Here is a 69,700-nt window from a genome sequence, read left to right as displayed (position 1 = left end):
ACCACGCAAGCCGGCAACCGATATAGATTCATACCGGCCAATTGCACTTTTAAGTTGTATTGGCAAGGTGATGGAGAAGATGGTGTTAGAACGGCTTGCTTGGGACCTTGAAAATCGAGGTGTTTATCCATCGCAGATGTCTGGATTCAGGAGAGGACGAAGCAGCACGGATAACATACTTTCCCTGGCGATGGATATCTCGCGACAAAAAGCAGCTGGAAACATCACTATAGCTGTCTTTTTGGACGTCAAGGCAGCGTTTGACAGCGTGGCACACGAAGCTATCCGAAGAGAGATGACGTTCGTAGGGCTGCGAGGACGTATGTTCCAGTGGCTCTGCGATTACCTACAACATCGGTACGTCTATATGGTCACCAGTGATGGCGCAACGACCGAGCATCATGTCACACATGCAGTTCCTCAAGGCGGCGTCTTGAGTCCGACTCTTTTCAGCATATGCCTTATACGCCTGCCAACGGTTCTTCCCCAAGGCGTCAACATTTTGCTGTACGCAGATGACATCTGCATCTGGGCCTCAGGCAAAAACCGCCGAAACATTCGTGCCGTACTTCAGAGAGCGATCCTGGCGATGCGAAAGTACCTGAGATGCTGCGGGTTGATCTTTTCCCCTCAGAAGTGTGCAGCGATTGCGTTCACTCGGCGTGACGTCTCACGATATACGCTCAGTGTAGAAGGTACGCAGATACCCTATGTCAAATGCCACAAATTTCTCGGCGTCGTCTTTGACCACTCGATGTCTTGGACTCCCCATATTCGGCAGTTGGAAGAAAGGCTTTTGTCTTTTGTGCGCATCTTGCGCATGCTGAGTGGACAATCTTGGGGATGCTCCGTGTCCTCTCTTCTTGGACTCTATCAAGCTCTCTTTCTTGGCCTTTTACGCTATAGCCTGCCGGCCCTGGATCAACTGTCTTCTACAAATTTGAAGGTCATAGATTCAGTGCTGGCGAGAGCTCTACGCGTGTGCCTGGGTCTTCCCAAATGCACGTCGACAATTGGAACACTGCGAGAAGCTCGGTGCCCCTCTGCGTCAGGGCTTCAACATCAACAGTGCCTTCGAACATCACTACGCCACGTCACTCGGTGCCATGCGCAGCATCTGGCTGCCACCACTGCATCCCATGTAAAAGACTTGCTTCCAGCAAATTTCCAGCGACCTGAGAAGCCAGCCTTGTCACTGTGGATACTTGCACCATGGAATATAATAACGACAATTCCCGGAATAAGCAAAAAGTCGTCCATGCCCGCACCTGCACTGAAGTTTTTCACACTTGAGTATGGCTTGCGTACGCAAGCCACACCCACGTTTATGCGGATGGCTCAGTGACCGAAGAATCATCTGCCATTGGCGTGTGGATTCCGTCGGTCCAGTGCACAATCAGGAAAAAACTGAGCCATAAAACATCATCCACCGCTACTGAGCAAGCGGCTGTAAGGGCTGCCTTTCATTTCATTGGTGCACATCAAGCTCGACGATGGGTGATCTTCTTAGACTCACGGGGTGCTTTGCAAGCTCTAAGAAGGCTGCCCAACCACTGCAGTCAGCTTGTGTGTGAAATCAGTGAAATCCACACAGCCGTAGTGCGCGCGGGCCATTACATCGTGCTTCAATGCCTTCCTGGTAATTCTGGAATAGAAGGAAATATAATATCTGATGCAGCCGCCAGCGCTGACCACTCCCTGCGTAACACGACACAGCTTCCTTTCTCTCGAGAGGATGGTTGTGCCCTTATCTATCGAACTGGCTGGAGAGAGCAAATGTTGAAGTGGCAGCACCCTCGCAGCCGATATCCACCTCTACATGGAATTGACCCTTTCTGTAAATTCCGTGTTCCACCCGACCTAAGCAAAGCGTCTGAAAATGTACTGCATCGTTTGCGTCTCAACGTGGCTTACACCCGAAGCTTCAAGTTCAGAATAGGGTGGGAGGATTCACCACTGTGCCCCACGTGCGCTGTGCGCGAGACTACCGAGCACTTGTTGTGTATATGCCCGCGATTTTCCGCTGCGCGAGTTACAGTGGCGAGCTGCCTGTCTCGTGTTACACGCGGAGCAAGCCTTCAGTTGTGTCACTTTCTTGGACCCTGGGACAACAACAATGACTCATATTTATGGACAAAAATTCTTCTGCGTTTTTTGCGAGATTCAGGACTAGAGAAAACTTTGTAATTCTTCCATTGTGCGCATGGCTACGTCTGTACGCGTTTGCGTCGTTGTGTACGCTTTGACTCCTTTTTCTTTTTAGGCGCTCTGCGCTTCCTGGGCTCCATTCGCTCAATTTTTCTTTTCTTTTGCTTAACTTTATTTCGAGTTTTTTTCTTGCACTACATTGCGTGGCATTTTTATTGAACTTTTGTTTTCTCTCTATTGCTGCTTTCCCGATCTGTCACATTCACTTCACTGCATTGTAATCATCCCCATCTGGCGTAGCAAGCACTGCCGCTAGCGGAGCTGACCTCTCCAGCCCACATTAAAGAGCTCTCTCTCTCTGAAGTTCCCATTGTCATTTACGTGACGTTCAGCTTCGCGTGCCTTCGTTGTATCAGTAGTGCTGAAATTCGAAACAGCGCAAAAAGACGGGACAAGGAAACGACGACACAAGGTGACGACACAAGGCGCTTCCTTGTCCCGTCTTTTTGCGCTGTTTCGATATTCAGTATGCACCACCAACTAGCCCAAACCACCGTTCTAATGTATCAGTAGCTTCTTGACGTAGTTTGAATGAGTGAAGGACATAAGGCGCGTTCGTAGCACATGCTCCCGTCTCAGTTTGTAGCGCAGTGGAAAGAGCGCCACGTCCCTCCCGTTGCGGCCAGAGAGTCACGGAATCGAACCCGGGCGCCGCCTTACTATTTCTTTTTATAGTGGACTGCGCTGGCGTCAGCCCAAACGCTGACGGGGCTGAATAGACGCCCATGCGCAGTAGAGTGCGGACGGCGGACAAAGACAACGAGGGAGGGAGGGACACAGCCCCGAGAATGAGATGCTTCGCATCTAAAAACGTCGACGAAAACTTTTGCCTCGAAGTCGGGTTCCAAAATCTAGTATATTACGTGACAGATCACCCTGTTGTTATGTGAGGTGTTTACGGCCGCTATGTCAACTTTGCCAAAAAACAAACACACAAAAAACAGTGGTTCAAGGTTAGTCTATGCCGATGTGTTATGTACTTCTGCACGTTGATGTGGGATTGCTTAAAAGGAGAATGGTGTGTAACGCCATTGTACTAAAAAAGCTAATATTGGTATACAGAACCTACTGGGTTCTTGACTATACGAACGCTGCAGGTACACAGTGCACATAGACCATCTTTGTTTACTAGACGTTAGTCGAAAAAGGTTAGGCCCAGCATTTGTGATAGTTATAGCCGCAGCGCAGGGAACGGCAGATAATGGCACTCCCAGAGAACTGCGACACCAAAGACAAAATAGAGAAATTACATCAAAATCAATAAAAGTGTGTTGGTATTGTGTTCGCCTTCAAACTGATTTCTTTAGAAGGGTACAGAGGGCAGCACACTTGTCTATAACACATGTTTCGTACTTACAGCCTTATCTTGGCTCGGCCGAAAAGCACTTCAAGAAAGCTATTGTGTCATTATGAAGTCTTAACCATACATTTTGACCTCAACGCTTTTTGCGAAATGTTTGAGTTCGCAGCTTTGATAGGTAACAAGTTGAAGTTGAACTTAGTGTTATAGACAAGGGTGTTGCGCTCTGTACAAACGTGGAGTCATTGATATTTGATTTCAAAGACCCCCACACATTCCTCTCTACTGATTGATAGCTGGAATTTTAAGGGATGTGAGATGTATAAAAAGTTTCATAAGATAAGTAAAAAACGCGGTCAGTGCGAACACGAGCTCATCCACCAGGAAGTGTGTCGGATGCATGGAAATGTGATTTGTGCGGAGTTGTGTGAAATGTTTTTTTGTTCCTCTTTCCTATTCTTCCCATTCGGCAAAATGTAATTTTATAAACCTAATTTGTTTTTGTGTGTGTGTGAACCTGCCTAGTTGTGGTTTACTTTGTGAAGTTTGCCTTCTACTTCTTTGTGTTCTATTCGCTGCCAGTCCTTAGCTCCAGCAAGTTAACGCGAAAGCCTTTAGTGTCTTGTTGTGCAAAAAACAGGCTTTCTTGTTTTCTGGTACAGAAAATCGTCACCACTGTAAACAGGAACAAAAAAAACATTTGAGTTCGTAAGGAAATTGAACGCGGGTCCCCAAAGAAGGAGCCGAGTGCGTTATTCCCACGCTATTTCAGCAGGTGGCCAGCTCAGAAACAACAGATAGCTGATTGAGTGCTGCGCTAAAGTCATGTCGTGTGACAGCTGAACGTGACGGTCCATGGATAGAACAGGTGCACGACAACCATGGATAACTTTGATTCTGTGGAAGTTGTAGCATTACGTGCCACCAAGTTGCCCGCCGATGTAATTCTCGCCCAAACACGGAGAAACCGAAGCCAAGGAAGGGGCGCACACATAACGTAACACTACAGGGGCCTTTAATAATTATCGCCAGGGGAAACCATAAAATTTTCGCCTTCAAAGAACGTGAGGAGACTTAAGTGCCCCAGAAGAAAGCTCAGATTTAATATACCTATTTGCCGGTTTTCTCATGACCATTACTGTTAAAACGTTCCGTCATTAGTTGCTCAAAAGGAAAACGTGGATTTTTTGTTATGGTTTTAAATGATACACTCGAATCACAATAAATACTTTGTGGCGCTGCCACCAACTTCCATGTGTTTTTATTGCTTGTCGATTTTCGGCGGAACTAGTCATACAGAAAAGGTCTAATTCATTTAATACGCGTAAAAGTAGCAAGCTCAGAAACCGTTTAACGGTTGGCTATATCTTTGCCACGCTGGCTCAGGGGTTAAGTTAGACCGAGCTGCGGACGCGGGTGAGATCCCTGCCATGGTGCTCGTTTTCAGGTGGAGGGTAAAAGCGAAAACGCCTATCTATCGAGTTTTCGGCGCACGTAAAAGACCCTTAGGTAATAAAAAAATTAAGCCACGGCCCTCCATGAGGGCGCGCCTCATGGCCCAAGTGTAGCTCCGGAACGTTAAATCCCACCCATTCAATTTTTAGTTTTTGCCATTACTCTATGAAAGTTTGATAAAGCCGTTTTCACGCATAACTGACATTCTAAATCCTTATTGAGTTGTCTTTAAATTATGAATACAACTCTAGATAGTCGAGGCAAGGTATAGTCATGCATCTTCGTGGCCGACTAACGATTGATAAACTATTACACCGCAGTATAATACTGCTAGCATGAAGGAAAGAAATGATCGTGACGTAGAATTGTGAGCCCGGCAAGTGGACGGCGCACGCAAGGATTGGCATGGTGGGGACCTCTATTGCGCGGCAAGGAGATGACACGCTTTTATCGAGTGCATCCGCTTGCGCACAGATGTCGCCTCAATACAAGCATTTGGTAGCGTCCTATTTTCGCGGTCTGTGCCCGAAGTTCGATATCGGGGTGCTCGCTAGCAATTTCTAGGCGTACGCAACACACCCAAGAAATGTTCCTCGTAACAAGCATGTGGCAATCCGTGCAGGTATTAATAAAGTACACTCGATGTTCGCAGCAACGCAACTGTATACAATACAATTCTGGAAATAAAATGGGCTGTAGCCTAGTTCTTTTGCTCTCATTTTGAACAGAACATAACTGATAAGAAATTTGGCTGAAACTGCACCTTCCGTTTACAGTTACAGTAACGCTAAATTTCAAGCTAGCTTTCATTTTCAATTATGGTCGCAATGAATAGTTTCTGCTTTGATTTTTGGCGAATGAGGTATTTCTGCACCCCATTAAAGCTTTTGATCATAGCACCTTGCTTACAAAGTTTCAAATGTATGGAATAAGTCACCCGACCCTAACTTTATTGAAAAACAAAATGTTTTTAAATAGGGAGAATGTTGGATATGCGAACGGCGAGTTTCTAGAAGCAAAAATTATTAATCAAGGTGTGCCCCAGGGGTTGGTACCTGGTTCCTTGCTGTTCCTACTGTACACCAACTATTTTCCAAACTGCTTCAATTCCTTCAATTGCGTTTTATTTGCCGACAATTCTACTTTAAAAACTTCAGACAAATACATCACACGCCTAACAACTAAGTTAAACACTGAACTCCTGAACGCCGTAAACTGGGGCCGTAATAAGTCCCGAAAGCTAAGCATCAGGTTTTTAAATCTATGTCTGAGGCAGGTACCCTATGTTCGGTCTTTAACACTCGGTCCCAATCTCATCGCTATTTGGAACTCTGTTCCCTTCTTGGTGTTTTAATAGACTCTAACCTAAAATTTAGCTCTGATATCAGTTATAAAAAAAAACTGCATACGGCCTTCGGCCCCTAGTTTAAGCTCTTCCATTTTTCTCACATGATTCTGTTTTACCACATTTTTTCTTACATTCACAATTAATTTAAATTACGTGATTGTGTTAACTTTTTCTGACGCCAGTATCTTTTCGCAACATGACGACGCCTTTTTGAGTGGTTCGAATGCTTACGGATGAAAGGGAAATGGTTGAAACGTATACGCTGAGGAACTACTACGCTGTTCACGAAAGTACCGCTTGGTGGTAGATCGTGGCGCTCGGATAGTAAGCGTTACTCCCCCTTACGTTTCGCCCACCGTTTTTTGCACTTCATGCGAAGCAAATTTGAAAACCATCTATGCAAATAAAGCGCAGATAATTACTTGCTAGAAAGGAAGTCCTGCTCAACCCTCAATTTGAAAGTTACCCTTAATGGCGGGATCTTACTTTTAAGTTATTATCTCCTGCTTTCTGTTCGTTTTGTGTCACATGGTAGCAGACGCCCATATCAACATACCTTTTGGATATGCAACATTTTCCATGTGCAGCCGGGAAAGGAGGAAAATACTCGCAAACTAGGCATCTGGGCGGCCCACGCGCCTTCCTCTTTCGGCGGACCAGAGTTGCCTGTGCGCGCTGGGCTGTTACCATTGCTCCGCGCGGCGTGCTGCGCTGCGCAGTATAAGAGGGTTCCTCCCCGTGTGCTAGCTTTTAGTGATCTCACTGATGGCGCTGTTACGCGAAAATGCTCTCCAGGAAAGCAAGATGTTTTCTCTGACGATGATGATGGATGATCGTGAGTGAAATGCAAAAAAAAAATCCTGGGCCATCTCCACTAACTTGAAACCTGAGGAGGGGCGAAACATGGAGTGTATAAGTGTATTCTTGGCGCCTTGGCGTTTTTGCCAACGGAGATGAAACAGTTGGGGGGCAGGGGTATACAGCTTTGCTGTAAAAGACTCGTGTAAAAGTAAAAGGTATACAGCTTTGCTGTAAAAGTCTCGTAAAAGCACGAAGTCGCCTGCAGGCGCAGAACCTGCAGCTTCAAGGACATACTCGTTCATGCAAATATGAAAACAAATACTAGGCCGACGTCTGATCGCTGTGGCCGCTCCAGATGCTTCACATATAAACATGTATAGCCGGGTGACGCGCAGATGCCGCCCGGATACGAATAGCTCCTGTTCCATTTCGCGCCGAATGCGACGGAAATTTTGGGGCAGTTAAAGTGTCAAGAGTGTAGTTCAGCACACGGGGAAAACTTCAGGACAGCCACAGTGCCAAGGCTACAGGTAGTGGGAGGCCGTTGTATGGCACCAGTGTCGCCTGTGGCGAACCGCTCGTCGGTGGAATGCCGGTGGCGGTCAGCGCGGCGTACTTGTTCATGGCTTTTATTCGTTCCACTGAGGTGAGCCGTGCAAAGCGTAGATAACCACGAGGACTTTGTCACATCGGTAAATCTTGAAATTGGAAGCGACCATCACGAGGCATGCCATTTGTATGATTTACGCCCATTAGTAACTGCCGACCCCAGATGACACTCAATGCGCCAACTGGAAGTCGAGCTGGAAGTGCAAGTCCGCTCCGCCATGGACGTTTTTATACAGTGTTGTTACCTGCGTGCAGTTTGGCGCATCGATGAATATCGAGTCGATGACCCATTGTTTGGACGCCTAAGGGACCGCGAAAATATCCGGAAAGTCAGGCAGTCCGAAAAAGCAAATGTGTCCCAAAAATCTCAATTTAGTTCTTATTATTAAGTGAGTGAGTGAAAAAAGCTATGAATGTGCTTATGAACCATGTTCGCTTCCGTGCAATCAGGTCCGCCTGAATTACGGTGGGATTCATCGTGTCGCTGTAAGCCGATAAAAGAGTTCGACTGCTTGCATCGGCTCAGCATGTGTCGGTTGCGCTGTTACAGGCGACTCGTCGTCGTCCTCGCTCTCAGACTCCACGAACTCTTGACAAATAATTTGTGCCTGCGTGAGCCCAGCGCAAAGTTCCAACTCACTTTTCAAATTCGATGCGCACAGACCTCAAGTTGTTAATAATCCCGTGTGCAGCGCAGTTATCGACCAACTACAAATACTTTGTCACCTTCTATATCAAGTTTTCGATTTAGCTACCTCTCATAGCTTTCAAAAAGCTGCTGGGTTATGTGATGGTCGGGATTCTTACGTGACCCTGGGTCCACACTGGGCATGAGGAGATGGAGGCACAGACGCCTGGAAGTGTTTACATAGTATTTAATAGGGTCAACTGGCTCAATCCCGCTTACGGCTCGGCGTCGCTGGGCTGCTTCGGGCACGGGCTTGTAGGAAGGTCCTGACGTTCGCCGCAACCAGGCTGCTGCGGGCTTGAGCGTGGAGTCCACCGCAGTCACGCCGCTGTGGCTCGGGCCCGAACGAAGGGCCCGCCGCGATGATGATGCTTTGGCTCGGGCTCGTGCGAAGAGGTGGCGTAAGCCGCAATGAGGCTGCTGCTGCTCGGGCTGGTACGGTGGCTGGACGTCGGTTGGCTAAGTGTGAAAGAGGGTGGTCAGACATTGTACTCGAGCGATGGGTATAGACTTCGGAACCCGAAGCTGCCCTGTCTTCTGCCCAACGCATCTCGCGACTTGTCTCGTCCGCTCACCGGATCGCTGTCCCTGGATCTGTCCCCGTCTCTCTCTGCCCTGTCTTCCGGTCGGGCTCCTCTTTAAATATATTTAGTCACTCTCCTCCACCCCTTCCCTCCCACGCCCTCATTGACCGCTGTACCCTCGTGTCCTCGGGGACATGAGCCACTTAGGTTGTCACAAAAGGAGTTCTTCTTATCGGGGGTTCGAGTGGCGTCTCAAAGACGGTGCCATTGCAAGATACCCTCTGCAAAGTGAGTCATTGGCGCTTTCCAACGCACTCGCCTCTCCGCGCAGGCTCCAGAAATTGTCACGGCTTGATCGCTGACGCTGTGCCCGTGTGACGCGCTGGACCGTTTTTCGGAAGGGTCCCAGGTCGGTGTCCCGTCGTCGATCCTTAGAAGTTCAATGCACACACGCGCACACACATACACTGGCCCTGCACAAGATTAGAACCAGTGCTAGTCTCTTTTAGTGCCAGTTCCCGAGATTGGTGGTGCTGCCGGATGACACCGTACCAGTATGGCGCCATGCGCAGTTTCTTGGGGCCAACCACCTGGCGAAGTCTTTTCAGCGAACACGAGCCGTCACAGTTATTCCGTCCTCCTTGTTGGCCTCGTAAAAAAACAGGCAATGAGTTCAAGCCTTTGTCGTAAAGTCCCAGTTTATTGCGACATACCGCAGTATGGATGGTAGCTGGCCCGGCTGACGATTGGATAGTCCGAAAAATCGAACAGCCCGTCCTAGCTATTTTAATGTATGAGATATGTCCTTGTGCAGTGAAACATTCCGAATAAGCAAGCATATACAAAAAATTAGGCGTCCGAAAAACCGGTCGTACAAGTATTGCAAATTCTCCTGCAAAGCCGGCTACGGCGCTCGCCTTTTCCAGTTGAAGAAGAAATGGCGTAGCGTACGAGTGAAAGGCAAAGTTGAGGGTGGGTACTTTCTAACATTTACCCCAAAACAAAAAGGCCGAGTGACGACGTTACGTAATTTCATTACTTGAAGTAGAAACGTGGTGAAGTTTACAGGAATACGTTTGCAACAGCCATTGGGAATCGTTTCCAGAAAAAATACCGCATGATAGTAGTGTAGCGACACCATGATCATCGCCTTCATCATGCGGAAACCCTATTTTCACCCCTCACAAACAGGTTTTCGCCCTAACCTCAGCACCGCTGACAGCCTCTGGCTCCTCACACGGGTGATTAAACGGAAATACTCCCGACAACCCCCCGACTACCTTCTCGCACTATACTTACAGAAAGCCTTCGACTGCGTTAGCCAACAAGCAATCCTTGAAGAACTTGCTGAGGCATTTCCCAGCCAGAAAGCTCAAAACTGGATCCGAAACTTCCTTGAAGCTCGCACCATTCAATTACACGGAACCTACCCCGGCTGGTCTCCCCGAGCCTTTTACCTTGACAGGGGTGTACCACAAGGCTGCATACTTGGCCCAACTCTTTTTAACTTAGCCATGACCAGAATAGCAAGACGGATCACAACTGAGTCCACAGCCCGCTTTACCATCTACGCGGACGATATTACTATATGGACCAAATCAGCCCAATACCCAAATCAAAACGGCATGATTACCGACCTCCAGTGCGCAGTGATGGGACTCGAAAAATCCTTCCCGTCCTTGGCCTGTACCTCGCACCTCACAAAACAGAATTTCTCGCCATCTTCGGCCGTCAACCCCTCACCGATTACGTGCCACCTCAAGTCAGTGTCACATCTATTTCTGTTTCAGCCAGACTGGAACCAATTAAACTCATCGGAGTCTACATTGGAACCAGGAACAGCCCCACAATATGGCTTAATCGCCTTAAGCAGAAATGGAACTTCGTGCAGCACACCCACCGAAAGCTCTCAAACAAACACGGGGGAGCCAAACAAAAGGCTATCACCACCCTCGGAAGAGCAGTATCGGTGGGCATTGTCTCGTACGGAGGGACACATGACCTCAACTGCACCCAATGACGCACGCTGCAAGTTCTTCATAATTCCACCCTGCGCACCATCACTGGCCTCCCACGTCATACAAAAATTGCAAAACTCCAACAAGCAGCGACCCTCCCACCAATCGACCGCGTCATCGACAACTTCAAGGCAGGAAATGAAATGCCTAGTCAACCACCATCGTTTGCGTCGTTATCACACATTGCGGGAGCGTGATCGTGAGCGTACATGGTATCACTCCCGATCTTTCGTATTCTTTTATCAACTTTTATCGCAGGCGGCACTGGCTGTGCATCATCATCATCATCATCATCATCATCATCATCATCCTATCTACGCCCACTGCAGGGCCAAGGCCTCTCCCATTAATCTCCAATTACCCCGGTCCTGCGCTAACTGCGACCAATTTATCACCGCAAACTTCTTTATCTCATCTGCCCATCCAACTTTCAGCCGCCCCCTGCAACGCTTGCCTTCCATAGGGATCCACTCTGTTACCCTCAATGACCAGAGGTTATCTTGCCTTCGCAATACACACCCAGCCCACACCCATTTTTTCTTCTTAATTTCTACTAATACCCCTGCCCCACTCCGCTTTCTTCTTGTCCCTTAATGTTACACCTATCATCTTCAATTCCATTGCTCGCTGAGTCGTTCTCAATTTAGGGTGAACCCTTTTAGTGAGCATCACTTGAACCCAAACAGGACGCTTTAATCCTTCTTGTGATCCAAGGAATCGTCGTCGCTGCTCCGCTCCTAGCCGGAGGTTTTCAACTGTCTATGCAAGATGTCGAGAAATTTCATTCATTAAAAAAGACTGTTTTGTCCAGTTAAAAACCATTTCAATTTTATCGCTACCAATAATCAAGATATTTAAAAACATCTTCAACAATGGCGAGTCAATAACCACTTTCCGGTGATTTTTCTATGACGTCACAGAATCTTGTTTGTGCGATTGGCGGCCACCAATCTACGTCGCCGCCAGAAAAACATGACTGGCAGATTGTAGAGGGGCTTCTGGTTCCGTTTGATCGCATTACTTGAATGCTAACGCGCTGTTGACACACTGATAAAAATATTTTTAGGGCTGGTTCAAAACACGTCACCCTTGTTCATAAGACATAACGATGGCGCGAAATTTTAAATTGTTGAATATTTCTTAGGGCGCGGGTTCGATTCCCGTCCATGGCGGCCGCTTTTCTGATGGAGGCGGAAAGCAAAATCGGCGGTGTGTTTGTGATTTCGGCGCACGCTTAAGATCCCCAGGTGGTCAACATTAATCTGGAGCCCTCCACTACGGCGCGCCTCATAACCGGAGCATTTTCGGCGCCTTAAACCTTATAATCAATCAATTGTTCAAAATTTCTTACGTTTTCTTTATTAAAAACGTTTTTTTTTTTTGTGGCTACAATGGAGCTGGGTGAGCTACCAAAGCTTAGTTCTTTCGAATAGGACAGAGTTGTATTTTGTCTTCATGTTCCCTATAACAAGAGAGAGAGAAAAGACTTTATTGACTAGTAACGGTCCGGTGGCGCCGATGGCATCATCCGGGCCAGCCCTAGGAGCTTCAGGTCAGGCGTCCGGCGCTCGGCCCCAAGGGGCTCGCGCCACCTACCCGCTGCCTCTCCAGGGCCTCCCGGACGCACTGGACGACTAATTTCTGGGTGTTGTAGTCTGACGAGGTGATAGCTCTTCGCACTGTCACTGGTAGCTGTCGGATGCTTGAGGGTGCGGGGTCTTGGGGTGTGCACTGTAGTATGTGGGCCAGCGTGCCGCGAGTGGCGCGGCAGACGGTACACGCGGATGTCTCGTAGATTGCGGGGGCTATGTGGCGGCCCAGTACTGGTGTGAGCACAGAGTCTGTCTGTATTTGGCGATAGAGGGTCCCCTCGCTTCGAGTGAGGTTGGGGTATGGGGCCGGGAACCGTCTCCTGGTGTCTCGGTACCACCGTAGTATGGTGCCATAGTCTTCTAGTGGTGTAGGTAGCAAGTAGGGCGCATCTTCATGGGATCTCCGTCCGGGATTCAGGGGCATGGGGAGAGACCTCGCCTGCGGGGCCGCCCGACTGGTGAGTTCCCTATAACAACATGGTTGGTCTCGCCCCGCAACCCTCGGATATTTTTTTTAATAAACTCTGCTTCGGCACTCATAGCTACCTCAACGGCAGAATTCACAAAATTTCGTGTTCCCCTACAGAATTTTTCTTTGAACTTTTCGACACCTTTTCGGTGACCCTCTAAATGGTACTCGCAGAAAAGGAGACACGCACAAGTAAGCGCACGTTCACCTCAAGCACCGACCTCCGCACGATTACCTCGCGCAGCCTTCACGTTGCATCATCGTTCGAAGCCTTCAAAGTTATACGTGTCACTGGCAATCATCGCCTTAGCGTTTCCCGCTAGGCGCTGCGAAGAATCACCGCGACTTAGGAGATGGGGGGAAGGCAGTTTTCCGTCGTCGCCGGCCACGGCGTTCTTGACCCGTCTCGTTTCGCGGAGTGAGTTCGGCCGACGACGCTACTGACGCGGCCGAGCTCCTGGCCGTACAGCCTTTGTGACGCTTTCCCCCCTTCCACTTTCCCGTTACATCACCGGCTTTTATGCCGGACGTCCCACATTCCGCGCGCCGCTGGTGCCGATAACTCGCCGGCCTATTAAGTACTTGGCGACTTTTTGTGTCGTCGAGAGAAGCAGCGAGAAGTAGGTTTGGCCAACGGATATGCAAATTACGGTATTTTCTCCGGATTTTGTTTTTTCGCGGCTGGTACATATTATTTTGTGGTCAGCTGCAATTTCGGTGTGTGTGTGCCTTTCTGCGCTAAATCCTTTTTTCGGTGCAGAACCCAGCACGAAATTTTTGGTATGTGTGGAAAAGGAGGAGAGAGGGGGGGGGGGTCATGCAAGCAGGACCATATGTCTTAGTATTAGACGTGGGAACATTTTGAGACCGTTAGCAACGCTAAATAACCATTGTAGTCACCTAGAAAAACGTTTTAAAAATACGCAGCTGCCACAATTTCATCGCTGAATGTTATTTATGTCTCTACACACGCATATGTCCGCCTGCCGGCGCGTTACCGGCACCGTCATTGTCCATGAACAATCTATCAACATTGTCCCTGTCACCGTCACCGATGTCGTGTGCTAAGGTTTGCTAGAGAGGACTAATCAACACACAAGTGTGAATTTCGGAAATCCCGAATGCCTGTTCCGGGATTAAATGTGGGCAGTGTGCATAGAGACATGTATATGTATACTACTGCTTGCATGTCACATCACCGCAGCCCTTTCTGGAGTACTGCTTTCAGCTTTCTCAGCCATGTTCGACGAGGCAGCGGCAGATAAGTTTGGGAATAGACGTGTTAGTATGTACGCTGTAAATCGGGTGGCTGAGGCCTCTGTCAGGCCACGTTCGCTTTTAGTCTCAGCCTCCCCTTGGTTTTGCCAAGAAATAAAAATTAAATGCTCAAATAATCTTCTGTCGTGCAAACAGGGCGCCAACATCTACATTGAAGCCGCTGCAAGCTATGCATATAGTATGTTTACGCGCATTTTGGCATTTCTATGACCACGCCCGTCAGCTGTGGTCACACTGTGTTCTTGCCAAAGCATTCAATGCAGTAAAGAACCTTCAAATGTTTCGTTTATATTTAATTCATGTCCAAATGGCTACGTTCCCTCTTCTCTTTCCTTACAATGTATGATGACTGCTCGATGAGATTATTTGACATCTCTAGGGAAAATGTTGCACATGAAGGTAGTCCTTGATAACCTGCTTCACAGTTCGGAACAGCAGCGATAGGATAGCTTTTCCAACAATAGCATACACACAAGGAGCTTCTTTTCTAGAGCGTGTATAAGTGTGTAGTCACTGGCACAAAATATTTTGCTTTTAATTTATTCCACCTGTTGACAACAAGAACAAATAAGTGGGATCTCTCAAGCCGGGCCATGTGTTGTTTCCCAAGTTTCCGTTTCTTACCGCGATTTCGAGGCGTGCGTAATCAGCTCGTCTGGGAAAAAGGACACAACACAACGGTTTCAGTTCTCACTTTTATTGTAATTAACAACCGCACTGCCCGTTCCCTGGAAGGGAACCCATCTCTCTATTTTCACATCGTTTTTTATCATTAAGCGATTCAAAGAAAGAATCAACGTCTTGATTGTCGACGACACTTCTCGCTTCGCGGTTGCGCGAAAAAACTGTACAGCTCTAGGAGATATTCGAACACACGCGCGTATGCGACACCCTGTTGTTTTGCCTCCCCCTTTTTTGTAGGAACTCACCAGCAGATATGAGAAAAAATATAAAAACCCTATGGGTACAATTTAGCAGCCAATACAAATTGTATCCATCAAAGAGGCGCGAAATATCGGCCCGGAAGTCACGCCGTCGAAGGTGCAGCGGTAGTAGCCGTCTCTTGCGTCGTCTCGGCCTTGGCGTCGGTGGGTTGACTGCTGGTGGGGACGGCGCCGGTGGTGGAAGAGTGGGCTTCTGTCGTCACGCTATCCGAAGACGACTGCACTGCGGCCTCGCTGGTAGATACAACAGGAACACTGGTCATTACCGCTTCGGTAGCTTTGACCGTCGTTTCCTCGGTGGGCTTGGATACATCGACGGCCCCCTTGGCCGCAGACTCTACAGCCTCAGAGGCTGCCGCGGGCGTCGTCTGAACCTCCGAGACAACGGGTTTTTCAGTCGAGGGATCAGCGCTCGTCGTCTTCTGAGGCTCCTCCGTGGTCTTGCTGCTCTCGCTTGTCGTCTCACTCTTGGGAGCCACCTCGGCACTCTTCATCTCCGGGGCTTCAGCAGCGGCCCGCCCTACCACTTCCGTCACAGCGGCGGAAGAAGTCTCGACTGAGGTAGCGGCCGGTGTGCTCGAGGCGACGTCCGCAGCCGCCGTCGTGGGCACATCTTCGGGCTTTGGCGTATAGCTGGTCTCCTCAGTTACAGACACGGTCATCTCTGAACGGCCATCGGTATCGGCTGCCTTCTCGACGGCCGGTGCAGCGGCATCGACGACGGCTTTGGGGGCTTCAACTTTGGTTTCGTTGACAGCCGATTCGGCTTGAACTGGTTCCGAGAGCAAAGGCGCTCCTCCCGTGGTGGCGGCAGCGGCTGGTTGCGAGGTGACCTCGCCGGACGCTGTGGTGATGGCGACAGGTTCCTCGTTCCGGGCCTCGACAGCGGCGTGACTCGTAGCAGCAGCAGCGGCTTCGGTGCTGGGAGACACCTCGGTGGAAGAATGCTGTCCTGGACTGGCCGTGCTGGGCTCCTGTGACGCGCTGTCGCTCGCAACGGCCGACACTGTCGTCACGACGCCATCGGCCACCTTATCTTTGTTTTCAGCTTCTGTTGCAGAGGCGTCTTCCCTGAATTCCGCGACCGGAACTGGTGACGCCTCCGGAGTTTTCTCCATGGCCTCTGCGGCAACCGCAGCAGTTGTGGCTGGCGGCGAATCAGTGCTCTGCGCAAAATAAACGCACGAGAGCACAAATTTGAAGGGTAGTGCAAATGTACGCGGCCGTGGTTTAGTTTACTCTAATTTTCATTACCTGTGGATAAACAGAGCATAGTGAAATCAACTCTAAATGGTTGCAGGGAGTAAGCGTGGCTAATAAACTCAAGCATATGGAATCAGACATTAAAATTTCCCCATGTATTCCGTGCTCCTTTTTGGCCGGCTTTTTGTTGCTCTAAATTAAGTATTACGAAGTCGACAAAACACACATCATGCATTTCAATAAAAATGTCACGCGACTAACTGTCGCTGTTTTGTATTCGTTCTTTGCAGCACTTGCCCAAAACGGAATAAAAAAGCTAGTTCGGATTCCCTGACTCAACGTCACGAACGCTGATGTTAACAGCGAAGCTGCTTGGAGTTTCCTAATCGCAAGGCTGAGCTCGTACAATTTTTGAAAGCCAACAGATCGATTCCCGTTCACGCTCATTTCTTTTTGTTGTGTTCCAGTGTTCACGCCATTTACTAGAAGCTACTTTTTAACTTGGAACGCTGCCCCGAGGAGGCGCCGCAAGCAGTTTTTGTTTTCAGGGCGTATTTTTTATTTGCTATCGCAAAAATCAAGCAGCTGTGTATTTTTAATTAGAAGCACAGTGCAAATATGACATGTATTAATGTCTTGCCTCAAATATGCTGAATGTTTTCTTTTTGCTCAACAATGTTGACAAGTCTAAACATTACCAGCAGATTTAGTATTTTAGAAAAGCTTTGCATATGTAAGCGCCTCGTTCAAGCATTCTTTTAACTTGCTGCACGTGGGCTTGGCGCTCGCTCTCCTCCTCGCTAGGCCGTGCCCTCTCCACATCGCTGCGACCGCGTTACCACATATCGTCCCATGAAAGCCTCGACCAAGAACAACCCTGCTGTTAAAAAGGCTCAGGCGACGACTACAGGCGGCCTCGGAATTATAGCAAAAGAGATAAAAGCAATTATAGGGCTGGTAGATGTAACAAACCAGCGGCCGCTTATGATCTACTCTTGCGCTTACGCACAGGCCGCTTACGTACAGAGGATGACCTCGGCGGTGAGGGCGAGACACGCTCAAATACACCAACCGAGCGTGTTACTTCGGAATTTTGGGGACACCATTGTACGTGCAGCTACGAGACTATCCGTTTGCTTCTTCGCTACGTACAAGCTACAAACCACCATGCACAACATCGAAGTTACGACAAGCCTCACAGTTACGTCATCCGCTGCCGTACCGATCTCTCAGTTACTCATCCTTAACATCCCGACACGAAAGAAACGTCACCGCATACCGGTGCCCGCGTAGCCAATACCTCGGCGCGATAGGTCCGCTGGAGGAGCACGAACGAAGTATGTTTTGTGCCGAAGGTTACGAGCGGGCCTTCCCGCCGACCCTCCGACGTCGGCGCTCACGATCAAGCGGTGTCCATTGTTGCTTCCTGCTTATATGCATGACAACGAGCTGGGAGGAATGCGTCTTCGATGCCGTACCTGAACGTCCGCGCGCCCTTCCGCTTCCTCCTTGTGGGCGGACGTTGTGGCCGCCGGCTTGTCCGCGGCTGCCGCATCGCTCTTCTGCTCTTCCGTAGTCATAGCGGGCTTGGGCTCGCCGGAGCGCTCTGAAAAGAAGGCAACGCACGGATAGGGTAGACGTTACACCAAACGTGGACTACCAATATAGGTGCATCTTTAACTATTTCGGGAATTTTAGCCCGCAGAAGTACTTCGGGATTGTAATGAGCCAACCGCAAAACTATACACCTTCCAATTTCAGCTTGCTAAAGCAATAACTCTGGGAATCATTTCTTTGTGGAAAACACTGGAAGTCCCTGTGTGTATTGTGTACGTATGTTTACTGTGGTTAGAATAAAGACTACTGTGAACTTTTTCTGAAAACAGAGTAACATTTGTAAGTTTTCGTAACTTGGGACTCGGTTTATTAGTTTGCTTTGCGCCATATTCCCGTACGAGCCTATAGAGTGAGTGAGTGAGTGAGTGAGTGAGTGAGTGAGTGAGTGAGTGAGTGAGTGAGTGAGTGAGTGAGTGAGTGAGTGAGTGAGTGAGTGAGTGAGTGAGTGAGTGAGTGAGTGAGTGAGTGAGTGAGTGAGTGAGTGAGTGAGTGAGTGAGTGAGTGAGTGAGTGAGTGAGTGAGTGAGTGAGTGAGTGAGTGAGTGAGTGAGTGAGTGAGTGAGTGAGTTGGTGAGTGAGTGCCCAGCAGAAAGCTTGGCCTTGCCATCAATAGTAACCCAGCAAGGGAACTCCTAGAACCATACAAAACGTCTGACGAATGTGTCTAGAAAAAGATCATACGATGTTCCGTAATCGAGGGGAGGTCGCAAAGCGTAGCTTGCTATAAACTTAATTCCACCGCCCCAGAATCTGTCAGTGCGTTTACTACAGAATGGCTGTATTAAGATGCACTGCTGAGGAAAGAGAGCGTGTCCAGCTACTTATAGACAAGACAAGCAGCCCTAAACAACGTCGTCTCTGTGACATTCTCTCACCTTACAAATGCTTCGGTAACAAGACAAACACGTCAAAGCCGCAAGACGGAAAACAAAACAGCCCAAAAAACAAATACGAGAGAGAGGGAGACCACCACAGCGAAAACACCATGTTAGTCGAAGCCATGTCATTGAACCTTGTGAATAATTTCATTCCCGTCATATTTTCCTGTTACCGCTACGCCATATTGTAGAGAGCTTGTATTAATGCTGGAAACCTCACTACAGGGGTACATATTTCTTACCTCCGTCTGCAGGTTATTATTAATTTTTGAATTTGCAGACGTAAAACAAAAGAGCAGAGCAGAGATCGGAGTAGTTCATGATTTCGATTATCTACCTATAAAAGCACTCACTAACGAAGAACTTGAATACCAGCCTCTCTTGTTTTCGTTCAAGACTTTCGAAACTCTGCCATGTGTCGTTTTTCACTTGCAAGAACTGCAATACGCATGGCATGTCACCTTGCACTAGACGGCAACATGAATTCCTTTGCAAACCTTTTTCTTATACTTCCATCACCGCACGGCGACACCCCTCAAGGAGGTCCCATTGTGTCCCCGTTTTTTCTCTTCCTTTTCTCTGTTTACCAACCTCCTCCAGTCACCAGTTTCCAACCGCTTCTAGGCCCTGTGATTTTGAGGCCACTTGAGAATATACGGCGACACTAACATCGTCTTTCACCGGCTACCGCTTCCGCTTAAAATCATTCTACTGTTTCTGCGACCGATCAGCCCCACCTACCTTCAGTCGCCGCCGACACCACAGGCTTGACATCGGGGCCTGAAGTCGCTGTTACCATCACAGTCTTGACTTCGTCATCGGCGTGCATCGCAGCTTTGCCAACGGCGTCGGTGGTCGGCGCAGCCTCCGACGACGACGCTGGAACCTCCGCCGAAGACGGTGCCACAGTGGTCTCAGCGGCAGCGGCAGCCGTGGAAGCTACGGTCGATGACGAAAGCTCGACTACGGCGCCAGCAGTGGATGCTGCACCATCCGTGCCGCTCTGTGCCTCCGCCTTGAAGACGGCGCTGGTAGTCTCGAGTGCAGACGCCGTCGTTGGACTCGCGTCGGTGACGGCATGGATGCTGACTTGCGTCGAGGTCCCGACCAGCGTCATGACAGGCGCAGCCCGACACATTGGCCAGTTGGTAGAGATGCAGAGCAGGCAGGCTAACGTCGCTAGCTTGGGTAATCCCTGCGAATAGTAATTGTGGAGGGAACGAGTCAGTTCGTATTCTTCAGAGGGCCCCGATGTGATTCTAAATATCTTCGCGAAGAGTACAGAACTGATGTGATATTGCGGGAAATAGTACATTCGAAGTGCATGGAACCACAACAGACTTGGTCCTCAGCTAAACAAAACATGTGCTTTCTATTGACGAATTTGCCCTTTCATTGACCCATTATTAATGTGTCTGCAGCATAGAGCCCAGTGCATTGATACCTTGTAAAAACTAGAATTCTGGGGACTGGCTGAACCCGGTTTAAGGCGTAGACGTGAAGTCGACGCAAGAACTCCTGTCGGTACATTGCCGTCGGGTGGTTAGGGACTCTGGGAAAGCTCCGGGCCGGCCGTCTCCTAATGAAGAGACCGTGGCACGATGGCCCGGATTGTAGGGCTGTCTAAACAATAAAATCTCTCTCTCTGCTATCACTCCTTTGTACACCCTCCATTTCAACCCGTGCAGGCACTGAGAGATATGTGGTGGTGTAATATCCACCTCCAAATAATGATCGAAGTTATCATTTGCTTACTGTTATGGAGCAACATTTTTCCGTCTGCGAAACACTCCCGGTACATATATTGAACGTAGGAGGCCCCCAGGTGAAAGTGCATGCGATGTATCATAAAAACGGCACGAAGCTATCTGAAAACTACGTTTATGACCGCAAAAATAGATTAATTAGTTTTAAAAAATTCGGTCACATTCGGAATTGAGATGGAGACTGAGAAAGCAGCGGAGCTAGTGGTCTTCGCTAGCTCTAACTTCCTTTTCTTAGTTCTGCCCATTTCTTAAGAGAAAGATGGTTAAAAAGCGAAGCTTTCTTCATGCAAACTGAGTTAAATGAAAGTCCAAAGCCAACCCCACTTAAGTCCAAACTCCGAACTGCCACAATCCGAAGCGAAATTTCACTTCAACTTAGCCAAAAGTCCGAATCCAACAGCCGTGCCATGAACCCAAAGAAAAGCTTTCCGCCCCTAAGGTGATGATAACGCAGTCGCATACACGCCGGTTTCATAACGCGAGAAACCGAGGTTCGATTACGGCCACGGGAAACGTTCTTCGGGGGCTCGGGCTGTCGGCGTCGTCGTTTCATGTAGTCAGGGTGTACAGGGACACTGGTTTTCCAATGCCTCACGCTAGAACGTAACGCGTACTAAAAGAACACACAGGGACACTCGTTTTCCAACGCCTCGCGCTATAACGCTTCGTGCTTCGAAGACACGAGACTTTTACAACAATGCTGTGTACCTGTACCCCCCAAACGGTTTAATCTCCATGGGCAAAAATGCCAAGGCGCCAAGGGTACTCTTATATACTGAATGCTTCGCCCCTCCCCAGGCTTAACGTTAATAGAGATGGCCCGGTTTTTTTTCTTGAGACACGAATTCCAAACACCTGCTCGTGGTCTCCTTGCCTCCTCTCCACTTTCCCTCCACTCTTGGCCTAGCATTTCCCCCTCTCCATTTTGCCGAGCAGAATTTCCTGTTAACGATCCGCGCGGACAGAAGAAAGCGTAAACAGCTCCACTGTTAATACAGCGCATGGAACAGCTGAGGCGGACGCTGTCCTTGTCAGCTCCATATGCTTTTGTCCCGTACATGGTCCTTTTTTCTTCCAACCACTAAATGCCTACCGGCTCTCACAGCTTCGCACCCTTGTTCGAAAAGAGTCACTGCTAACACACGAACAATTTCTTTCGCGGGTTTATGGTAACGCTGTTGAATTGTATCACTGATTTAACACAAGTATTGTTTCTTGCTTTTCTGCAAAGACCGACGCTGAAATGGGTCGCTGCGACCATTATAATCAAAATTCTGGGTCAGTTTAGCGAGTGCTCACCGCAGAATTTGCTCAGGGTTATTTAGGCTTGATTTCTCTGCTACAAGCTCCCGGGTGTCTATTCTCCTGGGGGTACCCACAAAAGACCGATAGCCCCAACTCGTGAAGCGGCGACAGTCACCAAACAATTTAAATAATTTAAGCCTGCTGCTTGAATTGCCCGCCTATAATCTGAAGGCAGCTGACTGTCGCAAGATTCACACGAAAGAGGTCCTCCCTTGGGAATACATTAACAAGGCATACTAGGTTAAACTCAACGTTATCCCAATTACGACGCCATGTAGTTAACCTTGTTCTTTCCCAAAGGCCCTGTGCGCCGCGCTCACGGGTATACTATTTTCTGCGCTTCATCTGTGTCATGGCGAACAGGTTGGCTCCCGAACCCACTTCACAGCATTCGTATCTTTCTGAACACTCGGTAGGAAGTCTCCAGCAGAGAAGAACATTTGTACAGAAGGTCGAAGATGGTAAACGTGTTGCGAGTTACACTGATTGAAAGTTTACAAGATATTATTGAAATATGAGGGCTTCTAACTGAGTTTAATTTTTTTAATATTTATTGGCCAGATGTATACAAAGATTGATTAGTGTTTCATATATTTTTCGTTTTCTTCGCCCTATTACAACCCGTGAGGCCAAAATCCGAATTTCAAACAGGCTTTCTGAAGAAAAAAATTCTTTTCTTCCCCACAAGAACAATTCCAAGAATACTGGTAGTTATTCACATGTTTCGAACGACGCCAGTACGACGCCAGAATAGGGAAGGAAAACTTTCTGTTAGCACTCCAATATGCGACTTTCAAGTGTACAAATAAATCTTTATTTTAAAGGTATTCCCTTTTTTCTCTTACAGACTTTCCCTCTTGGCCAAACTAAGGTCATCAGGTGCTGAGGATGTGCGAGAATGTCCCTATGTAATGTTTCTATCAGCCCTTCCTATTAAAATAATTTATCATCAGCTTGGCCAAAAGGTCCTTACTATTTTCCTTTAATTTTTTTTTCTGTACCGTATACACTTTTTTTCTAGGGAATTAATCGCAAAAGAAGCACGTCATTCTTTGTGTTTGAAAAGAAACTCATTTTTGCCTATAAACACTAAGAGTACCAGGGGACAGGTTGTAACAAATATGCGCGTACACGCGAGAAGAGTTCAATAGAACCTGCTTGGGATCCACTCCAACTTCGGCCAATTTAGAACGTGATGATTAAAAATGCTATCGAAGGTTTATGCATAGATATTTTGGTTCCACCAGACATGTAAGCCTTTCCCTTGCATTTTTTTTTTTTAATTTTGCGATACAGCGCCAAGCGGCGTGGCCTAGAAAGTTCTGGCAAGGGCTGCACATCACTTGTGCACTCTTCGTGCTAATAGCGCGAACCAACAAAGAGTCCGAGTTAACGTGCCATGTTGCTTTCGGCCTGCACGGGTTTCCGGGGCAGCCTCGTTTAAGACGTTCGCCTTGACGTTCCGAGGGGCAGAGGAAGCACTTCTAGAGGTATTAGCGCACCCTTATCTGCATGATGAAGTACTAACGATGGAGGCACGCCGTGGTCGTTCCTTCATAGCAAGGATGAGGCCATCGTTTATAGCGAGATCAGCGCCACCAAGATGACGCGCAAGACGGCTTAACCCTCCTTCGAGAGCGCTATTTGCACTTCACTAAAATACGCGCCCCAACCATCCAATTTATCACGCTTTGCTCTAGGATTGCAGACAGCTATAAAATTTTCATCGTGCCGTTAGGGCTTTACAACTTCCGATCTCATTGCGGGGCATTTATTACTCTCAAGAGCAGACTCGTTTAAAAAAAAGAAAGAGGTGATGGGCAACTTTCTCGTGCTTCGTGAGGGTAAACTTCGCTCCTAATGGGGGTCGGCGCAGTGGCGACGTGTTTTCTGATTAGCTCTGTCGCTTTGCAGTAGTCGCCTGGCTTACTCCTGGGCCATCACGGCCACGGTTTGGATGCAGCCGAAACACGATAACGACCGGAAATGCGCTAAAGAGGCATGCGATATTTTCTTTAATATTGCCCCCGGCTGGAAGCAGCGGCGTAGCCAGAAATTGGGGGTTGCTAGATGCTGCCTGTAAAAAAACAAAAAGAAAGAGATCCTGTGCCTTAAAAAAGTTTGAATCATTTTTCGTCTTTCGTAAACCGATACCCTTCTTTGTCATGTTTTTTAAATTATATATATATATATATATATATATATATATATAAATTTGGTGTGTTAAATAGCACAGGAGAAAAAAAGGGCGAAAATAAAGAAGTGGTAGACCTGTAGGGGTTGTACTGACACCGAAACACCCGCCTGGCTACGCTCCTGGCTGGTAGTATGACCGTGGGTGGTTGGCGGGGGGAAGGGGAGTGCTGGAGCTGGTAACGCACTGTAGCCTTAATAGTGCTCGTTCACAAGGTGTCCCTTAAACCGTTACCACCTTACTAGGTGGTTTCAGTGAGCAGCGGCGACAAAGAGGAGAGACGTCGAAGAAGGCGATTATGTCGGTTTTCGCTCTGCCTTCACCTCAGCTGTAAATAATGTAAATATTGTGAATATATGGTGTTGCCACTTTACCGCAAGGCAGCTGCAGAGGCTAGTGTGTATGTGAGCGCTCGTACGCTGCACCAAAAGAGCAAAAATTATGATGACTGTATGTGCACGTAGTGACGATGACGCGTGGTCATCCGTGCTAAAGTTTGTGCGTGCTCGTACTAATCTACCCATGATGATCAAGCACTGTCGCGCGGCAACTGCCAGTGATGGTACTTGGTGTTTGTGGGCGTGTGTGTGTGTGGCACACACAGGCCTTCAAGACAAGAAGGGAGCGGACAAGAAGAGAGCGGAGTGGGTCAGGGAACAAACGTGTGTGTACTAAGGACATATTAGTAGAAGAAATTAAGAATAAATTGGTGTGGGCAGGGCGTGCAATGCGACGGCAAGATAACTGTTGGTCATTAAGGGTAACAGAGTGGATCCCTAGAGAAGGCAAGCGTAACAGGGCGCTGCAGTAAGTTAGGTGGGCAGGTGAGATCAAGAAGTTGGCGGGGATAAATTGGTCGCAGTTGGCACGGGACCGCGATAATTGGAGATCTATGGAAGAGGCATTTGCCCTACAGTGGGCGTAGACAGGTTGGTGATTATGACGGTGACGACGATGACGACGACGATGATGGTGATGATGATGATGTGGGGTGGGGGAGGGGATGGGGATGGGGGAGTTCCTTTCCTATACACTGCGCTCGAAGAGCACAAAGCGTGAAATAAACACAAGCCATGCCTAGTATTCAATCGTGCATGTGGATCAACTATAGCGAAACTTCTGGATCGCTGATCAGCGGAACGTGTTGCCTTCCGCATCGCTGTTTTGCTGGTAAATGCGCGCGGTGATCGTAATTTCACCTAGAAATCTGAGAAGGGCTCGTGACGCTGCGAAGTTTTATGGGGGAATCAATAAGGGCACTCCCTCGCGGGTCCCCATAGTAGGCAGGTTTTTAGCTAAGCCTTCAATGAAATTCCAGCTGAGCTGATACCAGAAGAAATTGTTATTTTTGCAAGTAGCTGCACCGACAAAGAACAGAGAACAGCTGAATCGACAACGGCGACAGATCTCTTATTTAGTGGCATATACACCTTAGACACTTGCAAAATTATTCATGCAACGCCACCTGCTAACGCGAATTCGAATAAGCTTCTAGGATCACGGGCATATCCACAATCCAATGAAAAATAAGTCATCATGGCTCAACCGGAGTGAGTATGTCGTGGACTAATTATCTGCTAAAATTAACCCTGGAAGCCTCACTTCCTGAATGACATATTCTTCTAAATGGGCCACAACGGAGCCGGGTGCATGTTTGTCTTACATTCTAACGTCATAGCGTCAACTGGCTTCCTTATCAGCCGGAGCTTAAAGGACTGGTCATTGTTTGACCAATTCTGTATATTAAGCGACGCAGAAAAAAGGTTACGAAAAATTCCACTGGCTTTCCAGCAAAACAAATTGCGGATAATTCAAGGTTGTGCTATAAAGAAAGCATTTCTTGCTTAAGACAATTCCGGGAGTTTTAAGGCTCTCTGGTTGGCCTTGTACAGAGTGGGCTTTTGAAGTGTAAAATGAACGTGCTATTCATATCATGATGGCGAGATGAACGGAAATATTTTTACGCATGAAACACTCTAGGATGGTTGTTGCTTGTGGCATCAATAAAAGAAGATAGCTCAGTTTCGGGGTATGGTCCGAGTGTGAGGACGTTTAGCCGCACAGACAGACAAAATGTTTGAATTCGAGCCTCGTTTTTCGTCAAGAATACTCATTTAACCATTGAATATCCAATCTCCTAGTGAGCAGCTCTGTGTTGTCTGCATGCACAAACTACGTCTCGCGTGCTCGTCATGCGCTAGTTTCGAAAAATTAAAGCGAGCTGAGAAATTCATCAGGCGTCAACGAATGTGGCGATTGCGCGGTGCCTAGGCCATGAACAGGAGCGGAAAGGTTCCGCCGGTGCGATTATACCTGAACCACGCGTATATAGTTAGCCGATCGAAGTCGGGCCAGTGCCGACAAAATTCCGTGCCATAGCCGTGCAAGCGCTCGCTCGCTCGCTCGGGCGGTCAGCCGCGAAGCTCTCTTCGTTGGCCCACCAGCGTGTGGCCAGCACTTGCGGCGGGGGCGCTATTGGGGACGCAGGTCGCGTACGGCCCGTCGACCTTGAGGGGCCAGCCTGTTCTTTTCATCTCCATCACTGTTATCGACTGCAGCGGTCCCTCCGGCGGCGGCCACGGCCGGCAACCGACCGACCGCGTACGGTGGCCGGCGAGCCCAGGGCCTGCGTGTACACGTATTGTGGACGCGTGCAGTGCCCGTGCGCGCTCAGGAGTGCGAGCACGTAGTACGCAGTCCATGGAAACCGCGGTCACCGCGAACCGAAACTGTAGGGAAACAATAAAATAGCGGCGATAGCGGCTATGCGGGGATTCCACGTGGAGAAGTCGCTCGAGCCTGTGTACTGTGAGCTGGTCTGTGGAGTTGTAACGACAATAGAGCGTAGTTTCCGTTCGAAGCAGTGCCGCCGGTTTTGAGAGCATGCGTGGCACAGGCGAAAAGTCTTCAGTGCATAAGATACTTTCTTAAATCCTATACGTACTACATAAACTCACCTGTCGCCCTGAAACGCTTGGTGTGTCACGCTTTCGGCGCATACAAAAATGTTATGAAGAAAAGGCGACAGAGAATTTATAATTTGATATCTGACTCCTTATTGACGCCTCCCTAAAATGTCTTTCAAGCAATGCACTTATGTATAGTAGCAAAGTAAACTTTCAAGGGGATTTGTTTAAAGCGTTTTAAAGGGATACATTGGGTTTTATACAAGAGTGCCTCTAAACGTTATTTCCGCAGAGCACGTGCGATCTTTAGAGAGGACTTGGCATATGTAGCGATTCTTAGGAGGACATCGGTGTAACAAAAGACCCTGGAATTGCGGATTAGAAGTTCAGAAACTAGGAGAATGCTAGAGGAGAGTTGTCATACCCTTCCGATGTAAGCAGATTAGGGGACACTTCAAAGCATGGGAGTAGAGTGCCTTGCCGCTAAAACGAAGTCGCCAGTCGCGCGATTCGACGGGCCCCAGGATCTCAAACCGGCACAGTCAACACACTATACATAGGACCGATGAGAACCGTGCTGAAGTGGAAATCTCTCAATTTTCTTTTTATTGGCGCAGCCCCTTAGGGGCTGGGGCTGTTGGCGTCTCCCTTCGTCGTCGTCGTAATCGTCGTCTCATGTAGTCACGGTGCGAAAACACCGGGAAACTCGTTTACGCCTCGGGCTAGAACGTAACACGTTCTAAAAAACACGGGGACACTCGTTTACGCCTCGCGCTAGAGAGCTTCGTGCTTCAAAGACAAGAGAATTTTACAGCAAAGCTGAATAGCTCTACCCCCCCCCCCCCCCCCCCCCAATGATCTCATCTCCGTTGGCAAAAACGCCAAGGCGCCAAGAATGCACTTTTACACTGCATGCTTCTCCCCCCCTCAGGTTTCCCGTTAGTGGAGATTGTCCGGAATTTTTTGAAGTACAACGCCCCTTCCTCTCCCTCTGAGATATCCCCACAGGGAAAGCGCATGACATCTGTGCGGGCCAGGATCCTTAGGTGATATGCTTAGAAGGCGTAGGTTTTGAGCAATGTACCCCACCGCGTAACTGAAGACAGGCCACACACTTTTCAGTACATTTTAGCTGTAACGGTTGTTTTCGTTTCCTCCGCGGCAGGTTAGAGTAAATTTTCCCGTCGACGACGCGGTACACAGCCTGTACGCTATTTTTCGAGTCCAGTTGAAACTCCGAATTGAATCCAGTTGAAACTCTGGAGGCTTCCCACCAAAGCAGTCGGTCACAGTCGGCATATTTATCGAAATGTAAATTTATGCACATTCTAACATTAAACTGATATCCAGCCAAACGTAACTATACAAAACATGTTGCAATGCCTTTTCTTTTTAGGACAGGTGACCCAACATTGAGGCATGAAGCCCTTCCGTAAAGGGGGTAGTCACAGATAACGGAAACCGAGCGCTATGCCCCCGAGGTGGAAACTGTAGGGTAAGTGTTCGTTAGCGCTCGTGCGAGTTTCCTCGTCTTCGGCCACACATGTACTTGAGGCATACTTTTCCCAGTGCACCCGTGCCACCTGCGTACAGGTTCTCAGTTGCTTACATTTCGCGAAGTTGTTTTTCTTGTCAGCGACGCAAAGAGGCTTCGCATACCCGGCTGCTCAGAACTCCCCATTTGCTCTTTATATATAAAAAAAGCAACTAGCCAGTAGCTGGGTCAATGTTACTGGATATTTTCCTGTTGTCAAACTCCGCGACGCCGCATGTCTCTGTTTAGACGGGTACTCCGCAGGAAAAGCTAACGTTAATGCCGCAGCAGGCAATAGCAGTTACACTGATCACCTCTTCAACTGGCCCTTGAAACAGTCAATTTATGACTGGCTCATGCTAGTTCCGCTAAAGCGTAACTGGCACAGTAGACAGGCTTATCTAACTTCTCATGACCAGTACTTTCCAGAATTTACCCGAATCTCGCAGAGCTGCAAAGAGCGAGAAGTTCGGTCTAAGTGACGAAGTCGCGTAACAGCAATTTAAACGGATCAAAAAAATATACGCACCCATGCCATGTGCTTGAAATACGAATTACGCACGCAATGATTCAAAACTTATTTTTCTCTTGATTTATTCACCCTACTGTTCCCTCCCAGCTTAAAAATATCATTTTAAGGCTTCCCTTCTTTAAAAACAGCCATCCTGTTTATTGTTCTCAAGTATTCTTGGGGTTTGAGTGTATATAGTAGCGGGTTAAACTTCCGCGAAATGCATGCGTTGACCACCTCGATTATCCGATTTCTTAACAGAATTATAAATACGACGCTTCCACGTAAGTGTCCTATAAAATCAATAGAAAAACTGCCCAAGAAATCAATTTCAACCCAATATAAAACGCTTAAGCGTCGAAAAGCGGCGATGAGAAGATTCGTATCCATTGTGACAATAGTTCCTGCTTACGTTGACGCAGAACCTGTCGCTAGGCTAAATAATTGGGGAACAACTTCAGTTCTGGGGTTTGATGTCGTGCTGGTAAACCTGTACTCGAAGTAGCAATTTTGAATTTTTGTTAAGATATTGCTTTGATTAGGGCCCAACAATCGGCGCTGCATGCTTTCTAAATTTGATTGAGTGATTGTAGGGTTTAACGCGCCGACGCAACGCAGGAGATGACTCGCGCCGTTGTGAAGGGCTCAGTATTAAGTTTGACCACCTGGGGATCTTTAACATGCGCCGAAATCTCGTACACACGGGCGTTTTTGCTTTTCGCCTCCATCAGAAAAGCGGCCGCCGCGGCCTCGGAATTGAACCCGCGTCCTTGGCCTCGGCAGTACAACGCCTTAGCCACTGAGCCACCACTTAATTTGAAAAGCGTTCACCTATTGGCCATTTACCTTGGAAAAGTGTTCACCTAATGACCGGCCACTGTTTCTTCAAGAGGATGGACCGAAATACAAAACTCCCGGAATACAATAATTCATACTGCGTTAACTAATGCCTCTAATTGATCCATAGCAGCGCACTATACGTTGTGAATGCGAAATAGACGAATAGGTTTTCGGTGCTGTAAATTTAAAATATGAAAGATGGCTCATGTCATTCAGCCCCTCCCCCCCCCCCCCTCTCCCTTTCATTACATTTTCGAAGAAACCATGCAGGCAGCTTTTATGTCCTTTAAAATACCACGTGGTACTTCATTTAAACGAAAAAAATTTTTTTTGCAGCTACACGTTCGCAGTTTAGCACAACAGGCGGACAACCAAGTCGTCGCCGGAAGACAACGAGCTTAACCGAGTCATAACAACTTAATGGAGGTACCGTTTAGCGCCTTCAGAAATGCGTATGCCGTACAGCGAGCAACGAATGAAACCCAGGAAACGAATTAGGAGCCATTACACTCGGTGAATGGGGAGGACAAGCGAAGTTTTATACACACATTACACACATCACACACACAAGGTGAGGCAGCGCACACGCGTTTATTTTTTTTATTTTCCGCTAATCAAAGGGACACTGGCGTTGTGATTGCTCAATAAAACTTGGAAGAACTTGAGTTTTATTCTCGCGGGCGACGTCCGGCTGTCCGTTTCCCTCCCATAGAATCCCATGTGCTAAAACGTAAGAAACTTCCCTGTGAACTACCTAATCATGAAAAGTAAATATAACTCGCCGTAATAAGGTATGCACGACGCGGTTTTTCTCAGACATTCATCATACCTTAGCACGTTGCCTCGTGAAATACCTTACAGGGATGCGGCCGTCAGGTAGAGTACAAATTGTAGTGGACATTTAAGTGTCCCGGAGTCTTCTGTCCCCGATAGCGTGTTCTCCCCATTAGGTTTTGTGCTGGCGGGATTACGATGCGGCGCGGTCGCCAGAAGGGATGGACACGCAGTTACGCCAACCTCCTAGAAATTAGAAGGTTGTTCTGGTAACGAAACTCCGTGATTTAACTGCCCCGCATCAAGCTACGGAGTCAACGCTATCGCGGCACGGGTGTGCGCTTTGGCGCCTGGCCGGGTAAGACCACGACCGCTTTCAACAACCGGCTTTTCTGTTCCGTCTGCACCCGACAGATCCGAGCACCTCAACCTACGACGTTCGGATCAGTCGATTTAAAGATAACTCCAGAAAAAAAAAAATAAAAATAAAACCAAACGACTCTTCTAAAGGGGCCCTACTTGGGCAAGGTTTTCAAAGTATGTTCTGAAGTTTTAACCCACGGAAAACCGTAGATAATAGTCCTCAATGTGGAAACAGGCAAATGTCGTGGAGTCATATAGTAACTGCCTACATTGACGTAAAAACTCGTTTTCTTCGAACATCCCATAAGGCTGACCCGCTCCGCAGTGGTAGAAGTAGAATAATATATGGAGTGGGAAGGAGTGAGGTGTAGTTTAAAAATGGAAGGCTGGGAGGGGTTCATACTCTTCTGGCTGCAATAGCACCTTGCGTCATTTTTTTTTAGTCATTTATTCGTCCCTGCAAAGAACTTGCGATTCCCGGCTTCTCATGGAGTTTGATCCAACGTCTCCGTTAAATAAAACTTACCCTATATATGCATGCACATTGCGCTTTTATCCTTGCCGAGTTGCACAGTAAAAAAGAAAAAAGAAATAAATTAAATGTGCTCTTCTACTTTCCTTTTCACTCTGGGTATACGCACCTGAAAGCGCGCAGTGCACGACCGAAGCGGTAGCATAAATATGTAGATATGTTCTCGAGGCCGGAAGAAACCATTTAAGTGCGCTCTGCTTGCTCCACTTTATCGACAAGCGTGTACTTAAAAGTCTCGAGAGGCGTATCGTATTCATGCGGGGCCAATATTTCGCCAACATGTCCTTTGTCCCTCGGTACTCCGCTCTGCTCGCCTGCGCGCCACTCACCTTCCGCCCCAATACCGGTATTTTCTCCCTAGATTCCGTTCAATCTAACATACACATCCAAGACAAAAATGCTTGTGCGCCGCGTGACAGCCATAAGATCCCCGCTACGGGACTGCCAGATCCGCACATTACTTCGATATTAAGAACCCAAACATATGCGTCTGCGTGTGGTCATATATCAAAAGTGGGTAACGGCTCTACAAGATGCATTTGAGTAGGCATTGTTGTTTACGAGGGGGTTCTCCTCCAAAGCAGAACAAAAGAGTGACCCGCGAGCGGAAGACGCGGGCGTATGGCTCAGTGGCTGCCTTCTCTTCTCCGGGCACGCGCGCACGCGTTGGGAATGACGACGAAGATAATGGCTGTGCCGGGCCCTGCGCTGCTGCTATTGTTTGTCCCAGCCCTGCTCGCGATCGTGCGCGCACTGCGTCCGAGTTGCGTGCGGGCCGAACACAACGCTTAGGCGCTGGCAAATGTCAGGCGCTGCGGCTTATGGTAGGCTGCTCCGGTAGGCAGTCCATCATGTGGGTCAAACGTTTCACTCTGAGAACGACGCGAGCGAGTTTGACTTTCACGCCTCGTCGCTTTTACTGCGCGTTACCCCGTAACGAGGGAGAGCGCGCTCTTTACTTCCTGAGTTTCACCGCCTCTTGGGATTGCGGCTGTTTGCAACGTGAACTGTTAAGTGATTCTTAGTGTAAGCATCACTCTGGGCTGCCGCCTGGCAATCCAGTGCGCGTGCTCGAGTTCGTTGCTATTAGAGATAATGTCAGCGCTAACTGTTTACCAAACGCCTTCATGGAAGCTATGACGGAGAAGGTGGGAACCATTCGTTTTATGTTAACGTTCGTTAACGTTCCTATTCTGCGATTACCATGTACCTCCACCTATGTTTGTTTGTTTGTTTGTTTGTTTGTTTGTTTGTTTGTTTGTTTGTTTGTTTGTTTGTTTGTTTGTTTGTTTGTTTTTGACAAATCAGCGCTTGCGAGTTTAGGGCATCCAAATATCAGCTAATGGTTGGAGAACAAATGACAACTTGCTGTTTCTGCTCAAGGGGAAAGTTCTCGCACGTTGGAAGGGGTTCTCACTTCGCTTTGTTTAAAATAGGGAATCACTGATAATGAGGCAGCGAAGTATGCATTCACTGAGCATATTATCGCTGAGAGGCGACGTCCTTTGGGCCAACGCAGGCATTATATGACGTTGACTTTCTATGTTAGGGAGGAGCAAACTAGTGTGTTTCCGGCACTATCTGGACATATCTGTGACGTGACGTTAGAGCTAGGCGAAATGCAAACGCCACAACGCGAACATGATTCTGCGCATTTCGGGATTTTGTTGAGAGTTCGATTAATGCCGCGTGTGACTCATTATGATAAAGTGCTTACTTGCGCTTTTCGGAATAGCGCCAGAACACCATCATTTGACTTCCAGGAATCAGAATATTGAGTTTTTTCTTGGGCACGTGTACATGTTGAACTTCGAGCTTCTTTTCATTGTGACAGTACATGCCCTTTAGTAGTTTCCGCTGTCTTTCTAAATGGACTGCCCTCTGACCCGGTGCTAATGGATGTTTTCTCCAAAGGGCCGCGTAGAACACTCAATTTTTCCGACGAGGGCGTTTACTCTCGTTTACTAGTGAAAACAACGCGTGCACATTCAACAGCGCGCGCACGTGCCCAAATCAAAATAAACGAAAAGGAAAAGGCAGTCTTTAGTATAAGCCATAACAAAAGCTATTCTACGCCACGCACGAAAGTGATTTCCTCTGGTATCTCTCATGGCTGGCGTCGCGTCCTGCCAACTCTGTCCCTGCCGCGTCTTATTCCTTCGCCGTATGACAGGCAGCGAAAGTTTGGCCAGTCGCCACGAGAGTGCGGGAACGGGCTCGGGAGCAGCGTAATGGCATGTCTCCCCGTGATGCCTGAGTCAGTAGGCGCCAACTTTTCATTCATGTGTCAGGTGACGTCATTTGTCGCGCCGGCATCCTTTGGTTCTCGTTCGGTAAGCGCCGATGTGCCTTCATTTCTGTTGCATCCGGGCGTTCCCAAAGGTGCAATGTTTAACCCTCTGTCATTCACTTCGTACGCGGAGCCCCATAGTGTGCTACGCTTACGACCAACTGTCCGTGATTTTCGGTGACTCAGGTCCGGTACTTAATTTGGGAATAGCTTGTCAAATTTGTTGGAGCGAAAGCTAAGCTGTTCCAGCCGGAACAATGGTTCTCGTTTGCGCGAGTTCGCGTCATTGAAGGTATGAACTCCTGCCAAGAAGGTGTCGTGTATGGAGCTTGCTTGCGCCGTGATGCGACGACAACAACTTATTCAGAAAATGGAGTCGTGCTACTGCATCATACAGAATACGGTTATTGCTCGGTATGACGCAAATGATGGTGTTTAAAGCTCGTGAGAAAATTGTATGTGAAACAGGAGTTGATGCGGGGGAGTATTCGGGGAAGCACGAAAGACATGGTTGTGGATAGTAATGAACAGTGGGATCATTTGAGCAAAGTTCAGGGGGAGCATGAGAAGAAAAGGGGAAGAGGAAGGTAAGCCATGGAAGAGGAGACCTTTAGAAAAACGGATGGGGAAATGAATGATGTATTAGTAATGCGAAGAGAGAGGCACGGGGGGAGGGGGGGGGGCAGTGGAGGAGGGTTATGTGTGTGTGTATAATCGCCGGAGAAAAAAGCCGCGAGCAGCGGAATGAGTTCGGAAAACGACAAAATTTGAACAGGTAAAACGCGCCTGTTATTGTTACGGCCTTTTGTGCCCTACCTTACCCTTTCCCCCACCGAGTAGCAGGTCGGTGTTGAAACTTCAGCAAACCTCTCGGCTTTCTTCTCTAATAAGGAGCCTCCTCTCTCTCTCTCTCTCTCTCTCTCTCTCTCTCTCTCTCTCTCTCTCTCTCTCTCTCTCTCTCTCTCTCTCTCTCTCTCTCTCTCTCTCTCTCTCTCTCTCTCTCTCTCTATCACTCTCTCTCTCTCTCAGTGCGTGTTTTATGTCTAGGGAGCAATTGCGGCTTGTCCTTTAATACCTTCTTCTCATTCTTACAGGTTTTAAATACCGGTAACACACGAGGAACGGGGTTCAAAGTAGAGAAGAACAGGAGAAGATCGGAATGTTTCGTATCGAGAACTTTCAACAGGAATATTCACGCGGAAAAGATTCCGAGAAGGTTAAGGAAGAATTTTTTCGGCACGCCCTAGCTACGAAGGAGTAATAGCCCATGATTTCTCGAGAACAAAAAATCATGCACTCCTCTGCCTAACGACGACAATGGCTGAACGCGAAGCTTTCTCGTGAGGGGTTCCTTGATTGTCGTCAGAGTTTAGACTTTGACTTGCAGACGGTTCGGACTTCGACTTGTTGAGCTTTAACTTTGACTCGCACGCAGTTTGGGCTTTTGGTCGCAGCGGCTTTAACATCCACCCTTCGGCATTTGATTTCTCACAAAGGAAGCTTCGAATTCAACCATGTTCGTCGTTAGACGGAGGAGTTCATGAATTTTCTGTCTGATTTTGCACGTTCATGCTCCCCTCTCCGAATCGAAACTGCATCGACCGTGCCGAAATGGCGCAATCGGATAGACGTCGGTTTCATTACGCGAAGGACCCAGGTTCGATTCCGACCACGGGAAACGTTTTTGTTTATGTCACTCCACCCTTGATCATAATCACCATTAGAGAAATTTGGCTTTCCTGCAGTGTGTTTTCGACACGACATACCTCATCACATAGAAGGCTTCGCTTTAAAAACTGGACTGCTGGGAACGCAACTGACTGCGCGGAAAGATATATTGGATTTAAAGGCATTTCAGGTTCCTGCCCCCCCACCTCCTCGGCGCTCAAGTACCGTGGTGGCGGTTGTTGTGTGGAATCAGGCGGGGTTAGCCTGGCTGGATATGCCGGCAATTGCTCCGCCCAAGCTCCTCCTATTTAATCTATGTTAGGGTCCTTTCAGCACGAGTTTGCAGTTCCGTCTCCTGAAGAAAGTTTAGTAGAAATCACGACACATCTCTGCGCAGGATCCAACGACCCCATGGGAAGACGATGCGGCCCAGGATATTGTGTGGGGCTGCCAACTTTCGAATCGCTGAGACCATTGTAGTCCGCTCGACATCGTGCTATGGACAACACATTACACAGTGGTGTGCATCCCCTATCACTGCACATGACGAACACAGAACCGATCGCACGAGGCCAACCTTGAATACATAGATGCAGGCGTCCACGCAGACAACAATCTCTGACAACCTTCTCTTCTTTTTTACTCTTAAGATACCGTTTAGACACGCACACCTGCAGGTGAGTCATACAGACTGCGTAGTGTTTCCAAACGATGGTTCGGGACAGTCGGCGAATTCTGAGTGGCGCGAGCGTTAGTGCCGATCGGGTCACCAACCTCAGGAGGCAGGCGACAAGTTTTTTTTTTTATTCTTCTCGCGTTTGGCAGTCCGCGGGAGCCAAAGACATGTGGCGCGCCCGTCAGCGGTAATCTGCTTGTGAAGTCGTTTAGGGGGGGGGGTCCGCAAATTGTTGCTGTCGCTTCGGGTAAGCACAACCCAGTGGGAAACGAGGCGGCAAGGAGAAGCGACAACCGCACTTTTCCTGAGCCATTCCGGACAAAAGGCAGGGGCGATGCTATCGAAGCCGCCTCTGAAGTTGCACCCCGGAGGGGGGAACTCGTTGTACCGCCAATCTTTTTTCTTTTCTAATTGGAAGGGTTGTGGTGGCAGCTATGCGGGAGCTTTTCTCTCTTCGCTTTCTCAAGAGGGACTATCGTGTCCCATCCTCTACTTGCTACGTGGAGCGGAATCTGTGCGTGTGTATGCATGTGTGTGCGTTACGTGCGTGTGCGTGCGTGGTGCCCTCCTCCTCCCTACACGAATTTCCCCCTTCCATGATTTTTTTCTCGTACTTTAAATGCTAGCGACATGTCTCGTGAAGCAGGCACTTATACATATCACGGCTACTCAAATGCGAAGAGAAATGTGTTTCAAGATGCTATTAATTTTGTGGCCAGCACTTACAAAGGCGCGTCAGTAACGCATACGAAACCTGCAGGAACCCAACGTAGCCCACTAAAGGAAATCATTTACCTCTCGCAATGCAAAATTGCATATGACGAGACACCAACGAAGTAACTTTGCTCGTGGCAAAAACCAGTAGGCAATCTCCGATCCGGATAGATAGAACAAAATTTTGTCAGCCTATAGAGGAGACGCAAACCTTTCTGGTATGGTAAACTCTGCTTCTCGGTGGCAACAAGGTGCGTGCGCAACGTTTTCCAGTTATATTTCGCATCGCTGGCAGGGCGGAATGTACCTGAGACAAGATTCAAAAATTTAGTTCCAGCAGCTGGCAGTTTGTTTTCTCTGGGAAGGTATGATAGAAATGAGGCGCCATTTATGTAGATACCCTTATTTACAGCAACGTTCAACTATATGAAAATGTGTCATGCTAGATTCAACTGTAGGCCAACGTGTCATGCTAGCTTCCCAGGTGTAGAAATTAGTTTTATTTCCCAAATAACGTGCTACGTTTCAGTTACTTATACCCGCCGCGGTGGCTCAGTGGCTGAGGCGTTGCGCTGCTGAGCACGAGTCGCGGGTTTGATTCCCGGCCGCGGCGGCAGCTTTTCTGATGGAGGCGAAAAGCAAAAACGCCCGTGTGTACGAGATTTCGCGCACGTTAAAGATCCCCAGGTGGTCAAAATTAATCCGGAGACCTCCACTACGGCGCGCCTCATCGCCCGCGTTGCGTCGGCGCGTTAAACCCTAAAATCAATCAATTTTAGTTACTTATAGGGGTCTTAAAATAAATCCCTTTGCAGCATGTTCCATCTCCACGGTGAGACGCAATGCTTCCCAGTGTAGGGCTATTTACGCTATGGTCATAGTGAACGTGCTAGGTTAACATGGTTTTGCATTACGATAAACTAGACGGACGTGAATTCATTTAGCTGTACAGACAGATCTGACAACTTCATTGATGTCGGAACAAAAGGGTTGAACAGCTTCTATTGAGGTCTACCGTAGAGGTATTGTAACTTCTATGCACGTTCTACATACATTCATTGACACATGAAATGAGAACACGAAAATATGTACCAAACCATGCAAAATCAAGAAATATGGATAGTGAAGATAAAATAACGGCCCACTTAGCGACATACTTGGAAAGGCGCATTTTAAAATTTTGTTACTGTAAGGAACGCACGCAGAAATTCAACTTTCACGGAAAGACATCGCACTTTTTGGGTAATCTGATTGATATTTTTGTGTTCGCTTTCCATTTGTCCATGACTGTACATGTCTGCGAAGAAAGATGTAGAGGTGTGCCCCATATCATGTCATTCCTTTAAGGTTTAGCGTATTTGGATCGCCAAGTTGTGCAACTTCTCGAAATTACGTGCTGTAATCCTAAAAAAATTACAACACCCATGGACAGAATATTTCAACCACAATTGTACGCCATTTCATTGTACAAACTTTTATAAAGTCTAAGAATTCCATAATCCCAGGTGCACATGCGCAGTTAGGTCAGCCTGTCGACTCCGTAAATACTAGCGCCGTTCAAACAGTCCTGTGATAGCATGCATGGGTACTCTTTTAAAACGAAGCGGTTACGAAGGTCTGCATCGACGCCAAATTTATTATCCCTGACTTCTGCTTGTGTGTAAAGGTATGTATCGACGCCAAATTTATGATCAATGACTTCTGATTGCATATGTACACAAACTTCAGTGAAGAGTATCCACGTCTTCTGTTCTCCCTGCAAGCCAGACTCCTGTTGAATTGTTGCATCGTGGGACTGCGCTTTGCGCCATCCGCCCGAGTTCTTTGTCCGGGCAGTTTTCTTTTTTTAGTCCCTCCCTTTATTCGAGTCTAATCTCCGGAAAGCTGATTAGCAAATGGTGCCGTTGGTGCCGTAGCGGTGGCCGTGTGGAAACGCTCCGACCGGGCACGGTTTCTGTTAATGACCTCCGACTGCCGGGACCCCATGCGGGCGAGGACGCGCCCCGAGATAAACGGGTCGCCCTTTAGCGATCCACCAGGCTGGCACGGCCACCTCCACAGCCGCCTACTACGACCCCTGACGCCTGCGCATTTGTGTGCCATGAATGCATGCATGGCGAACCAAACGGCACGAGCGAAAGATGAGCAGGGGAAGGCAGTGGTAGAGGAAAACCTTGCGTGAATATGTGCTGCTCAGTCTCGTAATGCGTCTAAGTAATTTTGAGGGCTGGAAACCACCGGGGAATGGTCAAAAAACAAAATGCGCTGTAGCTGAGCCTTGCTAGCTCTAACCACATTGCGGGTGCAATGCGTAAATAATTAACGCGCGTACAAGAAGATAAAACAAGACGCCCGCTAGTCTGTGTCCTTTTGTTCCCCGTCCTTCTTCCCAGCGGTGACGTCCAGACACGTTACTACATTCACTACGTCGTTCAACTTTCAGTTACGCCCAAGTTGCGAGATCCGACGTCATTTCGCAGCTCTGTTCTGGACTTCGTGGTTGTGAAAGCAATGGCTGCAAGATCGTGGTAGAGCGTTAATTCAGCGAAATACCGATTAAGGACAAACCACGACGCTCGAAAACTGTTGAGAGCCGTCTATTCATGTTGCAAATTTGGATGACAGCACATTGTAAGGTTGAGAGCACGTAAGTGACAATGAGGTAAGAGACAACTTGCCGATCGCGATCAATGAAACGGTATTAATCACTCTGCTACTGTTTTACATGGAAATAAGTGGCGACGCACAAAGGGTGGCTGTTTTCTTTTTTTTTTAATGTCATTCCGTGGGTGTAGTTCTCTTTTTGTTTATATGCTATAAAGACTGAAGCTGAACAGGCCGTAGAAGGTTTAGCGGTGAAGGATAAATACACAAACCCTTCCGCGCCCGATACGCAAGAGCGTAGTGAAGTCCATTATTAGTTCAGACCGATGGCTTTCAAACACGATCGTGCAAGGTGAGTACGAATTAAGTTACAGGACAGGGCCTACCGGTTGCGAATTACGGTGGCTGTCGCATCGGGAGGAAACTTGATAAGTGCGGTTTGTCGCATGCGGTATAAGCGAATTGCGGGTTGCGCATCTGGCTTTGCACGTTTCGGTGTTAACTGTCGGCTTTGTTCTTCGGCATAAAGTGCGCCACCCAGAAAATAAAAGACATCGAAGAAACAGCGAAAGGAAATGAGAAACAAAATGTTTCAGCAGCAACGACAATGGTTAATTTGGCTGTAGCTCATTCGAATTAAACATGTTTGACATGCATGAGTACTAAACCTTACAGAATTTGTGAATTTGGTTACGAACCTACAAGACATTACTTTGGGGCCGCATACCGTATCTGAATAGCGTTGATGCCGTAAAAAAACTAGCATTTTTGCACGTGGGGAATCCGAGATTAGCGCGAGAGCGTGGCAGGGCATCTTGGTGATTCTTCGTTAGTCTTGAATTAGCAATGTTATAGGTGTGTTAAATTTGGTTATGTGTATACGGATCAGCAAAGACTTTAATACACCGCACAATTTAGAAGAAGTCCTTCCATCGGTGAATGCGCTCGTAGTGCGATTGGCACACGCATTCGACAGCGGCTGAAGGAGAGCCCAACGAGGCGGCAACGTGCCTGGACGTTGCCGAGCAAAGGAGGCACGGTCAACTCTTTCTTGCTGGCTCGGCATTCTTTCATAAGGCAATCTTTCGCTCAAGAGGCGTCATGCGCCAGTTTTTCGCTCATGGCGCCATCTAGCCCTTTCACTCTTAAACTCCAGTGAACTTTGCAACGTGTTGTACTGTTGAGCCGAGAAGTGGGCTTGAGGAACGCAGCTAGAACGTATAAAAAGTTGAAATAAATTGGCTGCATCTGACATTCATGTTAACTCTGACTGTAACGGAATTTTTTATTTCCCGCTGAGTGGTGTACTGTGTCAGGACTTGTGCAGCTACACACGACGCCGCTGGTTCAGAGCCAAATTGGTAACTCTTCAGTACTGATAGCGGCTAAAAATAAACCAGGAGTAGTTACTTTTCCGAATAATATATGTAAGAACCGAGAGTATGGTAGCATGCGTATGCACAATAAATACGCAAACGCCCCCAAAGCCCCATACTTCTTCTTAATGCAGCCATCATGTTTGTGCAAAGCGGGTGTCATGTCACCTTGCCTGTTGGGGGAGAAATCACCATTCCGCTGGATAACACGACAGTTCTTTTAAAAGGGTAGTTGTCACAATCTCTCTGCTCAAGGGAAACAATCGCTTGTCCGTCTATGCGGCGCTGTTTTCTTATCCATCCTTGTATTTTTTAGGAAGCGGAACAGCACTTCCGCCCTTCCCCGCATCTGTGAGGACAGGGATGACGGTCACTGCTTCTGGTGGTCTTCACCCCCCTAATCTTTCCGGGATTTCACGTGGAGGGGATGTCATGGTTGGCAGCAGCGATGATAGGCTGCCATTCCGATTCGTACGGATACATTTTCCCTTGAGGCCATGCATAGACCATGTTTGATAACACTTTCCCTGTCGAGGACACGATTAGTAAGAAACTTGCGGGGACCCGAACTCAACAGTTCGCATTACAGCTCACAATGTCGACATTTATTTCGACAATGTCGACATTTAAACTGCAATTTTCCAAGAACCTTCAGACTTCCAAGCTCATTTTATACTTCCTTGAAAATTTCGTTTTTTGTCAAAGTTTCGTTTTTTCACAGCAGCGTGTTCAAAGTTTCGGTTTTCAAAGCAGCGTGTACAAAATTTCATTTTTCGTTTTCGCCGTCAAATTTTGCTAGGAGTACTAACAAGTTACTCAACTTTTTCAGTAATAACCCATGCCACAGCATAAAGAGCCCTTTCTAGACAAATTCTTGTGGGTTACCCTCTCCTATTCTTTGTTAATGCGCCACTGGCAGGAATGGCAGATACAGGACAACATTTTTTTTGTTACCGGCTATTAGGGGGTAAAATGAGCTTTGAGCCATTGGTTGGGGCACACAGGTATCGTAATGTAAGGAAGTTGTAATAGCAGCTGCATTTATGTCTATTATTGGCAAAGATTCCGAACATGCAGGTGTCGATGCAGGGAACACGACAACGCTGTGCTGTCCCCGTTAGTGTGTGACACAAAAATTACTCAGAAACCAACAAGCACATGGCAGGAATAATAAAATGAAGGCTTCTTTTAGGCGGTCTTGTTTTCTTTTGTTGTTTAGGCTCGTACTCGTCCTAGATTACACATTGCGGTACATGTTCCTTCAGAACAGTTTCTTGTAAAGCGTGCGGCGTATCCCTTCCTCGGGTATGATCAAGGTTAGCAGGGTTAGCTTCTTACACTAAAGCTCGCTTACATGGCTCCGTGGGGAAAACCCTCAGTGTGGTCGGACAGTCCATGTTTGGTGGTTTTATAATTACAAAAGTTCGCATAGTATCGGTGTCTGAAACAGCGTTGGGTTCCAAAATCTTCAAAATGTTGGTTTTCGCTCAACTGAGCGTTATCATTCAATGTGAGTTAGTCCGCGCGCAGTCTGTACGGGTTGCATGAACTTGCAGTTCGCTTAATTGTACCCTTGCGGCTTGCGACTGCGCTGTCGAAGCCTACTTCACGTAGTGGGAGGGAGGGGAAACAAAAGGAGGCACTTTTTTGGGTAATTTTTTTTTCGCCATAAACCATGCGTGAATATTCCGTAAAGCCTCAAAACATGGCCCAGATACATTGTAAGTATTAACATAATAAATATTTACCCAGCTATCGTAACTATAGTGTTCCTTCAACGACAGACTGCACAAACAAACTATCCTTGACCCGAGCGCGCGAGGCCTGAACGCAAAGGGCTGCACGGGTTATAACGGGATGCAGAGTGGAACGTCCCACGCACGCCTCGTTTGAAAACTCCGCGCGGAAATGGTCGAGTTGAGCGTGGACAGAATTTTAACGAGGTAGCGCTCGCCTCTGCGCTCCCGGCGTTATCGTCTTAACGACGGTGAAAGCTGCGCCGCGAAAGGAAGCCGCTGGTGTACTGGCCTTTAGGGCAAAAGTTGACTCGCGCGTACGACCTGCCGTCTATTGATCGATATGCGTGACTGTTTCTGATATCGAGGTATGTGCCTCTTTGTCCGGATGCCGAGTATAAGGTCAAAACCTCGTATTAGGATGAGTCAGTATTAGGATATTGCGACACAGCACAAATCGAAGGGCGTTAAAAAGAAGAGGTGAAGATGACAGTGCAAAGCAACTCTTTCGTAAAATGTATCCTTTCTATCTGTCTCTCTATACCTTTTCCTATGCTGAGATCCATTTCCCTCTTTGCAAGGCTGTGTCCTTAACTGTTCCTTGGAATGAAATGAAGCCTCTGGGAGTTTATTGTGCTTGTTGTTCGAAGGTACAATACGGAGCAAATTAAACGCGAACACGAAAATATGGATCAGAACACGCAAAATTGAAATATTGTTCGTTGAGGTCTAATAATGTCGCGCTATTGGTATATTCGAAAAGCCACATTACCGGACTTCGTTTTTGTAACCAAGCCACGTGTCATTTTGACTTACATGGAAAGAAATCGCGCTATTTGCGTGTTCTGATTCATATTTTCGTATTCGCGTTTCATTTGCCGCGTATTGTACATTATTGTTATTGGTGAAATACGCGTTCTTAAGAATAGTCTGCCCTTTTTCGTGGCCTACAGAATTCATTTTGAGGACCGCAACTGTAGAACACCTCCACCTGAAGTTATCCTGGGGGAAACTTCTGGAGCGTGAGATAATTTAATTTCTCTGTCGTTTATGTTGAAAGAACAGAGATTACATAGAGCTCGAGGTACATTTGAGAAGGGGCAGATGGGAATCAACACCAAGCAAAATATTTACTTCCTATTGCCCTGATTCTCGGAACTGGATCCAGCTCACACGGTGGCGCACAGCCGGGAGAAATAAACTAGAAGCGCTCACAAGCACTTCCACCAGTATCGCATCGGCTTTTACATACAAGATACCCCTGTGTTTGAAGAAATGTAAACAGATGCGTGGGGCACGAATACCATGCAATCGTCTTCCTTTTCAAATTAAAGCTTCTCTCAACTTAAGTCGTTCTCCCCTCCTGCGAGAATAACGACATCACACCAAAAGCGGAGGAACTCGCCGTCTCACCAAGAGGTAAGTCGGACGACACGGGGCCACTGCTTACCATATTCGCAGAATCAAGGACGGTGCTTGTTGACACTCGACGGGCTTTCCGCAAGGATCCGGAACGAACCACAGAAGTTCGTGAAGAAAGGTTCGAGGGATCTCAATTCGAGAAAGGTAAAGGTGAAACGGCGGCTCCTCTGAGTTGTCGTCGACCGTGCGATGATGTACAATCGTTGAGGGGAAAATGGAATGTTCTCCGCACTGGGAACGATACAATTTGCGCGCGAGCGTTGGCGTCGGAGTCTCGACCGGGGTGAGGACGGAAGAAGAGTAGTGGAGGACCCGCGCTCGGTGTGAGCGATCGGCTTGTACTGGCGTTTCCGAAGGATGGCACGTCGGCTTTACGGCGGACGACCCTTCCTTCCTCCCCTCTTCCCTCCCCTTCTCCGGTGGCTTCTGCTCTTTGTTGGCGCCCTCGCCCTCCGCCGGGGCCAGCCCCGGTCGACTGAGTGCCCCCCTCTCTTCCTTTGCCCCACCTGGGGCTCACCCTCCCAGGTAGCGCGGCCGCTGAGCGAGCCGCTCACGAAGGGGGGGAGGTGAGCCCGCGCCTCCGCTGCAGTTAACGGGGGGGAGGGAGGGGTGCACTGGGAGGGGGAGATGTTTGGGCGCTTGCTCGTCGGAGGACCCGGCTCTCCGTCCGGTGTCTTGCCCAGCGGCCGCTTGATTGGCGCCGGAGATGAGGAGCGGGAGAGCGGAAGGTATGCTGTGTTCTCCGTGCTCCCTCCTCGTCGCCGCGCGGATTGTCGTCGTAACGATGCTCATCTTGACCGGAACCACGCAGCCCGCCGGTCGGACGCCGTGTTTGGCGCGACGGGGCGCCGGACGAACCCATCCGTGGGTCTAGGAAGGCCTCAAAGGCACGCAGCTCCAGACGCTCTTCTTCATCGCTGTTTCCTTCTCGTTATGCTTGGGTCGAAAATTATTTTTTGCGGTGGTAGTACCTCGTGGTCAGCAAAATGCGCTTGTGACGGGCTTGATGTGCCCTTCGTTCACATTGCGAACGAAGTTCCAGAATGACGAAGAAACGATCGAAAGCTCCCATTTGGATTAGTTTTACTCGAAGTCTTGTGCTGACTGATTGATTGTAGGGTTTAACGCGCCGATGCAACGCAGGTGATGAGGCCCGCCGTAGTGGAGGGCTCCGGATTTATTCTGACCACCTGAGGATCTTTAACGTGCGCCGAAATCTCGTACACACGGGCGTTTTTTGATTTTCGAAGTGTTGTACTAAGAACAAGCATTCTACGTTGAACAATACCTCTAAGCTGTCTCGTGAAGGTGATTTTGTTAATGGCTTCGCGGTTTTTACTGGCAGTGTCATGGCTTGGTGTTTGCAGTATATGTTTTGTTTCGGCTTATTACTGGGAAGCAAGTTCAGAAGATGTCACCTTATTCAGCCAAGCAAGATGCAAATACACATTCCTAACATGCTGCATTCCTCGAGTAGGAAGTTACGATACTCTTAAAACATTTGGTATTTTATTTCGCTTTAATTCAACGTATGAAAAGCTCGTCCTATTTGTTACGATATATATGAGTGCCCAGGTGCCTCTTGCTCATCCTATACTTTCGGTTCCAAATTTTTGAACCTACAAAGAATTTTACCGCCGCGAAATACTGTGTTTTGATATCCCAGAAACATAGCACCATTGTCGCAGTAGGATTGTATGAGACGCATCACAGGTTTATATTTCATTATTTCTGTTTCACAAAAAGCTCTATATTTTTCATTTCATTTATTTGTACCCTCAGGACCATGAGGTATTACGAAGGGGAATGGTTATTACACGTAAAAAATATACAAAAAGCAGCAGTTCATATGTAGTTATTACAGTGATGTGGCTCCTACTCATACAATATTACCTAATAGCGTTTTTAAACAATTCGTGATTACGGATGGTTGCAATTGATGCGGGAAGGTTATTGCACTCGATGCTCGTGCGTGGTACAAATGACATGTAGCAGCCGTTTGTTCTGCATAATCGTAATCCGACCTTGCGATGATGATCTAGACGAGGCGAAATATATTCTGGTGGTGCTATAAAGTTCATTGTGTAATTGGGGATGGTGATATATTCTGTGGAAAAGGCACAGTCGAAGAATTTGACGGCGAGATGCTAAAGATGGCTGATACAGGCTAAATTTCATTGCCGTTATGCTGGCAATGCGGTTATAGTTAAAAAGAGTAAAGCGGACAGAATTATTTTGAACCATTTCAACTGAGTGTATTGGATTGGTATGTACAGGATCCCAAACAGAGGCAGCGTATTCTAATTTAGGGCGAGTCAGTGTTTTGTAGTGGGTGAGTTTTAAGGAAGAAGGAGCTTTAGCAAAGCTGTGACGTAGGTACCCAAGCATTCTGTTTGCTTTAGTTATTATATGTTCAATGTGGATTGCCCACTTTAAATTGCAGGTTATGTGTAAGCCTAGGTATTTATGGCTAGAAACGGTATCCTATGCAAGAATATTGATGTAATGTTTGGTGCCCAGCAGGTCTTCTTCTGTAGCACTGTTAAAGCCTCGGGGGCTATGGAGCCCTCAACGCCATCAGTTCTACTCGTGGAGACAGCTAACAAATGGCAACTTTACAACAAACCATAAAAACAGATGACCGCTAGCTTTATCCCAGAAGAGCAATTTTCTACATGTGCACTGTTTCGGCCTGTACGCGTTTAGAACTTTCTTAAGCTTAAACGCTTACGTCAATAGAGTGTCCCGTCATGACGACCAAATGCTAGGCCCTTCTAGTTCCCACCGGGTGGGCGTTGCATCAGGATGCCTCAGTGTGCGGTGCGGTGACGTCGCCTGTATTATGGCCAAGACTGTGTTCCACGTAAATCAACGGCCCATTCCGTCTCTTCTCCGTTGTCGGCCGGCTTCGCTGACTCACGCAAGCGTAGAGGTACAAAAAGGAAGCCATAGGAAGACAGACAGCAGCGGACGTCTCGGAACGCGAGCACAAAGTCCTTGCCAAGGTGAGACGCTTTGCGTCACAGCTCGGCCCGTCTATTGGCCCTACGAGATGCCGATAGCCTGTAATAGGGCCGCGTGAACGCCTGTCTATTCCTTTCAACGTGAGAAATCGATGCGAAACAGGCTCTACGAGTGCATGCTATGCGTATCAGTGTAAATGATTATTCAACGTGCCGGTGAAAGTCTTCAAAGATCGGAAATTCCACGAGCACACCTGTCGCACTGAGTTGTTGAGCAAAGATGATCATGCAAGAGAAAAAAGGGTGAACACTGAGCTCGAATCCCACACCCACAATGCAACCCAGTTTCCAAAGTAAACACCAACTATATATAGATTTGAAGCACAACCTCGCGAAAACATCAGCGCTTGCACAGCGCATTTGTTTTGAGGTGGTCACTTCTAATGCGGAACAAATTACTACGACAATGCCATTGTCGGCTTTACCGCCCCACTCAGGTGTGTACACGTCTTCGATCCCGGGCATTTGTGCTCCCATAAGCGTCTGCGTACTTTCGTTCGGCTACCATAAGAACAAAATGTGCCTATCACAGGAAGCAATATACCGCAGAGTCGGATAAATGAATGGATTCATTTTTAAAAAGGTCGCAGCTCCTGTACCTTAACCAGCAAGCAAAAAAAGCAGAAAAAACAATTCTCAAAGCAACATGACAAACTATCAAGGAATGTAAAACTATTTGACAATACTTATCAAACAACTGGAACCAGCTCAGGAAGGGTGCAGAATCGTTCAAACCACGGCGTGCCTATCGACCTGGCTTTCCTGATTAAATCGGTTCGTACCTTCCTGGGTTCCCTCTGTTATTTATGCAGGCCTCTGTCTCTGACCTCTTCAAAATTCTCGTTCAGGAAAAACGCAGCAACGCGAAATGTCCATTTTGTCGTACACGCAGGAGAAAAAGCAACTTTGAACAGACATTCAAATACAGGTACTTGCAAAACTTCATAATCAGTATTAAGATACCACGCGCCAGTATCAATGCTTCAAAAAGTAAGATAGACACAACCGAAGCGAAAAAAAACAGTTACAAATATTTATGCTTAATAACTAGGTTATACCACAACGGAGTAGAGACTGCTCCCGGTATGAAACGGGAAAATGAACCATAGATCTCAAACGGGCAAATGCCAATGGGCTACTTAGAACAAGTGTAAGCGAAAATAAACTGAATGTATGCAAAAGTTAATGAGCCTCAACAGGCATAATACTAGTCTGAAAATGAAGCATGCAGTTTCGGGGCCCGGGGGACGCAACGTCCTATTATTAGTCACAAGGTCAGAGTTTGCCCCCTTTTAAAAAAAGATGACAGCTTTCTGAGTGGTTCCCTGTGCCCATGCTTCCTTGCGGGGGCAAGAGATCTTTCACAAACAAAAGGGACTGCTGCCTATTGGCTCGGAAGCAGCTCTGATACTCCGCCTTTGTACAACAAAGGGGGAGTATCACAGCTCGATCTTCTGATACTCCGAAAATTGAGTATCAGGGGGAGATCGGGTGGCCGCGGTTGTACATACCTACTCTAAGATGTCCGTGCATCTGCTTGGCCACAATGCACCTTCATCACGAATTGCGGCATCCTCGGGAACGAATTTAGCAAATAAAGATGCCTGACGCATAAATTGACTCGATCACGGAATCTGCGCTGTGACATCTCGCAATCAAAATCGTCATGCAGGTTCCTTGAACAGAATCCCGCGGTGTCTACTCCACCAGTTCCCGTTCCGAGACAATCCAAATCCTCTCAAGTTTCCGAAGAATTCTCAGGGTTTTTTTTAAACCTGAAGTAATTAACTCCTTGATTAGTTAAGCAAATCAATAAGGCAAAGTTGCAAGGCCCTCGCAGCTCGTCAAGGAATACCGATAGGCTATGCTGCGAGTATTACTTGAAGCTTTTGTAAAGAAGAAACTAATTTTTTTTTGTGCTTGTGAGGGAATTGTGTCATTCCATGCCGCTCCACACTGACGCGAGGATTGGCGCAAAAAGCGGCCCTAGCTTATGCCCCGCTCCTCGTTCGGGATGCAGACGCACAGGTTAAGGCGTACGCCACAGATTGGATACATAGCCCAGTCCTTCGTCCTGCACTTGCAATACCCGTTTGGGCTCAGAAAACATATCCTCTCCAAATATTTCCGAGCGCCTTTAAAAACTCCATAAAGGCAACCCACATTTCTGGATTGTTCTTTCAAAGAACTGGCTTTCAGCCACTCCCGCAATGAACATTTTTTTCACCAGATAAAGACATAAATATTGCAACCTTCCAAATTTAGTGCTCCGCAACGTCAATTGCAGCAACATAAATTGGGGGAATTCGAAAAGAAGAGTAACCAGGATGTTAACTGCGGGCTTCCATTTGAGCTGTGCGATCAAACATAACCAATCGCACCCCTACCATCACAAAATCATGCTTAGGTGTCGTCAGCGTCTGACAATCGCACAAACTAGTCTATGTAGTGCACGAAAGTGTCTTGTGTGTTGCCGCTATTTCGTATTCCTTTTTATTATCTACTTTGATAGCTTGAAGCTAGCGTTGACATTTGATTGATTGATTGATTGATTGATTGATTGATTGATTGATTGATTGATTGATTGATTGATTGATTGATTGATTGATTGATTGATTGATTGATTGATTGATTGATTGATTGATTGATTGATTGTAGGGTTTATTAACGCGCCGACGCAACGCAGGAGATGAGGCGCTCAGTAGTGGAGGGCTCCGGATTAATTTTGACCACCTGGGGATCTTTAAAGTGCGCTGAAATCTCGAACTCACGGGCATTTTTGCTTTTCGCCCCCATCAGATAAGCGGCCGCAGCGTCCGGGAATCGAGCCCGCGTCCTCGTGCTCACCAGCATAATGCCTTAGCCACTGAGCCACCGCAGCGGGTTACCGTTGAAATTTGGTGTGACTGTTATTCTGACATGATAATCCTTCGAAAAGCATACTCCGTAGCAGTTTTATTTATTTATTGATTTATTCACATACGTACATTTCGCCCAGAGGGCATTACAGTAGGGGGGTAAGAACGCATTTTCGCACACGAAATGCGCCAAGAAAGTGAAAACTATAAAGAATAACAAGGAACAGGGAAACAAATAGCAGACAGTAGAGGGGTGAAAACCTATTTTCATACACGAAATGCGCCAACAAAATGAAAGATACAAAAAATAACAAGCAACCGGGAGGCGAATAACAGACAAAAATTAACTAATGAAAAGTAGCCTAAAAAGTAACACTGCCCAGCATTCAAAGTTACACAAGTATGCAGAAACGTATGCATTAACTAACGTATAAAAGAAAACAAGCATGCAAAAACAGAAATGCACGCTAGGAAGAATAGCGTTCAAATTTTAGCATTCAAGATGACTGCGTAAAGCCACCAGGAATTCATTGTCGCTTGCAGCTAGGATGATGTCCCGGTGAAGCTGGTTCCAGGATTTTATAGTGCGGGGGAAAAATGAATTCATAAAAGCAGTTGAACGAGCGGGTATTTCTCTTATCATGAGCGTGTGGTCAAGCCGATGGGAGACATATGTTGGCAGCACCAGGCAAGCATCTTTGTTCAGTGGTGTTCGGTTGAAGTACACGTCTCTTAGAGAAGCCATACGAAAAAAGGCCCTACGCGACGCAAGCGCAGGCCAGCCAAGAGAATCTTTTATCCGAGTAATGCTGCTTGGAAATGCATAACTCTGCATAACAAAACCAGCAGCGCGGCTCTGCATGGCCTCGAGACTATCTTTCAGAGTTTGCGTGAAGGGGTCCCAAACCGTACAACCGTATTCGAGAAAAGGACGGATATTTGTGCTATATAGAAGTTCCCTTACAGCCTGCGGAGCCTGCTTAAAATTTTTCCTAATGAAGTTAAGCGTGCGGGCTGCCTTTGGGGTTATTGATTCCACGTGTCGATTCCATGTTAGGTCGCAAGAAAATGTGACTCCTAAATATTTAGCGTGGGTTACCTGGGGAATAGCTTCGTTACCCAGGTTATATTGTGTTTAGAATGGTGTGTGTTTCCAGGAAAATTTAATATGTTTGCATTCAGATACGTTTAGGGACATGAGCCACTGGCTGCACCAAAATCAGATTTTGTCTAAGTCAGTTTGTAACCTATTTACCTACCTATTGTAACCTATTACACAACCTATTTTCTCACGCTTACAACGCATACGAGCGCTCAACCCGATCATAACGAGTGTATTCTTTCTTTCGTGCGTTGCGTCACCGAGCTTCCCGTGCGTCTGTCACATGGCGGTCCCTCCTGTGAAGCAGAAAAGAGGTGAGCAGGGAGCGACTCCGTTCGGCCCGGCTAATTGGCGATGCAACGAGGGCGGCGTGTTTCCGGATTCGGCCGATTGTGTCGCATACGAATGCGCCACTTTCCTGCCCTGTGCCGTCTTGCTCGTTTGGCGAAGGCGAAAGGACGGATGCTTGCCTCATGCCGCTGAAAGCGTCCCGTGTGTGTGTGTGTATACATATGCGACCCTCATCTCCCATTCACAAAGGGGGCTGTGCGGAGATATAAAGCACGAGCAAGAAAACAAAATGGGTTATCTGATCCGGGCACCACCTTTTTGTTCGAGGCGATATTGTCAGCGAGGTGGCCTTGACATTGGACGCGCTATATTTCGTCCCAGGTGGACTCCCTGGTTTTGGTGAGTGTTTGTGTGGACTGGTCAGCCGTGCGTGAAAAAAAAAAAACAGAAACTTGAGAAGCTTTTTAGTGAGGCGTACAACTCTGTCAACCGGCTGAACATATGTTAAAAATTTCCTCGCCTTTTTTGCTTACTTAATATCTTTGTGTCACACTTTGTGTCACACTTTGAATGTATTGCAATTATAAATACGAGTCTTCCCAAGTGCGAGTTGCACAACCCGCCGTGGTCGAGACTTCTCAGCAACTAAGATATTCCTCCTCGGCTTTCGTGGAGCATCATGTGCCCCATGTGGCGAAAAAAGTGCATTGTTGTTGTTGTTGTTGTTGTTGTTGTTGTTGTTGTTGTTGTTCCTTTCTTCATGGCGCATGCACACTTGGGGCCAGGAATCAGGAGCTTTGAGCGGAAATGTAACCACCTCACAAAATTGACAAAAGCACGAATTTTAAAGGTAAAAGTTCTGATGACACCTGACCTTGAGGGCACGGAAGTAGAACAGTGCACAGCAGCCACGTAAAGGCATGACTAAGCTGTGGCATGTGCCAGTCTGCTTGCTAATGCAATTAGCGCTGCAAGACGAACAAACGAAAGTGAAGAAAGAGGCGTATACGTGGTGTGTCAGAAAAGAAGACGGCCAAAGTAATTCGCGCCAAAAAACAAAAAACAAAAGCTACGAACGGTAATAGAAATACGATGTAGCAGAAAACAAGTTGCTTTTAAGTATCGCCGGGCTTTCGCCTTCGAAGCACGTAAGAAGGCTTATGTGCCCAGAGGAATTTTAGGGTTGAAGCCCCTTAAGGGCTGGGGCTGTTGGCATCTCCTGTCGTCATCGTCGTCGTTGTAATCGTCGCCTCATGTAGTCACGGTACTAAAACACCGCGAAACTCGTTTACGCCTCGAGCTAGAACGTAACGAGTACTAAAAAGACACCGGAACACTCGTTTATGCCTCGCGCTAGAGAGATTTGTGCTTCAAAGACAAGAGACTTTTACAGCAAAGCTGTATACCTGTACCCTCCCCCCCCCCCCCCCCAATGGTTTCATCTCCGTTGGCAAAAACGCCAAGGCGCCAAGAATACACTTATACACTGCATGCTTCGCTCCTCCCCATGTTTTACGTTAGTGGCGATGGCCCGTGATTTTTTTTCTGCCCCACAAGTGCATGTCAATGTATGCATTGCACGATTTCAGAACAGAAAAATTGACCGAATATTCCTAGGGAACAAATTCTTTTGTTGGAATTTAGCATTTTGGGAGACTCGTGAGCCAATGGCACCCTTCACACTACCGTGGTTGTTGTAGATAAGCGCGTTTTCACGTTTCCAGAAGGATGAACGGAGCAGTGACAGAACTACGTGGTTTCACAACACTCGTTGAAGTCCTTCGCCGGAGCACTTACGTTCGCCGTTCCGCTCAGCCGACACTGGAAGTGCAAGCGCGCTGGGCGAAAACGTTTTAACTTCGTTCACACGCATTACATTATACCCTGCACGTGCGTCACCGGTTTTCGTCACCAGAAATGGTTTTCCGCGTGCGTCATCAGAAATAGGGTATCCTGGAATAAAGATACTCTACAACAGATGGTGGTAGAACACAATGTACCTGATGCTCGCCTCATAAAGATTTATCAATAAATTATCAGCACACTTTACTACACATGCTTTATAACTTTCCGCAGTTCCGTAAACGTAATCGGAATCGCCTGCATTGTCTTCGCAAACTGTATTCCGGTTAATGGTCGGAAATTCATCAATGCCAGTGTAAGGAGCATAGCAGTGCGGGTTCAGCAAGTCGGAGTGATCTCAACTAATCCACTCCCTTGCCCACCTTCCGAAAATCACGGGAACGAAATGTTTTTTAAGCGTGAAACTATAGCAAGAACCTTAGATATCAAAAAAAGAGACAGAAAAAAAAACATTTTATTGTGTTGAAATTCAAACGTCTACTCGTTGTTTGCCCACCTGACGCGTTTAGGGTTTGCCACCAAGTTCAGATAATTAAAAAAAGAGCCATTCCACTCTGAAGGTGGATTACCATCCAAGCTTTTCAACACACGACATATAGGTGACGCGAAATTTATAGGAAAAATACGAGCGAATTGTATTTCTTTTTAGCGTTGACAACGGCCATCCCGAAGAAAGACACATACGTACCACACACGCTGCTATTTTTTTACCCTACTGATCCTGAAAATGAGGCCTATTGATAACTAGTCTAAGGAATGTCCAGGTAATGAGACGTATAATCCCGGTGTGTGTGCTAATGGCACACATACCGGGCCGTGCGTTTTCTAGCGTTTCGCGCTTCAAAGACACCTGTAGCCTCGGGAGTTCCCATTCGTGGTCATAAAACAAACACGGGAACCCTAGACTTGTAAGCCCCGCTTAATAAACAGATTTTCAACAGTTCTGTGAAAGAAAGCTCCCGCAGCCCTACCACGAAGCAAACAGCTGTAGCATGCCATCTAAGTGCACGGAAAGGTCGATATTAAAACCGATCAACGTGTCGATGTGCCTACCATCAAGCCCTGCGCGTGCGATACAATTACGCATTCTCGTCTGATCGAATTCGTTTCTGCGTCGGTGTTACGCACATCGTGTGGGCCTAGGTCATGTATACCGTTTTGTGATTACCCCTTTACATGGTCTCCTCGGACGTTCGCTCGACATTCATCATTAGCGTGGGGTGCAACGGCTTCCAAGGTAAATTTATCCACGCTTTTAGGAACGGCACCCGTTACCCGTTTTACCAGATCTGTGTACGGCCTTCCCACTTTATTTATTTCTTCTCCAGTTTCCGCGAAGGGCGCTGGGTACGTAATAGGTTATGGAAGTCAGTGTAACGCATCATCTTCCTTCCAGGAAAAGGCGCTCTGTCGCCCTTGGCGCTCACGTGGTTTCCCCGTGTGTGTCATGGCACGCAAGGGCCAGCAATGAGGATTACTTCCTGTGACTCATCCGTGTTTTGATGGACATACGTGCTGAAGAGATAGCGTGGGAGGTAGCGGAACGACATTCTGTGTGATCCCGGACTCATGGTTATGGTCATACCAGAAGTTTTGTTTTGGTGGCATGCTGCAGGCTGTACCTAGTCAACGGTATTTCGTATAAACCAGGAATCACACTTTGAACACTATGGCTCTCTCTTGTGATAATGGAAGTTGAACGTAGTAAAAAACGCAATCCACAGCCATGACGAAGCCGTTGCCTTTTTTTATTCAAAATGAATTACATTGCTTCAAAACAAGAATTTTTACTGTGTAACTCGTTAGGCGTAAGAATTTTGAACATTTTTGTCTGCGTGAACCATTAAGCAATCATATTCTTGGAATGCTTCTTGGTATCGCAACTTCCGATGTCTTTGTACTGGTGCTAGCAAGCGACTGCCGCGGAATAGAGATCGCTACAGAAGTAATCAAAGCACTACGCTCTCGCTGAACTCTGAAAAAAATACATATGTACTCTTCAGTTACGCTTAATAAATGTCTTTTATCTCCATACCATTCTAAGGAGGGTGCACAGGCGAAGCGAAAAACTGATTGTAGTCGTTAGCCTGACCGGATGGCTGCCACCCTGCACCAGATGTGTCCACTGAATCTTCCGTCGGTAAAGTATACTTCTCGCAACAAAAGACGCTCCTAAACGTTTTACCTAAGCTAAAGTCTTGTTATAACTCCTTGTTTGTCCTGTTGCACCTCAGGAAGGCAAGGTTAGAACACGGGATTGTAGCGCGGCTACTCTTGGATTTGATAGCAGAAATCGGCTATCTACTCAATCGAAAGTGATAAATACATGAACTTAAGTGTGCTACAACAAAACAAGTGCCAGAAGTTGATCCCCGGGCTAGCCCGTCCAAACCCGCAATAAAAATTGGCGCAGTTTGCACTAGTGGTGCAAGGCTGAAGAAACACCGGAGCTGGCGGCCTCTCTCCCTTCGTCGGAGCCCCGGCTGTTGCACCCCACATTTATTTCCGAACTTGCCGCTCAAAGTTCTCCATGACTGGCTGGCCTGGATTGTTTCGTCCGCAGGATTTCCCATCTCTCCCAAAGTGGACCGCGGCTAGAACCCGCGGCAACCCGACGCACATGAACTGACGAGGAGAACAGCACGCAAAAGATCAGGCCACGAAGGCTGGGCTGCAGAGTGTTTTTGAAGGGCAAGCTGGACGATGCTGGGAGCTCCTCACGAGGCGCACGCTCACGTGCGCTCGGCTCGGCTGAGTTTTCTGGTAACGCTCCACGGTGGAATTCAAAGCTTAAACAGCTCTGCTGTTAATAAATTAATTTCTCACTCACTCACTCACTCACTCACTCACTCACTCACTCACTCACTCACTCACTCACTCACTCACTCACTCACTCACTCACTCAATCACTCACTCACTCACTCACTCACTCATTCTTATACGATGTGCTGACCATGATGCGTGGCTCTCCGGTGAACTTGTGAAAGCGAAATATGGAGCATGGTCACTAGATGGAAACACCTCTCTTTTCATCGAATGGTCTCTGGTACTACAAAGGCAATTTGAAATTACGAGTGGCCTATCGCCAATCATATCGCTGTAACATTTCTTTCCCCTCCCCACGAAACCTAAATGTCTCATTTCCGTTTTAAAAAAAATTACGGGGTCACCTATGCTCTCTCTTATGATGCGGAAATATGTGAGCTTCACTTGCTTCCGAGTTATGTCACTGAGTTAGGCCTCTGAGTTTCGTGGTGCTGAGTTAAGAGTTCCTGAGTGCATAATGTCACCATATACGCAAGGACTGAATCTTTCTTATGAGCAGGCTTCACTGCACTGGTCATGTGGAATAGCTAGATTTACAGAGACCAAACTTTACCCCAAGATCTTCTAAGGTCAGCTTCGTTACTTCACAGAAGTTTATTGCGGGAAGGCGTTTTTTTTTTTTTTTTTTTTGAGCCCATATGTACAATCACACCAAAATATAAAACGCTCCACGATGCGGCGGCGGCGGCGGCGGCGGCGGCAGAACTCTCTCCTTGTGCCCCGCACATGGGGGATGGGGCGACCAAATAAGATCCGGGTTCCCTAAGAAGAGGCGGCTCATCAGGAAGCGCACTGCGCTGACAGGGGAGAATGCAATCGCCCAGAATAACAACAACATAAAAAGAAGTAGTGCAGGTCTTCAACGGCGAGGGAACGCTCGACGAAGACTTTGCGGTGGCGGGCCACGAAGCACATGAAGGCTGTAGTACATGTTCTTGAAGGCTGACTACATGTTCTTCACCTTGAAACATTTAAATATTAGTTGAGACGGCATAATATACCTATTATAACGCAAGACTCATGCTTCGCATGTACAAAGTTTACCCCAAAAAAAGAGTTTACGAAGTAGTCTCATCAGTCCTTCCAGGCCGCCTTACGAAAGCATCGCGTCAGCTTCTATCAGTTATGATGCTGATAGTGATATGGAGGAGGAGGACTAGAGTAGCCTTTTTTATTCACCGAAAATTTGGAAAACTAGAAATACAAGAAATGGAAAAAAAAATCCTCAACTAGACCTGAGAGATCATCTTCTTGGGGGTATCAATTTCAAAATTAGGGGGCGGGGGAATCAGAACATCCCGATCCCCCCCGCCCCCCCCCCCCCCGCCCCCCCCCCTGCCTCTAGATCCGCCAACGTAGTCACCGACGACGCTTTCAAAAGTGCACTTCATGAAAAGGAACGTAGTCGGTGCAGCGCTCTAGTTTTGTCTCTCCTGCGGGAACCTCGGTAGAAAAGTTTATTCGGGGAAAAGGGGATTAAAGAAGATACACCCACACTGGCGCAGCAACTCTGCTCTACTGGAAAAAGCCAGCGCTCGCCAAACAGAGGAACGGGGCACCATAGCGGGGGTGTCCGTTAGAGAGACTTGGCACGCACTTCTCTGCCGCGCGAAAATTTCCACCCTAATTGTCGTGATTACGGCTGTTTACGTGATGGGCTGGGAGTGAAAGGTCGCGTAGGGGGCCCTCGCATGCATAATTTTGCTCTGCGTAATCACAGGAACACAACGGTGGTGACCCAAGAATCAGTTTCTTTGTTTTTTGGCACGGTCTTTACACTTGAGACGTACTAAGTTCTGTTGGTTTCTTTTACTTTCAATGTGGAAGCATAAATGGTCCATTGAACGAAAAGGCTGCGTTGACATCGGCGTTGTCGTCAGCGCACCTGTAACAGCAAAACGGCTCCTAAACCCCGTTTCAGAAGCGTTCCATAGCGCGAAACATTCCATAGCCCGCGCCTAAAGTCGGCGGTAGCGAAATGCGGCCATCCACACCACTAGATCGCACCCGAAGTAAGGGAGCGCAAGAATGCAGACAAGTTAACGAATAAATAGGCAGCGAAATTCCCCATAGTCGTCAGCACTCTCAATACATGAATGTAAAACCAAGCAGCGGCTCAACGCGTAGGAGACAGATAGAAGCCTTTCGAAAGCGTAAGGTGGAGGCGGATGGCGAAGAAAATCATGTGAAGAGGAAAGAGGACGGAATCCGAGAACGGGAACAGAAGCATCAAGAATCTGAAGTACGCATCAGGTGTCCTCGAACTTTTTTTTTTCACTTTTTGCTTTTCACGTAAAAGGAAATTGCAGCGCGCTCATTAGCCAAGCACCGGTTGTGCCAACACCTTAGAAACCCTCGGTACTTAAAAACAATTACTTGGGATGCTCAGAGCTTTCCATGAATGCGAAGGCGAAATACGAGTTGGACCACCTGATTGCAAAAAAAAAAATGATTTAGTCACCCCCGTTTGAAGCTTTGTTCCTCTGTGCTTATAATATTGCTTGAAAGATGTGCCACTTCCATACTGGCCCTCTTTGAAAAAAACTGGATCCGCCCCTGGGTGAGTACATAAATCGAGTTTCCTCACCTGTACGCAACACTTTGGCTCCATTGCTCTTCTGTCACACTATGAAATGTGGCGTCTTCGACATCAAAGAAATCAGTTTACCGATGCTCTTTCAATTACCGATCAATGTATGCCATAGCCGTATGTCATGTGTGTATGTTCAAATGCCGACCAATGTATGTCGTAGTGCAAACATGGGACCATCATTACTAAGTAATAGTGAATGATGCAATGAAGCCATTACAATACGTTTTATAACCACGACGTGTACAATGCCGCTGGTCATACACCTTTACAGAGCGAAAAGGACGAATTTTTTTTCGAACAGCATTGGCTGTTTTGCAGCTTTAGACTCACGTTTTAAAAAAGCCCGATTAAAGCATTGTTTGAAGCCGTAATGCCGTAAACGAAACTCATGAAAATGCTCCATGCGGCTTTACGCGTATGAGGTAAATTTCCGGGCTGAAAATTTATGTAGGCTGGCTATAATTGTTGCTTCGCGCACGCAGGACCTCTGTATCAGGTATCATTTACATCGCTTGTACAAAAAATAAGGGCTACGAGAAACAATAGTCGTTACCGCACTTTCAAAACAAGAGTCTGTAGCAAACTATACAAAATACCATTTTCCTCTTCTTTTTTTTTTTGTTTCAATGAAGGCTACATAAGTGTGGTGGTTTGTGAGCATGTTTCAGTCACGGGTGGGTGTTTTTATGCAAGCCATTTACAATGTTACAGAACATACTGCAGTTGGCGAGTACAGTATCCAGTTAGAGGCAAAAGCAAAAAAAAAATTACTTGCAGCGTTCGCTAAACCTTTACACGGAACAATACACAAGCGCTTCCTAAATATATAAATATAAATGTATATATATATATATATATATATATATATATATATATATATATATATATATATATATATATATATATATATATATATATATATATATATATATATATATATATATATATATATATATATATATATATATTGTCACAGGACATATAGGTGGGATAAACCGCACAGCGCCATCACAAAAGGCCAGCGACAAGGACGACGAAGAAAGTGCTAGCGGACCCGGCGCTGGCTGTCTGGTCGCCGCCATGTAAATAGTGTAAATAGATTGTTCCCCTTCTTCATGGTTCGTCTAATATGCTCTGCCGCCACGTTACATTTGGTGGAGTGTGCGGGTCTATCCCCGTCCTGGCCTCAGCTTCGCACCTCATCGGCATCGGCGGACTCATCGAGGGGGCGTGAACCGCGCCGGGCAGCCCCAGCCCCGCCGCTACAAGCACTCGACGACGTCCACTCGCCCCGTGTCCCCAGCCCGTGACGAGCCGATCCAGAGCCGCCAAGACCCGAAGACATGTGACCAGATGGCGACGACGTGTCCCCAGCCCTGTGGTCCGACGTGGTGACAAGCCCTCACCGGTTCATCGTTGCTTTGCGGACGTCGCTGCTGCAAGACATTGCTCACCGAACCCATCACTTAAATCAGTGTTGGCAAAAGCTTCTTCACTGTATATTCTCATCACATCGTTCATCTTCACCGAGCTCATCATACTGCGGCCTCGAACGGGACAGTCGCCTTAAAGGAGAGGGTTATGTTATCCCATCAAAGACGAGGAAGACGGCAGCGACGTGTAGCGTCACGCACGAGCATCTGCGACGACGGCGAAGCTGGGTGGGACACGACTGATGTTTGGCCGATCCCCTGATTCGGTATGCGCCATTGATTATAACGAGCAACAACAACGACACATGTTTTGGCTTGCACTTTGCCCACGCTGCCCACGTTTGTTGTTCCTTTAAATCACCTAAAGATAGTACAAGCAATCAGGGGAAACTTTTACGTCAAATTAACTCCATGACTGCGCCCTGAGCCCATAGGCCCCGCGATGTCGCTTAAACATAGAGCTTTGTTTCTTTATTAGTTTTACTTCCTGCCACGCTTTGACCATTTCGCACTTGCTTCCCGAACGCGCACAAAACGTCCGTGGCCCGGCGAACCCGAAAGCTCGGAAGGCGGTGATTTCCGCGTTGCAAATTGAAGGTTGTCTTCCGCTGGCATCTGGCGCATGGAGATGTTGGCTCGAGGCATGCACGGGCCGCGGCTTGTATGTACCGCACATTCCCCGGCAAAAGGGCGCAGGTGTTCACCGACAGGGGGGCTTTTGTGTCCGGCGGTAGCGATTGTGTGTGACGATGTGGCCGATCACTCACAGCAGACGCAGCATGCGTGTCAAGCATCGGAGTGCCGAGAAGGCGTAAACGGTTGCTGCCGATGAGCGATTGCACGGTGGCGCACCCATGTGCGACGTAGGTTCCGGGCCTATCGAGGCCCCCCTTTCGGAATGACAGTAACGGCGATGGAGCATGCGAAACAACTCCCCTGCGGAAGTTGCATGGTCTGCGTTTTGCCGTTGTTTTCCTTGGATTACGTCTGTCAGCCAAGAAGTAGCCATCTACATGTAGTGACCACTATAAAGTTGCCAAACGAGGCACCCAAAGCGTAAAACTCTAAAATTGTATCTTAATGTGAAACGCTTAATACCTTCTTCGCATACGCTTTACAACGTGAGCTGGGACAGGACTTTAGGTGGTCTACACAAAGCGAAGGTGGGATATAAAAACAGAGAATTATTTTATGAGACAGAAAAGGTCAGCTATCGAGAAGTGCAGCGCTAGCTACTTCGAGGGCTGGGGAATATTTAGGGGTCAATAAATGATAACACAAAAAGAAAGGAAATACGCTCACGCGTGCACAAGCACTCAATGCTTCAGCTGCCCATGGCTGGGAGTGCTGTACGAATAAATGAATAAACACCCACACCAACATACACAAGCATGAACACACGCGTACATAAACGCATATGCCCAATGCAGACCGACGACCGGAAGGCAGAGGTGGAAACGGTCACCAACTGGCTTCTAATCCGGAGGCTTTTAGGAAGCCGGCACACAAAAGCTTTCATACCCCGCGTCGCGCTGTTATTGGCACTCACTGCTTTTCCAGGGGTCTAAAAGACTCTCCCGGAGTAGCCTTGGTGCTGTCACTGTGTCGATGAAGAGCGGGACAGGCCCACAGCACGTGTTCAGTGTCCTCCAGAACACCAAAAAGGGACACAAAAGAGGTATAACCCGCCTGCTGTGGAAGAGAAAGTTTCCGGTAGACCTTGCGGCACGCGGAACATGCATTGGGGTTCCACTGCGTAGAGTGGGCGTACCGCACTTCCGGATTCCACCTTTGCTGCTGCTGCAGTTGTATGTGCCATCCCGTGTGGTACCTAATCTGTTTACGTCCTACTTTACAAAAATGAAGTTATGCTTTGGAACTTCTTAAATGGCTCTTGCGTGCGAGCTCATCTCGGATCACAATGCTCCTTCACAGAGTGTCCAGGCAACCACTGCAACAAAATAACATGTAATTTTTGCTTTGCGTATGTGTGTATTCCACTGATTTCGTAAACTAGCTTCTAAAGTGCTTGTAGCGCAGAGCGTAGAACTAAGAAAACCAACCATGGCATTTCAGGACAGTCGCTGATAAGCTGCAGTGGCGCTTTCACTGCTACCAGCTGGGTTTTTGCAGCCAGTATTGGTCGCTGCACTTTTGGTTCACAGGGGCGCCCGTAGGCGCTTATAAACTTAGGGCGGGAGATTTATACGTAGTTGACAATGAATTACAACTGATTTTATTGTGACAAACCAAGGACTTGCAGTCGGTTGCGGTAACAAAAACAAGAACTGCATTTTTTTTTTTCACTTTTGAACAAATCGAAATTCGTGTAACATCAATAAACCACTCAGATCATTTGAGAGGCAACCCCTTTAAAGATGGGGCTTAATTACCTTTTAACGTAACTGACATTCGAACCTCGTCGTTTAACTTACCCTACAATTGTTATGTCCAACACATTTCCTGGGTTCGTGTTACTGAAAAGAAGTATCCGATTACAGTGACAATTACAGCATCAAACTGTTAATGAAAAAATGCCCTCTTTAATGAATATCTTCTATGTAACTTTTCATAGAGCTTTTTTTTACGGTAGCACATTTGTACAACATACCTTGGCTCCAGTAGTGATGCTGCCAGTAAACCGAGTCGGAAACATCGGTACCTGCACCTACGTAACTCAAATTGTTGTCCAAGGCTATTTTAGGGGTGCGCGTTACCTTGTCAAATACCACCACGCAGCTCCACTTCTGTAAGTAGTAAGAATATTTATGAGATTAGAAATACCTTATTAGGTAATATTTTGACAATTAAAGGGAAAAAGTGATTGAATTACAAGAATGGGTGCTCCTTAATGGACAACTGCACTGAAATTTTTCGTTTCTCAAATTTCGCCCAAAGAAGTTGTTCATGCACTAAACATCACCATGTCGAAGTTCTAAGCCCGATGCTCACTTAACACGACAACTGCGAGCGTTCAAAGTAGCTGTAGCAGACGACATTCGCACCGGGCGGAGAGTTGCGGAAACAAGTTCCGAGTGGCCTGTGACGGGGAACACGAAATTGTCCCGTGGAACTTGCGCTTCTCTGGCTACTGGCACGGCGCGCTGCCTTACGCAGGGACAGCGTTCGCTAGCACCCTTGTTATGTGTACTATTAGATGACATCATGTTTACGTTGGCGAAAATTTGAGTGCAGTTGGCTTCTAAATAAAGTATTTCAAGCGTTACAAAATTACTGTAAAATGCAATAGATTGCAAGTAATTCATCGCTTGTAACGCGTTACGTATACATACAAGTATGTTTTATTGGTTTTACCAGCTCAGCCAAACCTCCTGCGGTGAAAGAATATTCTTCACCCTTCCAAAGCACGGCATGTGGGACTGTGCTACCGATCCAGACGGCGCGCACTTCGAAGAGTTTCCGGAGGAACTCCAGAGAGCCATCGAATCTACAAGCAAGACAGACCAGTCATGGGCCATCCAGCAGGTCTTCGCCGCGCTCGAAAGGCACGGGCTCCGTAAAACGGGCTTGTGACGAGTAGGGTCGCAGAAGAAGGCGCGATGCCAGGCCACGTCGAGGCGGAGCCGTAACCCGGCTCCTGCCTACTGCAGGGTTTGTTTCAATAAAGTCCGTTACAGTCCAGTCCCCAAAGCACAGAAAGGTAACAAACCTGCCGGCCGCGTGACTCGTGCCTCGTGGCTCGCGGCTCATGACGATCTGCAGTCGCGCGGTGCACTTCACCGGCGGCGCGAGCTCCCTCGGCAGTCGCGGTGGATCTGCCACAGAAAATTTGCCCGAAATGTTGAAGCAATGACTTTAGCTCGTGACTAGAATTGTCACTGGTGAATGGCAGCACGTAATGCCAAGTAATCATAATAGGTAGCTTGTTTATTCAGTGCGTCATGAAAAATCAGCTACCAATTCACTACCCGCCCGCAAAAAAAGTTGAGTGGGCTTGATGTTGATCTGAGGCAAGGTTTAGGGGTGTAGTTGTGATGAAGTTAGGTATACGGTGTGAAACCAATTTTGAAGTGAGCTTGCGGCTCGCGATAACCGGCCCCAGTTATACTTGAGGAGAAGCAATACAGAGGTCATTTCGCCGACCTCGTCCTGCAAACATGTAGCGCAGCTTTTTAGCCAATTGGTACCTCATATATGAGAAGCAAGCCAGACAAACTATGCTTAGCCACCTTTTTACGCCTGCTACGACGTCGTTTTCTGACTATGTCCTCCGCCACTGATTGAGACGGCGACAGCTAAGCGTTACGCAATCAACACAACTTGGGAAAATTCCGTGCACCACGCACTCTCGGTTTGCGGCCTTCTGGGACGACAGTTGAAACGAGAAGTAAAAGAGGGTGGAGAGAGGCCAGCCGTCACGGTTCGCCATTGACAAGCGCGTAGCTATTATCTTCCTCTTTCTTTTCTCACTCTCACGGGCCGAGTGAAGAGTGGGTCGGCACACGCGAGTCCTTTTGTGTCATCGTACTTCGTGATTTCCGCAGAATCGCCCGGCCAGGCACGTCCGCAATGGTTTGTTTCATCATTCCGCGCGCTTTGGCCAGAAGCATACGTGATGAATTTGCTCAGAGCAGGCGCCGGTAAGTGCTGGTTGGCGCTGTGCTCTGTCGACGAAATGCGTCGTCGCGACACGGACCGAGCAACACATGCTTAGGTGGGCGCAGATGTTGCCCGGGTTTAGCGAGCGGACAGAAGTGTAATAAATCGCGGAGAGTCTCACTTCCACAATCCAGGCATCTTCTTGTCGGGGCTGTACGTGGAGATGCATCGTAGTGAAACTGACGACATATCTAACCAAGCATTCCTGTTACGAAAAGGAGTGGCACAGCTTGCGATGTGGCAGAAAAAATCCGCTATTACTAACCGTCGTTATTTCGTATTTGGGCTTCGCAGCTATAGTGCTATGAGTTTTCCGTTACGAAACTGTGAACGACCCATGGAGAATAAGAAGTTATTTTAACATTCATATCGCACTAAATGTGGCCTTCAGAGTGTCATTTTAGGGCTGGGTCGGTGCGAACTTGTATGCGCTGCCAAGTCTGTAAAACATTACGAAAGAGTGCACATAGAGCCTTAGATAAAAAAGCATTAACAAATGTTTGGTGCATTTGGAGACAGAAATTTAACCAGCGTTCCTGCTCTTCATGTTTACGCGCCGCGAGTGGCTCAGTGATTAAGGCGTTGTGCTGTTGATCCCAAGGACGCCGGCTCGATTCCCAGCCGCGGCGGCCGTTTTTCTCGTGGAGGCAAAAAGCGGAAACACCCGTGTCGAGATTTCGGCGCGCGTTAAAGATCCCTAGGGGATCAAAATTAAGCCGGAGCGCTTCACTACAGCACTCCTCATCGCTTGTGTAGCGTCGGCGCTTTACGCCCTACAATCAATCTTCCCATCATGCTTCGCACCTGTGTCCTGACGGAACAAACGCACATAGGCAAGACTTCGTCCAAACTGCTCTTTCTCGTCTCTCGTGCTTTTTTTCGTGTGTGCAACTACGTCGACGTTTAGTGCGCATCAACAAACCCAACCTGCATTCTTAAATGGGCCCTGCAGACAAAACACAAGTTTGGTTCATTCGAAAGATTACCTCGTTATAATCACTCTGACACCACATTTAAAGTAAGCTTCGCTCAAATAAGCTGTATAATTAGGGAAAAAAGGAATGACCATGCGACCCCCTAGACCATTTCTCGCAACAGAACCTATGATGTCATATGCCCGTCTGTGCGATAATAATAATAATAATGTTTACTCACATTTCAAAATACAGAACATTATCCAGACCGCATAAGCCGCATGGCTTGTGTGTGCCACTGGGCAGTCACAGGAGGGCGCGAATTGGGACACAACGGGAATAGAAAGCTCAAAGAGCCCAACAATCGCAAGGAAAATATGTTGAGCAACTGCCATTCGCAGAAAAAAAGAAAAAAAAACGCCAAGGTACTTTTTACTTACATACACAGGTAAGGCATTTAACAGTCAGTCGCACTTCAAATTGTTACAATGGTTTTTTCGGTACATCCAAAACAGCGCAATGCATTCATTCAATGTCTGCAATAAATGACATCAAAAATGTTTTTATCTGCTTCATATTATTAACCACTGGCTCGGTTTTATTTCTGTTAAATAAATGTGGGACATAAAAGGCATGGGTTCTTTTACCATAATAGGTGTACACACGTGGCAATACAAACTTTTCAACGTTTCTCAAAGGCCTAGTTTTAGCATTCACAACTTTGAATTCATTTTGATAAAAGTGCTTGCACAAAGCATCAAACATAAATTGCTTTTGAACAGGTTAAACATGAAATTGTTTCATGACATCTTCCATTGGTTCACCATGGTGCTTTGTACTATAAGCGAGGTTGTATGCAATTTTATGGAGGATGGTGTTCAGAATATTGAGCTTATAAAGATGCGAGACCTTATATTGTAATTCCGTATTTGATAATGGACTCTCCTAAATTTTTATATACAAGCTTTTAACTAAAGTGTTGCAAATAGAGCGCAGCGCGTACAAGGAAGCGCACACTGCTCTAAGACGTTTGGCAACGTATTCAATGTGAAGGCTCCAATTAAGTGTGTCGTCAAAATATAACCCCAAGTATTTTACGTTATGTTGAAATGTTAGCACGGAACAAGAACAGTTATTGCATTTACTGCCGTGCAAGTGTAATGGGTAAACTGATTGAAAAGACTTATAAGGGCTATGGAAGCAAATAAGATTTGTCTTTGATTTATTTATATAGATATGATTATCGGTCAGCCAGTCTAAAATGGTACAAATGTCTCTCTGAAAGACACGGGCACTATCATTGTAAACTGTGCAAGGGAAAACTACGGCAGTATCATCGGCATACATATAGACATGGGATTCAAGGGAAAGACTGGCCAGATCATTAACATAAATATTGAATAACACCGGCCCGAGAATTGACCCTTGGGGTACCCCGGTTTTCATTAGCACTGGCTTACTATAACGATCACCTACCCGGACGCGTTGACAACGTTTAGAAAAGTAATCTTTAAAAAAGGCAAGATAAGGACCCCTAAACCCATAATCATTTAATTTATTAAGTAATATACAGTGGTCTATTGTGTCAAATGCTTTTTGCAAGTGTATGAATAATGTTATCACGAGGTTATTTTTACCAATTTCACTACATAAACGGTCATTGAATTCTTCAAGCAGGTGAATAGTACTTAACCCTCTGCGAAACCCAAACTGATGAGAGCTGAAAAGATCGTATTTCTGACAAAAGGAATTCATATTGTTGTAAACTATCTTCTCTAGTACACAAGCTAAAGAGTTCAGAATGGCTATAGGCCGGTAATTTGCACGATTTTTAAGTGCGAATGCACTTCTTAAGCGAGCCTGAATCGTCCGCCGCCGTAGTCCGCATAGCAACAGCTGCGGGTGCGCGCGCTCCTCGTCTTCCCTAGCAACGGGGGGAGATGGGCGCGCGCTGCCTGGCCGCTGACATGGCACATACCCGCGTTGGGGATTAGCCAGGAATCGGGCGTGAGAAGGGCTAATGCACCCGCTTAAAGGAGTATTGACACGAAATTTCAAAGCTGAGACTGCCTGGCCGCTGACATGGCACATACCCACTTGGGGGATTGGCCAGGAATCGGGCGTGAGAAGGGCTAATGCGCCCGCTTAAAGGAGTACTGACACGAAATTTCAAAGCTGAGATCCGCTCTAGCAATCAAGTACAACGACAACACAAATAGGTGTCTGTGAATAAATGCATCTTTCTTTCTTTGTAGTTGTGTGTGTGTGTGTGATCTCTCTTTCGCGAACATTACCGAACCGCGAAAATTCAACTCGTGCATTCGCACTTTCACATTCTTCCCCTCGGGGAAATGCGGGGAATTTTTTTCTTGAGCCCTTTTTTAATAGGAGCCGTATCACCATGATCTTCATCCCTTCGGGTATTCTACCCGTTCTGAAGGTTTCATTAATGATATAAAGTAGTACTAATTTAATATGACTGAAATTGCATATAAGATCTCGTAATCGTATTCCATCCAGGCCAGGAGACTTGGTAATGGGCATGCTTCGCATGGCCTGCCATAAGTCAAACTCGGTGGCCATTGGTAAATAGGCAGAATTACAACATGATGAAGACTCCAGAAAAGATACAGGCTGTAGGTTATTTTGACGCAGTTTTTGAAGCGCTCCTGAAAACTGGTCACTAAAGTTATTAGCTAATACTTCTGGAGTTTGGCATGGGAAAGCTTCCGCGATAACTTTATCAATATTAGCCTTTGGCGGTCGGCTAATTATTTTGTTCACCAGTTGCCAGGTTTGCTTTGTGTTCTTTCTACAAAGGGAAAATTCAGTGATTTGATATTTCTTTTTTTCAAGCCTTAATTTTGCAGTAAGTTTATTTCTTATTTGTTTAAATTCCTCTCTCGCGAGTAAATCAGTTGGGTTTCTTTGACATTTTCTTAAAAGTTAGCTCTTTACGTACGAGAGAGCAATTATATCATTTTCAATGCGCGGACTTCCGGTATTTCTTCCTTTAAGTTTTAACTTAGTCCTTGAAACATGATAAATTTCTTGAAATTTTGCTGCCAGAAGTTCGTAAGCTTGAATGTGGTTGTGATTCGGGAAAGAATTCCAATCAAAAGAACGTACGTATTGGTCTACATTACTTGCGTTTATAACAAATTTCTCTTTTTTAGAAGGCTCATGCATATTATTCGCTTCATCTAGTACTGTCAACGTAGTGAAATAATGGTCAGCAACCTTTTCCTTAATAACACACCCCAAAACATTATGTTTGTTTAGCCTAGTGGAAACATGGCCGATGCATGTTTTCGTTACCCTATCGCCTGTTATCTCCTCTCTGGTGTAATCTAGAATCTGATTTTCTATCCCATGACTCACTAATAACGTAAGGTATTTAGTAGCAGTGGTTTTTAGCTTGCCTGAAATGTCGGTATTCATATCTCCCACTAGTATAATGTGTCGGTTAGTACCATGCTTCTTTAGAAAGCTGGAGAGCTCTTCAAAGAACGCCTCAGAGTTGCTGTTAGGAGGCCGGTACACTGCACATACTAGGAATTCTTCTTGCGACCTAGTCAGGGACAAAACAAGTATTTCGGCCTCATCAAAAGACACTGGGATTTGTTCCCATGACCAGCCCTGCTTAACAAACACCATTACGCCTCCCCCCTTTCTTCTTTTTCTGCAAAGGGAGAAGGATTGAAAATTATCGACTGTAAATTGAAGACATTCCGGTTCAGTGATGTTAATCTCCGTAAGAACGAGTATTTCTAGAATTACAAGTGTTTCTTTTAAATATAACTGCAGCAGATCAGAGTGCTTGCGCAAACTTCTCACGTCGATATGGACTAGGTCTAAAGTCGCGTGATTGGATTGTTCAGTTTGCAAATCTCGCCTTCTTTCAAGCCAGTCTTGAAAGGAACTTAATGTGTCATCCATACTAAAAAAGTTTCCTCGGGTCATTTTCGTTGTCAATGTGGATAATCGGAGCGCCTTCAATTTTTTTCACCAGTACTCGACCACCTCGGATCGAAA

The 69,700-nt window shown here is 47.2% G+C and overlaps 1 protein-coding gene across 1 annotated transcript; it reads right to left on the bottom strand.

Moving 5' to 3' along the window:
• Positions 1 to 14,971: 14,971 nt before the first annotated feature.
• Positions 14,972 to 44,506, bottom strand: LOC144174926 (uncharacterized). Its single transcript, XM_077703914.1, has 4 exons — positions 44,171 to 44,506; positions 19,673 to 20,126; positions 17,916 to 18,043; positions 14,972 to 16,400 (listed from the first exon to the last, which is right to left on the bottom strand). Exons 1-4 carry the CDS (start codon positions 44,171 to 44,173, stop codon positions 15,318 to 15,320), a joined length of 1,668 nt encoding a protein of 555 aa, XP_077560040.1. The 5' UTR covers positions 44,174 to 44,506; the 3' UTR covers positions 14,972 to 15,317.
• Positions 44,507 to 69,700: the final 25,194 nt, after the last annotated feature.

This window comes from Haemaphysalis longicornis, unplaced genomic scaffold, assembly GCF_048455015.1.
Source record: "Haemaphysalis longicornis isolate Haplotype H1 unplaced genomic scaffold, Haemaphysalis longicornis Haplotype H1 scaffold_3, whole genome shotgun sequence".
NCBI lineage: Eukaryota > Metazoa > Arthropoda > Arachnida > Ixodida > Ixodidae > Haemaphysalis > Haemaphysalis longicornis.
Note: the sequence above shows the minus strand (reverse complement) of the source record. Positions and strands in the feature narration are given on the sequence as shown.

Coding starts and splice junctions, on each gene's coding strand:
- LOC144174926 (XM_077703914.1), bottom strand. Junction 18,044..19,672: donor GGTGTCGGCGGCGACTGAAG/GTAGGTGGGGCT, acceptor CCTTCTTTTCAG/AGCGCTCCGGCGAGCCCAAG. Junction 16,401..17,915: donor AAGGGCGCGCGGACGTTCAG/GTACGGCATCGA, acceptor TATTTTGCGCAG/AGCACTGATTCGCCGCCAGC.